General features: G+C 32.9%; 3 protein-coding genes and 1 long non-coding RNA gene across 4 annotated transcripts; 2 read left to right on the top strand and 2 right to left on the bottom strand.

The window, feature by feature from the left end:
• Positions 1-7,587: 7,587 nt before the first annotated feature.
• Positions 7,588-13,582, top strand: LOC129874800 (uncharacterized). Its single transcript, XM_055950163.1, has 11 exons — positions 7,588-7,608; positions 9,299-9,617; positions 9,753-9,836; positions 9,923-10,032; positions 10,138-10,270; positions 10,437-10,572; positions 10,680-10,842; positions 11,104-11,232; positions 11,330-11,524; positions 12,139-12,261; positions 12,898-13,582. Exons 2-11 carry the CDS (start codon positions 9,371-9,373, stop codon positions 13,003-13,005), a joined length of 1,428 nt encoding a protein of 475 aa, XP_055806138.1. The 5' UTR covers positions 7,588-7,608; positions 9,299-9,370; the 3' UTR covers positions 13,006-13,582.
• A 562-nt stretch (positions 13,583-14,144) lies between these two features.
• Positions 14,145-19,608, bottom strand: LOC129880129 (probable WRKY transcription factor 4). Its single transcript, XM_055954020.1, has 4 exons — positions 18,968-19,608; positions 15,685-16,397; positions 15,429-15,587; positions 14,145-14,815 (listed from the first exon to the last, which is right to left on the bottom strand). Exons 1-4 carry the CDS (start codon positions 19,337-19,339, stop codon positions 14,533-14,535), a joined length of 1,527 nt encoding a protein of 508 aa, XP_055809995.1. The 5' UTR covers positions 19,340-19,608; the 3' UTR covers positions 14,145-14,532.
• A 19,623-nt stretch (positions 19,609-39,231) lies between these two features.
• LOC129874795 (uncharacterized) lies at positions 39,232-41,801 on the bottom strand. The gene is made up of 3 exons (XR_008762958.1): positions 41,592-41,801; positions 40,642-40,692; positions 39,232-39,555 (listed from the first exon to the last, which is right to left on the bottom strand). It is a non-coding gene; the product is annotated as an uncharacterized LOC129874795 (long non-coding RNA).
• A 6,064-nt stretch (positions 41,802-47,865) lies between these two features.
• On the top strand, positions 47,866-52,817 carry LOC129880128 (putative late blight resistance protein homolog R1B-16). Its single transcript, XM_055954019.1, has 3 exons — positions 47,866-50,704; positions 50,788-51,926; positions 52,499-52,817. Exons 1-2 carry the CDS (start codon positions 48,165-48,167, stop codon positions 51,869-51,871), a joined length of 3,624 nt encoding a protein of 1,207 aa, XP_055809994.1. The 5' UTR covers positions 47,866-48,164; the 3' UTR covers positions 51,872-51,926; positions 52,499-52,817.
• The last annotated feature ends 12,840 nt before the right edge of the window (positions 52,818-65,657 follow it).

Below are 65,657 nucleotides of genomic sequence, written 5' to 3'. Positions count from 1 at the left end.
AGGAGTAATCGGACTTCTTTGAAGTAATAAGACTAGTCAAAGGTGAAAACAAGACCAGATATAATTTGATCATTATGAACAAATTTAAATTTTTTATAGATAGACGAAATTGAAATTCTAAAGTTCAAAGCTTTGATAAGTGAAATTTATTGAAGTTCGAAAAAATCTTGAAGTTAGATATATAAGTTTATGGTACATATCAATCGTTTACACTCTTGGTTAGTAATTTTGGTGTTTATCTTTATCTTTATAGTAATTCAACTATTTGTCTTGACTTTCTAGTTTGATTTGCAAGTTCTATTCTTATAATTCCAAGAGTCTACTTCATGTTCATAATAACTTGTATTTAAGTCATTAAGTTATTCATCACTGATTATATTCATTCATCACTGATTATATTCAATTATCTTCGAAATATCTTGATATATCACAACTAGATTCTAATTTCTTTTTTTTAGAAAAACTAAAAAGAATTTTTGGTATATTCCTTGAAACATGTATAACTTAATTACATATATATATATATGTATTCTTCTTTTCTTAAACAATACTTGATTGATAGTTTTATGCTGGAATATAGTCAAATCTAATATGTGTCTGAAATAATATTACCATATATTTTATAACAATATGGACAAAAATTGAATAAATAAAAAATCCCGGCTTTAATTGATTTAATTTGATTTCAATATTTAAAAAATTAATTTAATTAATTTTTTTTTAAAAAAGAAAATCAGCCGAACCATTACCCCCCCCCACTATCACAAAAATTATTTATAATGAGGTCTACAGGTCAAAAGTTAAATTTTTTAATTCAGACCGAAAAGACAACGTCATTTTCACTTCTTGTTTTTCATTTCAAAATTACCAATTGAATTAATCCCACCAAGAAAGACATGAGAATTAATTTTTATGAGAAAACTATCATGAAAAAATAAAATTAATACAAATATCAAATTAATGAAGATCCAACCATATCGAGTTTGAATGATGAATCCATGTTTACTGATCGAAATGGTCAAAGGAAGAAGAAGAAAAATGGAAAAGAAAGAAAAAGGGAAAAAGAAAGAGTTACAGATAAAAGTAAAATGTTTCTCACTTCCATGTGTTCTATGTTGACCCAAGTATTGAATGCCAAACACACAGAGCAATCACAACCATCGATTTCTATTTCACAAATTAAATTCCAGTCGCGTATTTCAGCCTAGCTGAATAAAATAGGGACTTGCTAGGAACCTTCCTTCACGTGTTAGTTATGTGAAAGAATATTTTTTGTTACATAACTGCACAAATCATAAGTAGACAAGCATATAAGATTTTTTATTTTCTAGGTTTTCCTTATTTTACAATAACATGTATATATAGGAATTGACAAATTGATGAATATAAGGTAAAAATTTTTAAAATCAGTGTCTTCTTTTATGGTATCAGAGGAGACTTGAGCTCGATCCGAATCCTTCATCAGAATCACCTTCAATCTCCCAATAAATCAAAATGGATGATGTAACACTAACTGTGCAGTCAAGCAATACAGACAAAACCATTACCTATGATAATAGTCACCCCTATCATCTGAATAATTCAGATTCACGTGGAATGACTTTAATCAACAATGTGTTTGATGGCCAAGAATATCCAGGTTGGAGGAGATATATTCTCCTAGCTTTATCAGCCAAGAGAAAACTTGGATTTATCAATGGAGCTTGTAAGACTCCAAATCTGAACAATGGAGTTGTGTTAATGATATGATTATTTATTAGATCTCAAATGCATTAACAAAGAAAATTATAAATAATGTAATGAGTTCTAAAACAACAAAGAAACTTTGAAACAGTCTAGAGCAAAAGTTTGGCAAGTCAAATGGAGCCAAACTCTATCATTTGCAAAAGAAATTATCAGGACTTGTTCAAGAAAATAATGACATTGTAGGGTATTTTACCAAACTGAAAAGAATATGGGATGACCTAGATGCACTTGATGTATTCATATTTTGTTCATGAGGCATGTATGAAGGAAAAACCAAACTAATTAAGTCTTTAGAGGACCAAAAATTGATACAATTTTTTATGGGGTTAAACGATATATACACACAGGCAAGAGTAGACATCCTCATGATGAACCCATTATCCAATATGAATCTAGCATACTCTTTGCTCTTACAAGATGAAAATCAAAGAGAAGCATATGCCAATACTAACCACATTATTGAACCTGCCTCATTCATGGTGACTTCACAAGGCAGAAATTATCAAAGAAATGGAAATCAAAATTTTAAAGCATCAAATCAACCATATCAAATGTTGGTAACTACACACCAAGGAACAACAAAAGTTTTTCAAAGTATAAACCTAAAAAAAATAAGTACAACCCAAATGTGAGTTGCACATACTGTAGGAGGACATGTCATGTAGAGGATGACTGTCACAGGCTTTATGATTTTTCTGAAGATTTTGTGTTCACAAAGGTTAAACCCTATCAAGCAAAGGCAAACAGAATAGTTACTGAGGTGGATACAGTATTTGTTAAAAGGGAGGCATCAACCAACCATTACAACAATTATTTTTCACACATGAGTAAGGAAAATAATCCTATTCCATATATGAGTAGGGATTAATATCTAGATTTGATTCAGCAAGTCATTAAAGAAGTAAAAATGGGACAAGTAGGAGGCTCAAACATTTCAAATGTTGGATTTAATACCGGAGCAATTGTTGGTACAATTCTAAAGTATCAGGGACTTGGTTATCGATTTTTAACACTTCTACCTGAATTATTGAGGCAGGAGCATCAGAACACATGTATTTTGATTTTTTATTTCTTTTTCTATTCTTCCTGTTCCCATTAGTATCATTTTACCTAATTCTTTCAGGATTATTGTGATTCACGCAGGAAGTGTCTCTATTCTTCCTAAAATTATCTTAAAAAATGTCCTCCATTTTCTAGATTTTAAATATAACTTAATATCAGTTCATAAGTTATGCAATCAATTTAAATATGATGTGTTATTTACTCTAAGTGGCTGCATATTACAGGACCCTTTAATGAGGAAAATTCAAGCTTTTTGGTGGGCAAAAGAAGGACTCTACTTGTTGCAGCCTAGTTCTAAGCCTAAGTCTATTTCATATGACAGTGTTGTTTCCTATCAATAAGGAAGCAATTTCATTCCTCAGTCTAAGTTATTTTCTTTTCCATTTACAGCAAACCCATTATTTAGTCCATTACCACTTTAGCCCATTAACTACATTATTTATTTGAAGTTACCCTCAACTAAATAACCATGATTATTGAATAATCCAAAGTATTCATTAAAAATTTACGGGTTGAGTTTTTTTATAAAATACAAGTCCTAGTACTCAAAACTACCTAATGAGTCGTTACAATAAGTGTGCCAAATTAAAATTTGACAAGTAAAAAGAAACGGAGGAAATATATAACTTCTAATTTGTTTCCACTTAAATTCCTAACTTCAAGATATGCTATAGAGCCCGTTTGGATGAACTTAAAAAAAGTAACTTTTATGTATAAAGTGCTTTTAGAACTTTAAAGTGCTGAAAGTTATTTTTATAAATAAGCAGTTGAGTGTTTGGATAAAAGTGCTTAAATTAGGAAAATTATGTGAATTTTAGGGTTAAAAGAATAAAAAGGATAGTTTGAGAATTTAGTTTAAATATAAGGGATATAAAAGTAATTTCCATGGTCAAAGAAAATGACTTTAAGCACTTAAGAAAAAAAAAGGTTAGAAATCCTAACTTTTCATTTTTGACTGACTTTAAAAACTTTATGGCTTAAAGTTAGCATTAGGCAAACACGTTCAAAAACTGAAAAAGGGCTTCATAAACTATTGGCTTTTGAAGTGACACTTCAACTAATTATTCAAGCCGCTTAGTTAGCATTAATTCACGAAAAAACAAAACATAGAAAGGACAATAGTATAATGGGGTTTGGTCTAAGAGTTTGGTAGTGATTGACTAAAATCATTTTAATTTTTTTAATATCAATTTTTAATTTTTTTTTTCGTAAAAATTTACTTGTGATTCGAGGGAAGGATTCTTGTGCCATACATGAGAAAATATTATTAAAATTAAGAGAACCATAAAGACAAAAAATAAATTGTTTTCTGTTTGCAAAGTGGCTTTAGTTTGAGTTCTTGTGAATTAAAATAGGGAAAAGAATAACAAAAAAAAAATGCAAGTTTGGACCCTAAATTTTGTCTCTTCAATAGCATAATGCCTTCACCAAATTGTGCTTTATTTTTTGTTGTCTAATTCCCAAATATTATTATTATTATTATTATTATTATTATTATTATTATTATTATTATTATTATTATTATTATTATTATTATTATGATATAGCATAGTCTATTATTCATAAGTTCTACGTACCTAAGCCAATCCCTCTTCCTTTTTTCATTCTTTAATTTTCTTTTCACTTGTGCCCGCTTTTTAATTCAATTATTTTTACTTGAATTTTAGCCATATGCATATGAACTTCAGAGTTCAGACAGATAATGATTGAAGTTAGGTGAAAAAACTTAAGGCCAACCATTTTTGTCTGAATTCTAAGCAAAAATAACTTAACTTCAGTCATATAACTTTAGAAACTTTGTTTAAAGAGGCATACATGCAATGATTTTAAAAGGCAGATACATGTTAAATGACGGCATCAAACAGATTGTCGTGTAAAAATTTTACTTCAAATTCCATCAATTTTAACCATTGTTAGGGCAAGAATTCGAACTTTAAATAAAAGATAGAGAGATCCTAGCGACCCTAAATCATATCATGAAACTAAACACGGTTGCTTATTTATTTTTGCAAGAATTGACTTTGAATTTGATTATTGAGTAATCTTTGAGGTACACATATTGTAAAAAAATTCCCTAAACAATATTTTTTTTTGGATATAATTTTTTGATATCTGAAATTTAATGACTTGACTTTCGGATTTCGCTGAATAGGTCCAACCGTTCTAAAAGCAAGAGCTCGAGCTTTTGTTTAAGAGTATAGAGAGATCCCAAAAATCGAATTGTAGCCAATACACCTAGACCATATCACGAAACTAAAAATATTCACTTATATATGAATGCTATTTATCGATCGTTAGAATCAATATTATTTTATGTTGTTGTTATGACTTGTTGAGTGGGAATGATTTTGATAAAGCTTGAATTTCCTTCACCTAATTCTTCAAAATACTCAATGAGGTGGAAGGCAATTTCTTGAAATAAAACAAATAATTTCTTCCTAATTTGGTAGGTTTGAGTTGAGGAAAAAAAACAATTTCACTAAAGTTAGGACCCTTTTGTCCATTGCAACTAAGACAGGGGCTCTACCACTAAAATCATAAAAGATATTGTGGTTTTAATTTGTCACAAAACCTATAGTCCTTCTAATCATTAATTTCAAAAGTTGGTGTTTTTGCCTAAATCCCACCTACTAAAGAATGTTAATTGCATTTTAATCAACAAAAGTTGGAAGCAATTCCAAATTCTTGCATTCCCCCCCCCCCCCCCCCCCTTAATTTCAATGGTATCTTTACCAAATAAAGCAATCATTTTATTGGTTTGTGGGGTTTGCACTTTGCACTATGGTGCCTCATCAAGTGACACACAAGAATAGATTAGATTAAAAAAAATATGATAGGAATAATTTAAGAAAAAGTTATTTAATGAAATATTTGCAAAAAGAATCTACGAAGTGTTTGAATAGTGAAGTTTTGCCTTTTTATCAATGTAATTGGATATTTTAGCTAATAACTTAGGCTACAAAGGAATATTATTTTCAAGACTACAATAAATTTGTTAGCTGTTGGATGATGAAGAATAGATGCTATACATCTTCTTTTTTTATTTCAAATTTATGTGATAATATTTAATAAGATATAAAATTTAAGAAGAAAACACTTTTCATGTATGTCTCCTCCTCTATGCTCATGTGAGTCTCACGTGTCTTTTTCTCTGCTTGCTTCTTACTCTCTTTAATGATTAACAACGCATTATCAAAAAATATTGTTAGCTAGAAGTTTAAAGTTAAATTATTTATAAATATTAAAACATGTTTGCCATCAAAAGTCATTTTCAAAAAGCATTTTTGAAAAAAACACTTTTTTTTGGCAATTACATGCTATTATATACATATATATATGTGTGCACACACACTTGTATATTATCATGGTAAGCACAATTCTATTCCAACACAATACATATTAATTGTCTTACAAGTTACAACTCACAATGCTGCATTAGTCATTCAACCATTTTCTAATAAAAATATAAAATCCTAATAAGAAACATGAATTAAGGAAGGAAGGTTGATTCTTTGATTCCCAAAAAAATTAAAAACAACAACAACATGATTTTAGACCAAATCTTGAATTAAAAATGATAAGAAATGATTAAACATTGTAATTTTTTTTTTAAAAAAAGATATTTTGGATAGTCAGTTATTAGTTGACTTTTGATTAATTGGCTTTGACAAAAGTTTGTGTTTGTGTTATTTTTTACTACCTTATAGTCTTGGTTTGTGCATAGTTGGTTCAAATGAATTTGAATTGGAATCATGATTTTAGAGAAATTTTTTTTCCAAAAGAGTTGGTTGAATATTTTGACAACTTAAAATAACAAGGCTTCATTTTCATATAAGGATGCATGTTATATGTTTGTTTAGGACTTACCAAAAATATCACAATCATCAATCAAAACAAATATTTATTGCTTAGTCAAATTCTCAAGCTATGACTTTTATTTTCTCTATAACACTCCTTTCTTCTTGAAATATTCTATCAGTTCATTTTTAGTTATCATTTTTTTTGTTTTTTCATCCGATATCCGAAGTTCATATTAGAGCTTCAATTAAATTTAAATCGCATATTATAGGGCCCATTTGGGGGTGGCGCTGCCAACAAGATTTACTTATCCATTTTGAACTATGCATATTTTAGAAAAATAAGAATAATATAAGTATTTTACCACAATATCTATATATAGTTTTACGTCTTAAAAAATAATTTGGAAAATAAGTAATCAATGTTGACAATAAAATAAAAAATAATAATAAATTTTTTGATATGTTAAAAGTGAAAATTTATTTTTTAAATAATGGATAAGCAAAAGTGAACGGAGAGAGTACCTTGTCATGTTTAATTTGTCGAGAATCAAATCAAATTAACTTTGACAAATATTTTTCCAACCATATTAATACGAGAGAACTGTAGCTTCTAACTTTTTTTTACGTAGTTTTTAAATGTCTATGTAATTATAAAATATTAAATTAATTGAAAATATAATAATGATGTGGTACCGTATAACTTTGACATGCCAGATGTACATATAATCATGAGTTAGAATGCATATTTGTGAAATTAGATATCATTGTAAAAGTAGATCAGAACAAAAAAAAATCAATATCCTTTTTAAAGGAGACAACAAATAAAATAATTAGAGTTTCATCCATTTTTGTGTATTATGTGGGACCCCTTTACCTTATTTTTTTTTTGGTGGGAGTGGTGGTGGTGGTGGGGGCATAGTAGTTAGCTATATATGAAGTACAAATGAGAACATAAATAAAATGAACTTTAATTTGGAATTAGCAAGTGAACATTGGAAGAGTAAGTCCCTTCATTTCTCTCTTGATCACTTTCTTCTTACAATCTTATAATTAGTTCTCTTTAATTCCTTTGATTTTTGTGGACTTCTCTTTACAAGTAAATATAATTCATGCACCAATAACAGTCGTGTTGGGATTGATAAGATATCCCTTCATATTCGGGTCTTGAATTCGAGCTTAGAATATGAGAAATATCTTGTTACAAAGCATTTTTCTTTTAAATGGCCTTTTTCTTTTAAATAGGCCTTACACGGCGTGAATACTCCACATTTTTTTGATATCAATGCACAATATCAATATTTTTCCATCTTTGGTTTCATTTTTATTGTTGTTGTTCATTTTTTTTCTATTCTACTTTGATTATAATATTTTATTTTATTTTAAATTGAGGATTTATCGGAAACAACTTAAGGATAGGACTAAGGTCTTTTTGTGTACATTTTAGCCTTCTCAAACCTCAATTATACGAGATATTATGTTGTTGACTTTTCATTTGCTTTTTGATATTGATTGGTTTTTATGATTATGCAAGTGTCCAGCTTGTTTATTTCTTCTTATATACTTTGTTCTTATATGAAGACAACTTTTTTTAATTCTAGTTGACCTACAGCTATGTTTTCTTCGATGCATGCCAAAAAATATTGCTTTATTTCCAAAATATGACATTTCAAGAAATTTCCATTTTTACTTAATTTTTTGTACTATATCTCTCTCTTTCTCTGAATATAAAGATATTATTTTTATTTGTCCATGAATTACAAATTGGATTGTCATTATCTCTTAAATGATTTAGGTAATCTCTTTTGTCATTGTTATTTTATACTATCATTCTGGTGTCTGATTGAGACCCTTTTAGCCATTACAACAAACTATTTAATAGTAGTAACATTTTTGTTTTATAAAGGACTTCTGCTGACTTCTTTATTTATCTTGTTATTTGATTGTCGTTATTTTTCTTTTTATCCTATGTTGATTACACTTCTTTTCAATCGAAGGTTTATCGGAAGGTCTGCCTACGTCTTACCCCCCACTCCCTACTTGTGGATTTACACTGAGTATGTTATTGTTGTTTTGCTGACTTCTTGTTTTACTGTTTCAATCTTGAGATGTTTCCTTATTTTCTTGATTTGGAGGTTATCAAAATCTCCTCTTTTTTAAAAAAAAATTCTGTTGGAAAATGAAGGTTGTATGTATGATTAAAATCCTACTTGGAACTATAACATAGTCTTTATCTGATCCTCCCAAAGATCATCTCAATCACCAAATTTGATTGCCAAAATATTTTTATCTGATTCAAAATGTTGGATTTTCCCCCATCTGTCCAAGTCTCGGGAATAGAGTTATATGGTACCTGTGCTGGTGGGAGGTAGCAGGTATCCCGTGGAATTAGTCGAGGGGAACGCAAGCTGGCCTGGATACCATGGTTATAGAAAAATATTTTTTTTCATCTTCCTAACAATCAACATCCAAATATTGCCTTGTATGTGTATTGGTTATTTGTCACTCTCCTTCATACATGGTCATTTAAGCCTTTTGTTCTCTTTAGGAATGCTTTGAGAAGTTGATTTTGCCATCTTTTTTGGCATGTAAAGTAATGAATGATTGGTACTTTACACCTTTTTTGATTCATGTTTGTTTTGCTCATATCTAAAGTGTCTTTATTGGTGTTTTTGAATGCTATATTCTTGCAGTTTTCGGTTGACATATGCAAAAGAAGGAAGGGAGTATTTTCTTGGAGTTTTTGAACTTATTAGTCTTGAGATATGGGTGGATGTGTGTCGAATCCTTCTAAGAAGATAAAGTTAAAAACAAAGTACATTCCCAAGACTCGTAGGTTTCGAAGAAAGGCACCATCTTCTGTTTCTGTTGCACCGATTGAGCAACTTACTGGTGCAGGAGAGTATGCAAGAGACGTTGATGTTTGTGAGTTTGTCACAATAGACTACGAGAGCAGGGCGTCAAGTCCAGCATTTCATCATTCCCAAAACTATCATCAAGTTGATGTAACCGGTATGGATACTTCTAATAGGCCTTAAAAGTTAGTAGCCATTTAATTTGGTTATAGGAGTTAAATGCTAAGGAAAGTTTAGTATTTTAAATGGTTTTAAAAGTGTTTAATTTCCGAAGATTTTTTTTAATTTACAGGATTAAGCCAAGAGGAAGCATGGTTTGATTCTTGTAGTGTCTTTGATTCTGATTCAGACGAAGACTTCACTAGTGTTCTTGGAGGTAATCGACAAGTCCTAATCCAAATGCCAACAGTTATTAACCAAAAGAAGATGTTTTTGAATTTTTCTTTGTACTTTTGCTTTCAGAAATTTGTCCTTCACTCGTTGTTGCTGCTGGGAGCGCATTAGATCATCAAAGTCAAATCGAAAGCAACTCAAACTTTTATGATACCATCAACTACAATGATATATCATGTGTAAGTGACCCTAGAATTATGGAGGGCCAAGATGAAATGTTTTGCTTAATGTCTTTGGTAAGGTTTACAAGTCAATGATTCGTTGATTCTCGATGTTTGATTCAGGTGGATGGAAATTTTACTAAGAGGACCAACGTTGTGGAGGATCCAAGTTTGACATCTCAAAGAAGGAAGTTATCAGTTGTAACACTTGCTGTTAGTAAGATACTACATGATGGAGACACGACGACTGAGTTTTGTAAGTGTCACTGCAAATACTAATGCATAGTCTGCGCATTCTTTCAAAATGTAATGTTTCTGAAAATTAACATTGTGCTGAATTAAAACTTAATATTCATCTGGATATTTAAGATTTGTATACTTTCAAAATATAAAGGACCTTATGAAGAAATCAAAAAATCCAGGTCCTTCAAGAAGATTATTGTATCATCCAAGAGCAGGATTTCTTATTCCACATTCCAATGATGTGAAGCAGACTCAAGGATGTTGGAGTCCGGTTTCACCTTCCGTATTTAAGCTTCGTGGCGTGAATTACTTCAGGCATGTTACTATGGTTACATTATTTATTGGTCTTATCTACATTGTGTACAATGCTTGTTTTGCTCTGCATTCAAGCTTATAAGACTTTTATATTTCTCAAAATGCAGAGATAAGAGGAAATTTCCTGCCACAAATTGTTGCCCTTATGTACCTATTGGTGTTGATTTATTTGTTTGTCCGCGGAAGATATCTCACATTGCGCGGCATCTTGAGCTTCCCTTTGTAGAGCCACATGAAAAAGTTCCATCATTGCTCGTCGTCAATATACAGGTCCTTATACATAAAACTTGGCATTTGTGATGGTTTCTTGACAGCGTGAAACATTTATTCTGTTGGTTGGGATTAAGTGCATGAACTACGGCTCCATTATTGATTTCATTATTATTGTTTTTAGACCGAGATAGGCTTAAATTGAGCGACATAAACAGTGAGGATTCATGTAGGCGACCCAACTTGCGTAGGACTCAGGGTAGTTGTTTTTTTTTTGTTTGGAAAAATGATTCGTTAACATTGCGGATTTTGTTATTGCAGCTGCCTAGTTACCCTACTTCGATGTTCCTTGGGGACAACGACGGGGAGGGAATGAGCCTTGTACTGTATTTCAAAGTATCAGAAAATTTCGAAAAAGATGTTTCTCCACAATTTCGAGACAGTATAAAGGTAATAGACCTGTTCTTCCTATTTTCATTTTCTTGAATACTACTTTCTGTCATCTGGATTACATGAATTGATCTGTTTCTACTCGTTCTTATTTCAGAGATTTGTAAAGGATGAAACGGAAACCGTAAAGGGTTTTGCAAAGGAATCAACAGTTCCTTTTAGAGAAAGACTCAAAATTATGGTTGGTCTAGCCAATCCTGAAGACCTTCATCTAAATCCCGCGGAGAAAAAGCTTTTACACGCTTATAATGAAAAACCAGTGCTTTCGCGTCCTCAACATGCTTTCTACGAGGTAATTGTTTCACATTCTAGAATCATTTCTTCGCTGGGATCTCATAGATGATTGTTTCCAAATCACTTCTTGAATATTGGCTTATAATCTCATTAGTATCTTCGAGATTTTTATTGCTCCTTGATTGTTTTATCTTAGTTTTCGAGAGTGCTTGGCACATCTATGCTTCTCGGGATTTGCAAAAATATTTGCTGCATCCATGTCGGATCCTAATTAATGAACTACTTTTGGAGGATCCAACATGTACACAATGACTTTTTTTGAAGAATTCGAGCAATATAGGTGTACTGATACATCTTGCATATAGTGAAATGTCAGTTGACAGTAGCTTGTTTAAGAATTAAAGTGAGCATTACTCCCTCTGTTCCCAAAATACTTGTCATGTTTCACTTTTCGAGAGTCAAGAGAGAGACCCAAGTCCTAGTAGCCCTGCCAAATGGTGATTCTGGGACTACATGAACTCTGACCAACATTTTAAAATAATTGATTTTCGAGAATCAAAACATGACAACTAATTTGAGAAGAAGGGAGTTTACTTTAAAATTCTCATAATACTAATTACCTGAAATATTTGAAACATTTTTTTTCGAATCTTACGGATGATTTTTGTGCAGGGAGACAACTACTTCGAAATAGACTTGGATGTTCATCGATTCAGCTACATTTCCAGGAAAGGATTTGATGCATTCCGAGAACGGTTGAAACATGGAATTCTTGATCTTGGATTAACAATTCAGGTATAGTTATCATAAGTTTTGACTATTTTTCCTGCCCTCCTATTAAAGATCATAATCTATTTTTCCTGCCCTCCTATTAAAGATCATAATTTTCATTCTCTATACTGCAAACTTTTTGGTAACCTTTATTAGCAAATTACCTACCGGATAGGAGGAAGAGGAACTTTGAATTTTTAACATATTTGAAAAATTCCTTATGATCTCAATTTTACCTTGTTTCATGGCATCTCCCCGCTTCCCCTTTCCTCCAAACAAAAACAAGGAGTTAATGGTCAAAAACTCACTTGACTTATCACTTTTCGCAAGTTTCACATCTCAACTATCAGTTGGTCCTTTTGTCCTACCTAAACTATCACTATCAATTTACTAAAACATACCTCGAAGCTGATTAGGTAACTATCAGTTGTTCGTTTTTTCTATCTGAACTATCATCATCTACTTAGCTAGATGTATTTTAATACATAGATGGTTATAGTTCAGGTAAGAAAAGAGAACAACTGATAGTTGAAGTGTGAAACTCGCAAAAAAAGTGATAGTTTACCTGTGTTTTTGGCCATTAATTCAAAAAAAAAAAGTGCATCATTTTTGTACCTTGATTTTGTTCTTGATCTGAGATATATTTGGATTATAATGCAGGCACAGAAACAAGAGGAGCTGCCAGAGAGAGTTTTGTGCTGTGTTCAATTAAACAAAATTGATTTTGTAAATTGTGGCCAGATACCTCAACTTATAACTCCTGTATGATGATAATTGAAATGATTTGAGGGCTGGACCAATAGTTGTAAATATTTTTGCACTAAAGAAAAGAGACTATGAATTCTAAAATGTAACAATTACATCATTTTTTTTTTGGTATCAAGAATGGCACAATGTCAAAAAAGTTTAGAACTTCTTAAATGAAAATCAGACAAGAAGTGGATTTTTTTAAAAAAAATTTCAATCACCCAGATTAAAATTTGGGTCGTACTTGTATTCAGCAAAAAGGGGCAAAGGGGACTGTGCTGAACCTCAAATACAACATTGTCAAGCCAAAAAAAGTGGTGATATAATATCATCGAAATACTAGAAAGCACAAAAGTTACAATTTTCTGGCTCAACAACTATGTACAGATTAACTAGTTAGTGTAGAAGTTTGCCTTATTAGCTTTTGTTCTAATGCTGGGCATTTGCCTCTTGTTGAGTTGAACCAGTCCCTTAGCTTGTCTTGGAAGCTGGCTGAAGGAGTGGAACATGATATTTTGCGAAGATTCGGAAGCCAATTTTGCAAGAAAGTCTAACCACTTGGTTTCCCTTTCTGTAGCAATGACTCACACCATGAAGATATTTCAAGTTGAAAAATTTATTTATAATTTATTTCAATTTCAAGTTAGTGGAGCCTCAATTGTTCTCCATATTGACAAAAAGTGGAGGTTGAATTTGCTTCAAAATATAATAGGCCACATCAGCTTTGAAGGAAAGTCCCCTCTTGGTTATCTCAAATGATCCTCGATAGAAATAATGTTCATTGACCACTTTTCAATCCCATCTTTGGAAAATAACATGTCATGAAATTTCAAGTCATCCAAACAAACTTTTAGTTTCCTGTTAAGCAAACCAAACAACTAGATGACCTTAGAATCAGCTAGTTAAAATCTAGACGAAAAAATTGATTTTAAAAAAACAAACAACAACAACAACAACAACAACGAACCCAGTGTGATCCCACCATGTGGGGTCTGGGGAGGGTAGAGTGTACGCAGACCTAACCCCCACCTTAAAAGGTAGGGCGGCTGTTTCCGAAAGACCCCCACCTTAAAAAAACAAACACATACTAATATTTTACCAACTCATTTTAGATTGAAGCAAATTCAACCCTACTAAATAAAATATTAAGAATCATAAAATTCATAACAGAAAGAAAATTGTCCAAAAACTTAATGCGCCATCATTCAGATTCAGATGAAAGGCCTAATTATAAAACGATTACAAGATAAAAGACCAAGACATGTTGGAATATAGAAGCATTTACAGAAAGAATGCATATAGAAATACCATAGCTAACAACCCTATGCCCTTTTTGAGAACATTTACAAACAATTTCATATTCAAATCACTCCTTCCTTACCTATTATTTCGTGTCAACACAAATTCTGTACCATTTTTAATTCATGCTTGTTGGGAGAGACCATCATCAACATTGCAAACGCGAGAAATAGAACCATCCAGTAAAATAAGTTACAGCCCTCCACTGGCTGCCTGTCGATTACCATGCTGGAATGAAGCTTTGACAAATCATGTAATTTGTTCTTCTTTGAATCGTAAAAGCGCTATAGGTTGTTGTTCATTGCTCTGGAAGTCCGCTCTTCGCATTGCAGCTGGTTTATCAACCACAAGGTTGTGTGGCCTCAATTGTGACATAGAATTATTGGCTGTATTGTGGCTACTATTCCTGGCTGCAGGTACATCATGATTATGTTTACCTTCATATGTTGTTATGACTGCTTTAGGGTCAGTTGCAGCCCTTTCAACATGCTTTCTTACATTACATCCCTGGCTGGTACATTTGTAATAGCTTCTGCGGAAATAACATGACATGTAAAAATCATGGCAAGCAAAATAACAAGGCAGCTGGCTAATTCGATACTGGCATACAGAGGCAAAGTGATACTGCAGCACTTCATTTGAAACATAAAGAGTTCAAAATAAATGCTGCAAAAAGAAGGTCATAGCGACTAAGATATATGACACTGGTGGTTAAATGCAATGGAAGTCAAAAGTTATCAAGGTTATTGTAAAAATATGGTATAAATAGGAAGGCAAATGTAAACACGAAGGCTCTACAACTGAAGTTTATATTTAAGGTTCACTTTTATCAACAAAATTGATGGAATTGGACCTAAAAAAGCCATTTAGGTTCGTTATCGATTAGGTATTAGTGGAAACATAAAGATAAAAGAATAAACTAGGTATCAAATTTGTTCAAATGATATGTCAAGATCATATTGTTCATTGGGAATTGAAGAGTCGAGAACGAGCAAACATCGAACGATTAATTTTGATTTCTTCTTATCGTGGAATTCGTCAAATTCCCCTCTCCAAACAAGCTGAACACACCAAATGGATAGGTGATTCCATATCACAGAGTTGTTCATTGACAATAAGGAAGTAAAATAAGGCGGACATTTTACCTTGGATAAGGGTTTCCTTTAACAACCTTCTGGCCATATTTCCGCCACCTATAACCATCATCCAATAGATCAACTTCACTGGTTGTTTGAACAATGATCCTAGGTTCTGCAACAGTCCGGTGAGAACAAGCTGCCTCTGAACTTTGTACTTCTACAGCCCTGCAAAGTACAGATACGTTAGAGAAGAATTTCTGTAAAAATAAACACGGAAGCAAAAACAATCACAAAAAATAATGCTAAGAGTGAACGGAAGTACCTCCGCTTTGATTCCCGTTCGTCAATGTCCCTTCCATCCACTCTAGTCTCAGCATTACCCACTTCTTCACTGTCACTTGAGCCGGAGGTCTGGTCATTTGCTTGGCTTGATTCTTGATCCTTCATTCTTAATGAGTAGGAAGGTTCACCCTCCTTGAGTTTGTTAAAATTTCCATTCAGACCCTCTGAGCTGAGCTCATAGGCCCCCTGCAGATTATAGTTTCCATTTGGATTTCCATTTTCTTTTGAACGCTTACTAGCTTGAGGTGGCTGATGGTTGTGTTGGCCCTTATATATAATCTCAGTCACCTGGCCATCTAGGGAGCGCTCAACCTTCTTCTTGACTGGACAATTTGGATGTGTACACTTGTAATAGCTACGAGGATATTCACTTCCCTTGACCTGCTTCTGCCCATACTTTCGCCAGTTGTAGCCATCATCAGCAGGTTTGTCAACAGTGAAGGAAGCAGGTTCTGACCTCTGATCAGATAGGGAAACATCTGATGACTCTTTCATGATGTTAGGATCCATGGCGGGAGGTATCTGTTGGTTTGCTGCTGCATTTGATGTTAAGGACTGGAACTGTGACATTGATGGTGCAGCTGCCGTTGCAGAAGATTGATAGTTAGGTTGAATGTGCATTTGAGACTGAGACTGGGATGCCTGCGCTGTAAGTTGAGCAAGCACTTGCTGATGTGACATTCCAAAAGGGCCCTGTCAAATGAAGATGCATAACTAACTTTGGACAAGCAAAGTCAAATTAAACTAATAGCAATATCATTTCACATGTACCAGAAACTAATAAACAGAGTGATCTCCGCATAGTTTAGTTGCTAGTGCAGTGTCAAAATAGCAGAGAGGAAACAACTATTGTACATGTTAATCTATCTGGAGAAACATGATCTTCCCAATTAGTCCAGTAATCAAGTCTCAATGAATCCTTAGAAGAATCAGAGTCACGACATCATATGTTATCTCGAACCTCCAAGGGAAGTTTCGTAAGGTATCAAACATCACCTATACAATTCTCATTACACAGGACTGGAAAAGCCCGTAGCACCCGAAATCGTCTTTGGCATGGACATTACTTTCCAATTTGCAACCACAAGAATGGTCTTGAATGTTCAAATCTTCTCCTTTCTTCTGAGCTATTAGAAATAGAAATTTTCTTCCCGTGTAACTTTCTTCCATCAAATTAACAGTGCAATGCCAAATATAGAACATTTACTATCATCAGGAGATTTCTAATAGAGCAGTGTTAATTACTAAAACTCAATTAACATAACTGCTTGTTAAAAAAGTCAAACTCCTTACTGTCTGCCTTCTCTTTTATTTCATGACCGAGGTTTTCTTCTAGACGAATACGATGTTTAGATATTTATTTTAAGAAAGAAAGAAAATAAAAGGCCCGTGAAGATGTTCTCTCTCTCTCCATTTTTTTTACTTGCTGGATGGGTGCAGATGACAGTGTAATAATAACAAGGGCAGATAGAGATGATGTTTGTCCACAGAAAAATCCACTTTATTCATGCATTTGCATTTAAAAACCAAATGCCTCCCTAACAAACAAACATAAACAAAAATGAACACTTCTGCAAGACATTACATCAGTAGTTCCTGTTGTCTTTCTCTGTATCAGTCCATGTGAGGCCAACAATTCCTTTTCTTCCAATTACTCCCAGTGTAATATGACTGGCACTAGATGGGACCAAAAGTGGTTTTTAACGTGAATTCCTGTAGGTCAATTAGGGGGAAAATGGGATGGTCTGGTTTACTTTCATATATCTGTCTCTATGTACATATCTCCAGCCGGTATTCAAATAGCAACTTGATGAATCATAGAAAGTTAGTACAATGTCCATGAAGCTTTTATATTTTTTTTGCTTCCGTCGAGAAATACCATAATCTCAACTATACCACTCGATAAAATTTCTATTTGATAGAAGTCATAGAGGAGCTCAAGAAGGATCTGTACATATATAGACTTCAACTTGTTCATGGGTAAGGGCAAATATAGCCAAGTAGAAGTGTTGCTGTCAGCTTTAATCTACCATGTGTGGGTCCAATCCCCATCTTTAGAACATAAAGTGTCCTGATTCGATCACAAATAGAAGAGTTCATTTTTATTTCCTACTTCGGGTCTCTATAGCTGAGAGTGACACTGATTTTCTAAGGCTGACTAATATTAGACTAGTCTCGACTATTTCATTCTACAATGATGATTGATGAGATATTAGACCTAGATGTATAAAAAATACTCCCTCCGTTTCAAAAAGAATAACCTAATTTGACTTGACACGTAGTTTAAGAAAACAAAGAAGGGAGTAATAATTTGTGGTTCCGTTTCTTTCTTACACATAAATGGCTGGAGAGAGGAAAGGTTCTTATATTTTTCGGATCTCCTAGGTATAGATCCAGCGGAGGTGGGGTGGACATGTAACTCAAAGGATTAAAGCACGTCCTAAAATAAAGAAAAGAAAGAGGCCGGACGGTGATATGCTTCAATTAAATGAACTGATAATGAAGATCATTACTCTGATTCTCTCATTTGAGTCAGATACCTTATTCAAGGAACAACAAAAGGCGCACTCCAGATATAAAGGAAATGCACTTTTGGCAATAAAGTTCAAGGCTTTTAGGAAATAATTCTTTTTCCCAGATCCAGTATGCCACTACAGTGCCTTAAAAATCACTGCCACTTACAGTAGATTCTTCCGGGAAAATAAGACACACACCAATCTTACCATCCACCCGTCATGACTGTTGCTATGCTAACAAACTATTAAAATCAACCAATAATGCTAAAACAACTTAATTAGTATATACATAAAGATTCAGCAATTAAAACCAAAAACTAGTTACTAATATGGTAACAATTATTGGATTCTGTTCCATCTTAACAACTTAACATATTTCGTTTTCATTCCTTTTGAGTCAGTCTGTCATAAACAACCTCTCTACCCCAGGGTGGGCATACATTCTGTCCTCCCATAACCTTACTTGTGGAATTATACCGGATATATTGTTGTAGTATTCCCTCTTGACAACTAAATACCTCAAAACCAATCTAACCCTTCAAGACTTGCAAATCCACAAATCGTTTCTTTAATGATGTCGTGTCCAGGTCAACTCGTGCACACCTCAGATATATGTACCAAACACTAAAATTTTGAAAATATGAATCCATAATTTAAGAAGTGTATTGTGCTCGTGCTAAAAACCTAAAGGTTTGAAGCTATAATCTATAAATCGGAAAATAAAGTCATGAACTTTAATTAAGTTACCTGGCCAGGTGAGAAGAATCCATCAAACAAACTAGTTGGGCTCAATCCAGGTGGTACAGTAAACGTCGTCGGCGTCTGAGATATCGCCGCCGTAGATGGTGGCGGAAGTGGCGGGAAACCCGGTCTAGCACCCGGAAATCCCGCCGGAGGTGTCATTGCACCGGCGAGAAGCTGAGAAAATGAACGACACTCAGAATCCGGATCGTTATCGGAGAAGAAACTGGATACAAGGGTCATCGGACCCGGGCTAATACCAGTTGACCCGCCGGAAAATAGACTCTCCATAGAATTTCTCGGTGGTAAAGTAATAGTTGGACGCAGTAATTGACCTCTCGACGTTGCAGAAGATGATGATCCTTCATTTTCGGCCATAATTTTTGATAGAATTTTATTTTAAAAAAAAAATTCACTTTCCACACAAATATGTAGAAAATTAATTTCTCATTTCTTGTTTATTATTGAAAAAAAATGGATGTTTGTGTTGAGATTTGATAATTGAAGTTTACTCTCCAATTTAGAAAAAAGAAATTAAACAGAAAGTTGTGTATAGGATCTGAACAAACTTTCACAGTAGAAACTAGAAAGTCCACGCTTCTACATACGAAAATAGAGGCTTTGCACATTTGCTCATTTTCAACTTTTTATTTTTATTTTCTCTCTCAACCTTTTTGTTATTTAAATCATCATATTAGACACAATATTTTTTTGTTCTTTTGTCTTGACACATGACACAATATACAAGTTTAACACATAAAAATATAATATGTAAATTTAGACTCTACTTAACAAGTACATATTTTATTTTCAATGTGCACGTCTAGATATTTTAATTTAATCTCAATTGATAAGTAAATATTTTTATTTTATTTTATATATACTTGATATTAATATGGCACATAAATTTTAAAAGTAATCTTAGTAATTATTTTATAAGTTGGAATATTTAATTGACAGAATAGATATTAGTTAAGATGTTTAGATATGCATACTTAATATTGAAGTGTTTACTTACCAATTGAGGCAATATTTAAATATTTATTTGGATATTATTCCTAAGAGTAAGTGCATTATTTTAAATTTTTTTACCTAATCTTTTACTAGATTTAAAATTTAGATTAATTTGAATTTATATTATTGAAAGAGGATCCAAAATATTTTTCATTCTTAGGAATCAAATCAATGCCTAATTATATAATAGTATAAAGAACTTGACAAAATTACTATAATTCGATTATTCTTTTATTTTTTACTTGCTAATTAAGGGCGAATATATAGTATAATTATGAATTTGATCAAATTTAATAGCTTTAACTGAAATATTGTACATTTAAGAAAGTATATTAAATATCTATAACTATTAAATTATGAACCCAATAACTCAAATGATCAATAGATTCAATGATATTTAAACTCATAAAATTTAAAATTTAAATATGCTTCTACATTTAGTCTCACTTGTTAAAATCAAATTACATCTAGTTTTAAGAGAGTTGTTGTGGTAAATATTTTTAATAACTACCGGAGGTTGCTGAATTTAAACTCATAAATAAAATAACACTAGTTAATTGAAGTTATAATTTGGTAATTAGTATTATTATACTTATATGATATTCGGTGTTCCCTTTTTATGAATGGAAATCTTATATTTAAAAAATAATAATCCGAATTTATCTTATAGAACAAATAATTTAGTACAATCGGATGAAAAATGACCTGAATAAAATGTAGTGGGATTTCCCCCACAATGTTGCAATATTTTTCTTTTGTAATTTAGTAAAATATATTGTATCCACTTACAAATAAAATTTAATTATAATTAAAATTATGCAGATGCAATTTTTAATCGTAATTGTATGTATGTTTCAAAACAACAATTAAATATACGTAAAGACATTAACTATATTTGAGGCTAATTAGATTCAATATATGGATTTTCAATCTGTATGCGCACCGTATTGGTCAACTTTACAGGAAGTTAATTGTCCGTAAAATATATATAAAGTGTATGCTGTATGTATGGTGATCTCGGACGAAGCAACATCAATAAAATGTCGATAAATCTCAATAAAATCGAACGAGTAGATAATAACGATTAAGATTTTTAGATATACAGATAAATGTTTAAATATATTTGTTATATTAAAATGTGGCGTGAAATTAGTTGCAGCCCCGACGACTTAAAGAGTTGCCGTGGAGCATAAGGGAATCTACATAGATGAAAACAGTCTGGATAATTCTGGCTACTAGTGCCCACGTTTTAGACTCAAATTTGGACATTTGTTGTGCTATTTTTTTAATTTATAAATAAATTGCTTAAACAATTTTACACCACACAATTAAACTCAATTATTTTAATAAAAAAGAATTTAACATCAAATTTGTTATAAAATACACTAGCTTAACAAAATATAGAAGAGAAAGTAAGAAAAAAGAAAGGAGAACAGAGGAGAATTTCGTATGTCTCGCATTTTACATTTGAGAAGAGAAGACATTTTTATAGCCATCAAAGTAGAGAAGACCAAGTGGGCAACTTGCCCATCTTACCCACTTTTAAGTGGGCCCCACATGATAAGAATAATCCACTTGCTCCATAACACTCCTCCTTGGATGTCCACGTGAAATGTGCCTCATTAAGAACTTTACAAGAAATAATTTACATAGTTATCGTGAACATTCATAAATGGTGTGCCTCGTTAAAACCTTACTAGGAAAAATCTAGTGGAAAAAAGCCTAGTGAAGAAAAAGAGTACACACATCTGATAATACGCCTTGAGTGCTGCTCATTAAAAACCTTATCAGAAAAACCCAATGGGACAAAAACTTGACTAAGGAAAAAAGAGTACAGCGCGTATTTTACTTCCCCTGATGAAAACATCACTTAGTATCTCGAAGACGACGTATTCCAATTTTGTATCTCATTTTCTCAAAGGTTGAAGTCGGCAATGCCTTGGTAAACATATCTGCTAAATTGTCACTTAAATGAACTTGTTGGACATCTATCTTGAACGTGTTGAGTTATTGATCTTAACCAAACGCATTCTCGACTTACTTCATGGATGACTATTATCTCTGCATGATTTGAGGAAGTGGCAACTATAGTTTGCTTTGTTGAACGCCATGATATAGCTGTACCACCACATGTAAATAAATAGTTTGTTTGCGATCGACCTTTATGGGGATCAGACAAATATTTTGCATCCGCGTAACCAATCAATTGTGACGTGGATTCATTTGAGTAAAACAATCCCATATCAATGGTTCCTCGGAAGTATCTGAATATATGCTTAATTCCATTCCAGTGTCTTTGTATTGGAGAAGAACTAAATCTTGATAACAAGCTAGAGAAAGCTATATCTGGTATAGAATTGTTGGCAAGATACATTAATGCACCAATTGCACTAAAATATGGTATTTCAGCACCAATAAGCTCTTTATCATTTTCATGAAGTCGAAACAGATCTTTGTTAATATCAAGATAACCTTACAACTAGGGGTGCTCACGGTTCGGTTTGGATCGGTTTTTATTTAAAAAAATAACCAAACCAATTGAGTCGGTTATTCAAATTGTCAAACCAAACCAAACCAAACTATATCGATTTTTACTATTCGGTTTTTGTCAGTTTTTATCGTTTTTTCGGTTTTTGTCGGTTTTTAAAACACCTTGTAGACACTAGTCATTATTTGAATTTAAACTTATTTGAAATAGTATTGCCAAGAATAGTCACTCCTAAAACTAAACTCAGGAGCATAATTATTCTTAGCAATGATGATATGAAGTCCACATTTTGTTTACTTTTACTTTGGGTCAAACCATGCAAGATGGACTCATTTCATTAGAAGTCCATCAAAATATTTTGACCCAATCTAGTATAATTCAAAAGCATGGCCAAGATGAAGAATATAAAAATTCAATATAAATTGTATTTTTTTCATAAAAAAATTAAAATACACACACATATATATATACAAATTTAATTTTTAAAATATGTTTATATAAAGTCGGTTTGGTTCGGTTTTTTCGATTTTTTTTAGACTTGAAATCAAAACCAAACCAAATATAGTCGGTTTTTAAATTTAAAAACCAAACCAAATCAAACCAAATAAATATCGGGTTTTTTTCCCGATTTGGTTTGGTTATCGGTTTGGTTTGGTTTTTCGATTTTTCGTGTTCAGCCCTACTTACAACCATTGGGGTACTCAATAGATATGCTTTATCCATATAAAACTTCTTTAAAATATTTTTTGTATATATTGATTGATAGACAAATATCCCATTTGCAAAATATTCAATTTATAGATCAAGACAAAATTTTATCTTTTCGAGGTCTTTCATTTCGAATTTCTTTTTTAGATATTTTACTACCTTTGAAAGTTCTTCAGGAGTTCTGATGATATTTAAATCATTAACATATACGGCTATTATGAAAAATTCAAATCCAGAACTTTTCATAAAAACACAAGGGCAAATTTGATCATTTTTATATCCTTCTTTTAGCAAATATTTGCTAAGACGATTGTACCACATTCGCCCTGATTGTTTCAGCCCATATAAAGTTTTTTGAAGTTTTATTGAACAAGTTTCCCGGTAATCTTTATAAATTTTAGGCATTTTAAATCCTTCAGAAATTTTTATAAAAATATCGTTATCCAGAGAACCATATAAATAGGCTGTAACGACATCCATCAGAATGCATCCCAAGTTTTTCATGAACTGCCAGATTTATAAGATACTTGAAAGTGATTGCATCCACCACAGGAGAATATGTTTCCATATAATCAATGTCGGATCTTTGCAAAAATCCTTGTGCCACAAGTCGTGCTTTATATCTTATGACTTCATTTTTCTCATTTCTTTTTCGCACAAAGACCCATTTGTACCCCACAGTTTTATACCTTCAGGTGTTCGAACTATCGGTCCAAAATTTCGCGTTTTTCAAACGAATCTAATTCAACTTGAATTGCATCTTTCCATTTTTGTCAATCATTCCTCTGTCTACATTCATCGACAGATTTTGATTCAAGATTCTCATTTTGTTGCATTATTTCAATAGCAACATTATAAACAAAACTATTGTCGACAATTACATTATTTCAGTTCCATATTTTTCCTGATGAGACATAATTTATTAAAATTTCTTTATTATTTTCAGGCGCCTTAACCTCTTCTAAGGTCTTATCAATTGTTATGTCTCCTCGCTCTTCTTGAGCAGGTTCTTTCATATCATGACCATCTTGATTGTTTGCTCCTTTTTTTTTCGAGGATTTTTATCTTTGAAATCGATCGATCTACCACGTTTAAATGTGGTTTAGACTCATTTGCATTAATTAATTGTCCTACTGGGACATCAACTCGAATTGGAGTATTAGCAGCTGGAATATGAGATTTAGTAACTCTTGATAGGTCAGTGAATGCATTTGGCAATTGATTTGTAATATTTTTCAAATGAATTATCTTTTGTACTTTCAGTTCACATTTATTTGTACGAGGATCTAAATGAGATAGTGATAATGCATTCCAATTTATTTCTCTTTTCAGTTCTTTATTTTCTCCCTTAATATTGGGTATACTGATTCATCAAAATGACAATTAAATTTTTTTACAGTAAATAAATCTCCAGTCATAGGTTTCAAATATTTTATGATAAAAGGAGATTCATACCCAACATATATCCCCAATTTTCTTTGGGGTCCCATTTTTGTGTGTAGTGGTGGAGCAATGGAACATATACTGCACATCCAAAAGCCAATTATAATGGGTAGATTTTATGATAACTTGCGGGTCTAATCCGCACAAGGCTTGCTGCATGCAAAATAGCATGACCCTATAATGAAATGAAAAGTTTTGTTCTCATAAGCATTGATCTAGCAATTAATTTGAGACGTTTAATCAATGATTTTGCAAGACCATTTTGAGTATGAACATGAGCAATCGGATGCTCAACTATTATCCCAGTGGACAAACTATAATTATTAAATGCTTGAGATGTGAACTCGCCAGCATTATTAAGACAAATTGTCTTTATTGCATAATTTGAAAATTGTGCTCTTAACTTGATTATTTGAGCAAGTAATCTTGCAAATGTCATATTACGAGTTGATAATAAGCACAAATATAACCATTTTGTAGATGCATCTATTAAAATCATATAATATTTAAATGGTTTACATAATGGATGAATGGGCCCACATATATCACCCTATATACGTTCTAGAAATGTTGGGGATTCATTTCTCACTTTAATTATTGATGGTCTAGTAATCAATTTGCCTTGAGAACATGCAGCACAAGAGAATTCTTTAAATTGAAGAATCTTTTGGTTCTTCAAATAGTGTCCATGTGAACTCTCAATTATTTTGCGCATCATATTAAAGGCGGGATGGCCCAACCGTTCATGCCAAATAATAAAATCATTTGAGTTAGTAAACCTTTGGTTTACTATGACATATGTTTCAACCATGCTAATACTTGTGAAGTATAAGTCGGATGAAAGAGCGGGTAACTTTTCAAGTATAAACTTTTTTTCCGACATCATTGTAATAATGTTAGGATATTCATTCTTTTCATCATTTGTAGTCTCAATATGATAACCATTTTGACGAATGCCCTTGAAACTTAATAAGTTTCTTTGAGACTCACTACAATATAATATTTTATTAATTGTTAAATTTATTCCTCCGACAAGTACAACTTTAGCTTTTCCAGATCCTTCAATTAATTTTGTACTATCAGATATTGTATTAACATTAACTTTTTTCATAATTAAATAAGAAAAATATTTCTTATCTCTTAAAATAGTGTGTGTTGTGGCACTATCAATAAGACACATTTTATCATAATTGATGTTGGATCCAACTGATGACTGAGGAATTTCCATATTCTTCATAAACAAAAAGATACATTATAAGAACGTGAGAAACTAACAACATAAGAAAACTTTTAAGAAATTGCACTACCTTAAAAAAAACATTTTATGAAGGACAACATAATATCAAACATAATAAAGAAACAATAACTATTTTATCCCTAGTTAGATGATCAATTCTTTAGTCAACATTAATAAAATCTTCAGCTTCCAAATGAGTAATATTTGGTAGACCTTTGAAAGCATCATCTTTATAATAAGATTTGCCTCAATATCTTCATATTTATTTGAGGGAGTTGCTTCATTATCATCATTCTGAAAATTCAAGTGTGCCTCTACATTATTTTCTCTTCTTTTGAGAGAGGCTTGATAAAATTTCACAAAATGATCGGGCGTACGACATTCACTTGCCTAATGACCCTTCATACCACACTAGTGACAAATATTGGATTTATCTCTTGAAAGATTATTTTGAGGAACTTTATTGTTCTCATGTTTATTTTCATTCTGATGACGATAATTGTTTCATCCTCTATCATGCTCACGATCATGGCCACGGCCGCGGCCGCGATAATTATTTTGTCTTGATTTAGACTGATTATGCGCTGTTACAACATTTGCTCAGGGAATGGAGTAGAACCAGTGGGACGAGCTTCATGATTTTTTATCAGCAAAATATTATTTTGCTCAGCCATAAGTAGGCATGTAATTAATTCAGAATACTTCTTAAATCCCTTTTCACAATATTGTTGTTGTAGCAACATATTTGAAGCATGAAAAGTGGAACGAGTTTTCTCAATTAAGTCATCATCAGTGATAGAATCTCCACATAATTTTAATATGGAACTTACCTTGTGGATAGCAGAATTATGCTCTGTCACTATTTTAAAATCTTGAAATCGAAGGTGTATCCAGTCATATCCGGATTTTAGTAACATCATAAGTTTTAAGTGGTGATATCGACCCTTCAAATTAGTTCATAATTCAAGGGGGTCTTTCACAGTTAAATATTCGATTTTTAATCATTTATGAATATGATGATGGAGAAAAATCACGGCCTTTGTTTTATTTTGGCTTGATGCTTTATTTTCTTCTTTAATAGTATCACCATCACCACCTAGGATTAGAGTAGCCTTTTTCTTTTTCTTTCCTTTCCTTCTACCTTTTGACTGTGCAGGAACTTGTACACATGCAACATATCAATCCACAGTTGGAGGGCCAGCTATGTGTGATGCATATTACAGCAGTGGCATGATGGAGCAATTCACTATTTGGAGCTTGCAGCTTGTGGAATTCCTCCATGCAACCAGGACTCACATCAAGGGGTTGGTGCTGGAGTGTCAACAACTGAGATTGGATAGTATGCAGGCACACAAGAACTCTCCAATATCTAAGCCACCATCTATTAAACCTCCTGGCAGCAGCAGCACCCATCAACACTCATTATGGGAGTCTAATCTGGGAGACCATTGTTCTTGTTTGTGTGGTTGTTTATTTGTGAATGTAGGCTGCTGGAACATCAGAAGCTGCAGTTGTAGATATCATGCCACAGAGTGCTGAAGCTGAATTTGAGTGGAAGCAACAACAACTTCACAGATGTGGAATGCAGCAGCTACAAAGACCATCAACAAGAGGAGTTGCAACCAGCCACAGCATCCTTGCAGCAAAGAGTGATATTTGGGATTGCTTTAGAGAATTATTTCCCATTTCACATTCTGATCTGAGGAGACAACAACATGGCAGCTTAGGAACTCAACAACACTACTCTCATGCCAAATTCCTTGATGCAGCACCTGCAACAGCTCCCCTACAACTCAAGCTTCCTGGAGCTCCTGGCTATGTCCACTTGTTATGTGCAGGAACAGAAACATGCAGCAATAAGCACTGCAGCTCAGAAGGACCATCTACAATTCTTGTTAGCATGTTGTCTTGTTTTTGTGGACATGTGCAGGTATTTTAATGAGCTGAACACTTCAAAGGAGCTGATCACTCTATCTTTGGAGGCAACAAGAAGCTGTGTACAGTTCCACAAAGAGTCAAACAGAGGGAGACAACCTTGTACTCAAAGCCCATCCTGGTTGGCATATAAGGTACCTTCAAATGAGCTGATCAAATCACCTTTGGAGGCAACAAGAAGCTGCCTACAGGATTGTAACAGCCCTCACAGATCTTATACTTGTTTGGCTCTTTGGTTAGTTGTTTGGGCAGGTACATAATGTCTCAGAAAAAGGGAGAAAACAGCAACACATCCCCCTTTATGCATACCAGATGCATTCCATCAACAGCTGCAACAGCTACCTTACATCCAAGACTCTTGGAACTCCTTTTTGGTTTATTTGTGGATGTGCAGGTACATCCCTGATCAACCTCGACAGAACTGGAATCATGCAAAGTGTAAGGCACACACTGATAGACTTCCAACCAGCAACTCAAGTCAGGGTTGCACCACATACAAAATGCATTTTACAAATATTCTGTCCCTCAGCTTCCTTAACTACAATCCCAAGCAAGATGACTGCTATGGCTACATTTACTTCCTATCATTTCATCCCCCCTAGCTGTGATTGTTGTTGCTGCAAACTTTCTTGGACCGACTTGGTACGACAAGACTAAAAAGAGCAAAGATGAAAAGAATTTTCCCATCCCATGCGAGATAGAAGTTTCGTATACTTGTTCTTCTTCAATGTAGCTATGTCTGGTACGTAGCATAGTTGGAATAGGACTAGTGTAGGTTACTTTTCTTTTTTCTCATGGAAGGGGAGAGTCTCCCTCATTTATGCTTTCATAGTTGAATTGTACCGGGAGGAGTCCTCTCACAGGTTTACTGCTTTCTAGTTATAGTTAGTATCTTTTTTGTATCGGGGATGAGTTAGCCGACCTTAATAGGTTAGCCGACTTATGAATCACCATAGGATCGGAGATAAGGTTTATGTCCCCCTCCTTGTATTTTTAATTTGATTATTTATGTTAAGGCTTGGGGGTGTTGCTTAACCCCTGACTGTGCACGAGAGGTGGGAGCCTCGTGTAGGGTCTGTTCCCGTAAAAAAAATAAAAAATAAAAAAAAAATAGTATCACCAAGATCTTTAGCGTCAAGGTGAATTTCAGCATCAAGGATCCATGATAAATAATTTTTTCCGTAATGTCAAGTGCTACAAACTCAAGTTTTGATAAATTTGATATGATGACAACTAGTATAGAAATTAATTTAGAAATAATAAAGACAACTAAAATAAAATTTCTTCAGTAGATATACCTGATATAAATGTTAATTTATCTGGAAAAAACTAGAGTTTCGTGCTGATAACGTATTATAAAATACACTAGCTTAACAAAATAAGAAGGAGAGAGTAAGAGAAAAGAATGGAGAACAGAAGAGAATTTCGTATGCCTCGCATTTTACATTTGAGAAGAGAAGGCATTTTTTGTAGCCATCAAAGTAGAGAAGACCAAGTGGGCAACTTTATGATAAGAATAATCCACTTGCTCCATAACAAAATTGTCAATTTTCTAATTCTATTCTTTGTTTGCGAATCTAAAATAGAATTGGGGGAGGTAATTGTCACAAAATATTTTCAATTTATCGAGGACATGATATAAGATATGAATGTTTATGTAATAGCAGTTACTTTGTTTTCTATTGTCACTTAAGGTTGCTTCATTCCGATATATCTTACCACTTTGTTTTGTTTTGTTTTAGTCTTTTTTGGTAATGTGTTATTGACTTATGTGACGGAATTTTTTGAAAATAACTTTTATCTCATAAAGAGAAGGATAAAGTTTATATACATTTTAATACCCTTCTTAAATTTTACTACTAAATATATTATTATTATTATTGTCGTTGTTATGTCGAAAAATGGACAAAGTGCAAAATTAATTTCATCTTTATAAGAAAAAATCAATTTTAGTAAAAGTGGAGTCGCCACTTAATTTTTTAAAGAAATTAAGAAAACTTAATTTAAAAGACTCTAACAGATTTTAGTCTTAAAAATTTAGAGTAAAAGGGTACGAGGTTCATATTACTATTTTAAGAAGGTTTTAGCACTTAAAATAGCCGCTAACATGCGGTTATCCAACGATTTGAAATTTATTTGACTAACTTTGGGAAATATTAATTTAAAAGAAAACGAAGACTTTGAAATTATTTTTATAAAAAAAAATAAAAAAAATAAATAACAAAATTGATAAAACTTAAATATTTGATTATAATATACATGTATATATATATATAAAGAAGTAAAAGTTTATCAATGACTAAGTAAATATAGAAAATTATTTTAAGAATAAATTAACATGAATTGGTTTATCTTTAGGGGAATCTAATTAGGTTAAAACAAATTAAAATTAATAGCTAAGAAAATCATGAACGACATGAATTAATTAATTATTACAAACCGAATCAATAAAATAATAAATAAAAATAAGTAACGAACATATAAAAATATGGCCCGACACTTAGTTTCTGTACGTCTGGACTAAGCTGTTGGGCCACCTGCGTTTTGGGATTTGGGGCCAATTCTGATGTATATCACAACTGTATATACACTGTATATTAGTGCATACAACCAACAGTTTTCTTGTATATCAGATATACATAAAATTGCATATCACTCAATTTTGCTCCAGCGCCTGTAGAAATACTTAGTAAACATGTTAATAATAAATAATATAAATAGTAATAACAAAAATAAAAATAATAACAATAATAATAATAATACTAATACAAAAATAAAATCCGTCTTATGAACATGGGAGGCCTTGGAAAGCAACGGTAATTTCTTCATCGGCCAATTTCGACTTGTAATATATAATATATAATGTAAACTTAAACTAAAATTTCAGTCTTTAAAATGGAGAGGCCTCGAAACCCGACGGAGAGATTTTTTCATTGGCCAAAATAAAGTCTGTTACATAAGTAGTAGACATGTAATCATTCATCCAAATAATAAAAACTATTTAAAACTTATTTGAAAGAAGTGGGTACTAACTTTATTTAAAGTAGTAGGGTATAACTTTATTTAAAGTAGTAGGGTATAACTTTATTTAAAGTAGTAGGGTAATAACTTTATTTAAAGTAGTAGGGTATAACTTTATTTAAAGTAGTAGGGTAATAACTTTATTTAAAGTAGTGGTGAAATAACTTTATTTAAAGTAGTAGGGTAATAACTTTATTTAAAGTTGTGGGGTAATAACTTTATTTAAAGTAGTAGGGTAATAACTTTATTTAAAGTAGTGGTGAAATAACTTTATTTAAAGTAGTAGGGTAATAACTTTATTTAAAGTAGTGGTGAAATAACTTTATTTAAAGTAGTAGGGTAATAACTTTATTTAAAGTTGTGGGGTAATAACTTTATTTCAAATTTAATAAAGGAAGACAAGATTAATTGTGATAAATGCCAAAATAATTACTACATGCTAGCAAATTTTATAAAAAAAAATAGTATAATTATTTCTAATAGTTAAATATTTCAATCAACAAATTATGCCTGATTAGCAAAATATTAAACATTTCCCAAATCTAAATCAAGAAAATAAAATACCTATTATCAATTAGCTAATCAAATAGATACCCAAATTAAAAGATATGCATTTAGACAATAGCAAATAATAACAATCTCACCGTAAAAAAAAATTAATTAAATAAAAGAATATAAACATGAATATAATTAAAATGTAAGAACATGAATATGAACACAAAACCTTAATTAAATAAAAGAATATAAACATGAACATAATTAAAATGTAAGAACATGAAACCTTAATTAAATAAAAGAATATAAACATGAACATAATTAAAATGTAAGAACATGAAACCTTAATTAAATACAAGAATATAAACATGAACATAATTAAAGTGTAAGAACATAAATATGAACATGAACATGAACATGAACATAAATATGAACATAAATATAAACATGAATATGAACACAAACATGAACATGAACATAAACATGAATATAAACATGAACATAAACATAAACATAAACATGAACATGAACATAAACATGAACATGAACATGAACATGAACATGAACATAAACAACAACAACAAAAATAACATAAATATGCTTTGCAATCTTAATCAATTATGAATGAACAAAAATCTTTGAATCTCGAATTTATCAAATCATTTTGGAGCAAAAAATAAAGAACTAAAGTGATGTAGTAACATGTGAACAATATGAATCTTATAAGCAAGAAAATAACAATAATGGTTAGAGTAATTGATCAGCCCAAGATTTGTTATGAAAACAAAATAAGTAAAAGGGGTCTAACATGAGAAAGATCTAAATCTTCTAAGCAAGAAAACTTATCAAGAACACCAAATACAAGATGTAATCAACCCAACATATACACAATAATAATAATAAAAAAATAAACTTTTAGATCTAAAAGAACACAACGTATATAGTAAAATAAAGTTAAACGAAATCATACCAAGACGGATTTGTAAAAATCCGTCTTAGACCTCTCGTCTTGTTAGTCTAGCGGCGGCTTGGTGGCTTTTCCTGCGTGGTTTGTCGGAGCTCTCGCCGGAGACGAGTGGAAGAAAAGTATTCGGTGGTGTGTAAGAGAAGAGAGATTGAGAGATGAGGGGAGAGAATGGTGAGGATGGTCACTTGTCTTGTTCTCTCTTTTTTGAGAAGATGAAGAGAGTGTAGAAAGAGAGAGATAGTGAAGAAGAGAGTGTAGAGAGAGTGTTGAAGAGAGTGTAGAGAGAGAGAGATAGTTGAAGAGAGTGTAGAGAGAGAGAGAGATAGTTGAAGAGAGTGTAGAGAGAGAGAGAGATAGTTGTTTGATAATGGAAAGAGAAAAGAAAAGATATTTTTTATTTATTTATTTTTATTTTTAGAAAAACTAAAAATTTCAAAAATACAAACCATAATTAGACTAACCTAACTAAAATTTATTTAGTAAAAAATCAAAATTTTTGAGATAATTTTCGAATAATCACATAAATAGTAATCAAAGATATACTTATATAGAAATATGTATGTTATACTAAAATTTATATAAAGATAAAAATAGCTAAGAATAATATGAATATATATATATATATATATATACATATATTATTATTTTTTATATTTTTATAAGAGCTAATTATTTCAAAATATTCGAATTCAAAGAAACTCGATAGCTAATTTGCGTTGTGGATGGTCAAAATTGGGTGTCAACAGTCGTTGCTTACGAATCTAAATGACTTTAGAAATATTTTTGTCATTCATTAATATATATTTATTTACATTCAATATTTGCATCTAATCAACAAACGAACTACATGTATTTACACATAAAAGTTTGATATCTTTATCATGGTTTAAGTATTACTATACTTATTCCCACCTCATTTTATCGATCAACTATGATATAATTAATAATATTATTTAGTGTAAATGTCAACAATAATAGCATATATAATTAGTGTAATCATATGATATCTTAAGAAATTTAATGCACACAATTTTCTTCAAAATTTATTTATGTAATTAAATTGAATATGTTAGGGATAATTTCAGAGACTTCTCTTTGGATTTCATTCTATAATATTCATCTATCCTGTGATTTATGATATTACATCTATCTCCCTTATTTTAATTTTTTTGTACCATTCTTTAAATCTATTAAAATAAATATAAATTAATTACAATTTAACAAGTTTTTTCTTTTTTATATTAATTTCTTCGTATTAATGCATATCATAAAAAACAACTTATTTAATAAATATTTTAAAAATAAATCAACATAAATAAATATTATTCTCATCCTTAAGAATCGAAAGTTCTCATCTATCCAAACTTTCACGTTTCCGTTCAATTTCTCTTCATTTTTCTTGTTAAAATGGTGGGTTACCGTGAATGAAATCACTAGTGAATTAGTTCATTTACTTTGCAAAAACTTTTAATTTTTGTTTGGTAATTAAAAGAACATGTGAATCTATATATAATATATTATGATACTAATTTATTTGTGTTGATTTATTTTTAAAGTATTTATTAAATAAGTTATCTTTTAATAATATGCATTAATATGAAAAAAAATATTTTAAATAAAAATAAACTGGTCAAGTCGTAATTAATTTATATTTATTTTAAATAGATTTAAAGAATGAATACAAAAAAATCAAAAATTAAAAAAGTAAGCATAATATTATAAATGAGTGTTATAAAGCAAAACCTGATGATATTTATCTTAACTATCTTTCTTTTTTAAGTTGTAATTAATGACACGATATAAGTATGCATGTGGAAATATGTATATCATAGTGTTTATCATGCGGAAAATACCCAATTAATCTCCAACAAATCAATAATAATTATCGAGATTTTAATTAGTAGAGATGGAAACCACTAGCTAGTTCTACTGGACTAAATTGGCATCATTGCCCCCTCTTTCTCTCTCTATATATGATTAAGTTTAGAGTTTTATTTTATCTATATATTTAAACTACTTATTTTTCAAGGAGGAAACGTAATATTAATAATATATTCAGTTTAATTCTTCAATTAAGATTAAAAAAAGGTGATGTGTATGTCAATTTTATCTCTATTTTATGAAAATAAAAATATTATTTTTGATAGACCTTATCTCTATCGAAAGTGTAACGCTATTGTAATTTTTTTTAGTAGTGTAATACTAAAATTGAAGCTTTATAATCCAAATTCAAATCTAAATACCCTATTGAAAAGACACAATGCAACAGGTTCCTATATAATGTGAACAAGTAAAGGAGATGAAATAAACTAAGTGAAAAAAAGTTTTTTTCACAATATATCTTTTGCATTAATTTTATTTGAATTCCACATTTTGAAAGCCTTTTTCTTTTTAGTATTCATTTGATATTTGGTATTTAATAATTTTAATTAATTTGTATTTGAATTGCATATTAATTCTATTAAAGAGAAAACCATCTTTATTAAATTTTATTTTTATTTTAGAACTTGAAATCAACACTTCTAATTAATAATAAGAATCTCATTCCTTTCCCAATAATTCTTGATAGTTAAAAGTATTTTTGGATGTATCTGTAATAAACTGTTTTTTATTTAAAAAAGAAGAAGAAGAACTTTGCTACATTTGTCATTCTCATTGCTTTCTAGTTGGGTCTCTCAACCTTGTTGAGTAGTTATTTGCATTAATTACCTCTTCAAATTCATTTTACGAGTCATTGTCATGTTCTTGCATATTTTTTTTTAAAAATTATTAGTAATTTTTTAAAAGGGAATGAGGAGGTTTACTCTTAATCCTATGAGCTTACAAAAGTTAAGAAGATTCATTCAGGATTAAAAATAAAATTATTCTTCTTTACTTGAATTTTAATGTTAGGCTTGTCAACTATATTATTCTTTAACGCGAATATAATCTTAGAAGGAAAATTTATAACCTCAGGAAAGAAGATTGTTATTTTGGAATGCTCCCCAAAGTTAGCAAGCATATCAACCATGATGTTTTCTAAAGACAAGACTTGTGAGTGAAAGTAAAATAGCATAATTTAATCAAATTATTTTTATTTATTCATAATAATTATGTAATGATTCGTTAGGTCATTTCGAGAACGGATTCTCCTTTTTTCATAATTTTTTTTTCTGTAAATTTAAGTTGAAAATTTTGGACTTTTCGATAACTTTAGTTAATTAGTTAATGAGTGATTTTAGATAATTAATTTAATTGGTGGACTAAATTGTTAATTTAGTTAATATCTTATACCAAAGACCTATGTACAGGAGGAGATTTTAAATAAAAGGGTTTAACAGATTAATTAATATTATCAATAGTTTAACTAGAAACGGAGCAGAACACGAACACGGGAGTTTCAAAATTAGTTTCTCATCGGACCTTGAATACTACATGTTAGATGCTTTTGAGTAGATTTACTCCTTCAATATATTTATATTCTATGCTAATGTAAGGGAAAGTGGAAGTTAGGTAGGGCTAGGGGTGGGCATAAAATACCGAAAACCGAATTACCGAACCGAACCGGCTAATTCGGTATTTCGGTATTCGGTAATTCGGGAATTCGGTTCGATATTCGGTACCAAAAATCATATTTTCGGTATTCAGGTTCGGTATTCGGTATTTATTTTTATACCGTTCGGTATTCGGTATTTCCCGAATACCGAATTTAAATGAGAATTAGCAGCCCATTATATTGATATATTCTGTTGGGCTAAAGCCTAAATGTTTAGATCCAAAGACCAAACCCAAATTAAATCCTAACTCCTAAGTCCTAAGTAACCCTAAGTCCCTAACTCCCTAAGTGAACGCCCACTTCACTCTTCAGTCTTCACAGTTCACAAATGACAAATACAAACTAGAAACTTCCGAGTCCGACCACTCCTCAGCTGCATCGCAGACGGCGGCGTTGGATGTCCTCACAAACATTGATTTTGGAGCTGCTTCAGCTGGTGGTGTTGTTGTGTGTAGCTGCTGCTGCTGCAGGTAGTGTTGCAGCTTATGTTGTTTGTTGTTGTTGTGTGTTGCAGCTGAATCATTTTTTTGTTGTTGTTGCATGTTGTATGCTGTTGAAAGTGTTGTTGACTGTTAAATATGGCACAGTGATTCATTCCATAACAAATACTCAAAGGCCAACACGGAGAATGATTTGAATTTTGTCTTGGTTGATCTTTTGCGTCGAAGTTTTAACTCGTGTAATATATATGTATATTATAATGGTTCTTAGCTGTGTGGCCTTTTTTTGTTCATTTGTCATTTTCATGATTTCTGTTACTCTGCAGAAAAATTTTGAAAATGAATTTTAATTGTTAGGGAGCTCACTGCATTGATATGGATTTGAATTTATTTAGAAGTACATTATTTTGTGAAGTAGATCACTCACCTCATCACTGTATCCTGTTTTGTAACATGGTCACGTGTTTGGAGTTTATGCTGGAAACTCTTGGGATCAAGCTGGCTGTCACTTGCAGTGAATTACACCACGTGTTTGGAGTTTATGCTAGAAACTCTTGGGATCAAGCTGGCTGTCACTTGCTTATCAGGCAAACTAAGATTAGAATTTTTATAGCCAGACAATGACTGGGATTCATAGTACATAAAGAGGTTCTGAGTTACAGTAGGAGTTTCAACTTCAGAATACATATGTGCTAATTATAAGTGAAACAGGATTGTGGGGTTTACGTTAATTCCCATTTAAATTGCTCGTACTTGCTTTTCCTTTCCTAGACATCTATATCATATATAGCTGATTATCTTTTTAACAGTGTTCACTGGTAAGTTTCATCCTGTTATGGTACATTGATAGTACTTATATGCTAGTAATTTGTTTGAGATCTAGTAGCAAAAATGAACTTGTGTTTTTTGGTTATATGTACACTTTTGGTGTTTTCTTTTTCACGTGGACTTCGATTCACTCGATTTGTTTCTTTCTAGATTGGTGAGAACAATGGATTACTCTGTAATAGTGTTTGGAGTATAAGGGGTTACTAGAAATGTGTGCAAAATTATTGTTCATTTCATCTACAAGCCTGAAAGTTCAAGCCAGCTTGTAGGAAGTGGATGACTTTTGTATATCTATTATTAATGCAAAGTACTGTCAATCGCAGATGACTCGTACTTGATCTCATTTTATTTATGTTAACTTGTTCCTGTGCAAGAGAAAACATAATTCTTTAAATTGTAACTATTTTCAGTTGTTGAATCCAGTTGCTGAAGGCTAGGATGCGGATGCAACAAAAATACTTGGATCAGTTCTACGCATTATATGACGACTTCAATATTACCAAGCTACCTTTGCTTCTCGAGTGGTGTCGATGGAGGTGGTAGTGTGCTGCTGCTGGGTGTAGTGTTGCAGCTTATGTTGTATTGTTGTTAGTTGTTGTGTGTTGCAACTGAAGGCTGAAGCACTTTGTTGCTGTTGCCTGTTGTTGCCTTTTAGTTTTAGGTTTTATTTTAAGATGGTTTGTGACTACTTATCTTGTAAAAAAAAGTGCTTGCATTTGTGTTGATCTTATAAGATGCAGAAATTTGGGTATTACCGAATACCGTATCGAACCGAATTTTTATTTACCGATAACCGAATTACCGAACCGAAGTTTAAAAGTTCGGTATTTGGTATATACTTTGAATTACCGATTACCGAATTATCGAATCTAAATTTTGAAAATACCGAACCGAATACCGAACGCCCACCCCTAGGTAGGGCCATATGAATGTGTTAAGATTTTGGTGCTAGAATTTGGCAGGAAGTGATATAAGAATCTTTTTATATACAATAATATTTGTAATGATTACAAAATATTGAACAATAGTTATGGTGGAGGGAAGGATGCACGTTGTTCATGGCTGCTGTCAACTTCTATTTGTGTTATTATTAAATTGAGTTTTTGAAAGTTAAGAAATATGAGTATTGACATGTTAATTGACATTAAGTTTAAGAATACGATTATAGATTTGAGTGAGTTTTTGGGTCTAGGCTAGACATATAGTAATATGGGTGTTGTTAATTTTGAAATCTTATTGTGATTATTCATTTGATTAGATTATATTGATTTGGAAACGCGAAAGGGGAAGGCTCAAGTCCCGCAGTGATTGTTTGATTATTTGAGGCAAGTTAATTTCTAAACCTCAGTTTAAGCTTGTAGATGCTAGTATTTCCTTGTTATGTGCGTTGGGAAGTAATGATAATTTGACTGGTTATTGATTGTATGAGTGATCTTAAAAATGGAGATGAGGGGTATAAAATAGCAATCTAATGACGTGTATTAGTGTGATCGATGTGATGAGATTATTGACTTATTTTGGACATGTGAAGTGACTATATTGATATGAGATGTGAAAATTATTATTGATATCATGCGATTATTGTGAATTATATAAACCTTAATTGATTGCATTGGTTCTGATATGCTGTGTTAAGTCTGAAAAATGATATAAAACAAGGGGGTCGGGCCACAAGCTCCATGGTAGGTATTATAAACAAAGAGGTCGGGCCACACGCTCCGTGGCAGGATATGTCTATTGAGGGGACGGACCACACGCTCTGTGGCAAGTTACATGGACATGAATATCCTCTATGGGATCTGGACTGTGATCGATAGGACAGACGTGCATCATTTCATTGCATTACATCACATTTTTTATTGATATTTGTGTATTCGTGTTTACCACTTATTGCTCTGTATATGCTGAACTTGACTTGATATGATTTACTTGACTAGTTCATTAATCTACTTTTTCAGATATTAAACTCTCTTACTAAATATTTTGGCTCCGCCGAATATTGGTACTTATCCCTTTTGGTTCTTCTTGGCAATTATTGCTCAACTACTAAAACCAATATTGTATATAACCATAACAACATTGTCACGACCCAACCCCGTAGGCCGCGACTGGTGCCCGAGTTGGGCACCCAAACGTACCCTAATCCCAAATTAGCCATTTTAACCAAATAAATATAGGTAGTGATTATAAGAATTTTTAAATAGATCAAAAAAATAGATGTAGGCACGAGGGCTGATAAGCCATCACAAAACACACAAAACCCAAATTATATATACAAAACCCACAACATAAATCTGTCTACAGACCTCTATAGATGATAGCATAGTCATATGACGGGACAGGGCCCCGTCGTACCCCTGACTAAAATATCCAAATATACAGAGATAAAGTCAGTACCAAAATACAAGCTCCGAACAAGGGAGCACTGTCAACGACGCAGCAAATATCCTAAACAGATGGATCAGCAAATTGAACTTCGGTACCTGCGGGCATGTAACGCAGCCCCTCCGAAGAAAGGGAGTCAGTACGGAAAATGTACCGAATATGTAAAGCATGCACTGTAATATATAAAATCATAATCTGAATAGTATATGCAAAACATGAAATCAACGTTTAGAATTTCAAAATGCTTATCAAAATCTCAAACCATATATGCACAGACATATGCCATATCCGACCCCATTATGGACTCAGTGAACAAAGTGTGGTTGCCCTCCCATCATCGGCACCACGGCACAGCATAACACCAGAGTAGGGAATATCTCCGTAACAAATCATATCATATCAGATGGCCATATCAAATCATATCATATCACAAACATATATGTACATGGCACAACATAACTCCATGGCATAACATTTACCACCTCATGTACATGTCATTCCTGCCCCCTCACGTCGGGACACGGCGAACAATGCAGAGAAATATGCACGAAAACATATCCTGGCCCAGGCTCAGTGAAAGAAGCATTGAGGCATCCACGAATGGAGTAGTGAGAAACTAAATGCAATTTAAATTACAAAACATTTATACAGACTCGATGGCATAATTTTGATAACAAATCATAAAAGGAAACTTGAATAATAATAATAGTACAAGTACTTCCAATATCACAATAGTCTACGTAAAAATAGTATTTTCCGAATCATCTCCGTACTTTCAAATATATTATGAGAATTAACGGAATAATTATTCATATAATATTAGGAAGAATAGCAAAGAGTTTCTTTCAAATTCTACCTACCGTAATTCAAACGGAATAACGAAGAAAAATTCGGAATAGTGGGGCCCACCTCGGTCAAATGAAGTGGCATATACAAATCACGTGCGTTAGACTTCATAACATTATTTAGAAGAGTTTCAAGGTAATCGGAATTCATTTGTGCAAAATCTAGAAGTTTAGACAATTTTTCCAAAACTATTCATAATTACCTAATTCAATTATATTGAATAAAAAAGGGAAATTTTCGAGCGTCGATTTCGAAGAATAGAGTGATCCCCGAGGTTCGTATTCACTCCTATTATATCTAGGACATGCCAAGAGAAGAAAATGTAAAGCTTTACATACCTTTTTGGCCTTTTACGGTTGTCCAAGTTCAATTTCCGTTTCCTCCAAAATCTACAATTGGTCACATTTACCAATTACTATTCATAAGACTTTAAGAATTCAATTTTTCCAATACTTGTCTACAAAAATTTCGGCAGCATCTCCCCTATATATATGACACCCCGAGATTACAACTCGGCCACAATATTAACAACCAAGCCAACAACAACACCAATTCCATCGATAATCAATTTAACACACCATAGCATAAATTGGTGTAATTTTCCAATTAGTGCAACAACTTTCAACCAAACTTTGCATTTCCAAATAAATATGAATATCTCATATCCATAATTAATTTCAACTCATTCCAACATAAGTGAAAAATATTTCAAGTAAGCTATCCAATTTTTATCAATTCCATATTTCACTCAAAAATTCCATAAATACAACAAAAATATTATAATTCATTTTCTTCCTCCAACTTCATAATCAAATTCATTTCCTTCTTTCAACTTCACAACCAACAACACTCCATACTTTTAATAATTTACCTCCATATTCTTATAATATCATACTAAAATTACATAATTCCTACAATCCATTTTAATACCAACTTACACCATATAAACTTCATTTATATCCCAAAAATCATAACAACAACTAACAAATTATACAAACTTAATTATTTTTTTTCCATTTCATCACATAACCCATATTTCCAACTTCAATAAATTCATTCAACTTCCAATTCCAACATAAAATTTTTACCATAACTACTACTCCATAACTACTACTAAAATACTACACAAAAATTTAATTCATCTTGTCTCCAAAATCTTCATATACATGGATTTATACATATGTAAAACCCACCATACAAACTTCCATATTTCCATAAATTCTACACATCTCTACATACTACAACATCAACAAACTTCATAACATAATGAAATTGGATTAATTCTTACCTTTTCCTTCCAACTTCTTCACTTCACCAAGACACCCAATTAACCAAACAAGGCTCCTATCTTCCAAAATAACTTCATCATGTTGTAGAGGATCCTTGAATTAGTAGGAATACTAGAAGAAAATAATTTTTGGGATGAAATTTCAAGGAGTAAAATTACTCCCTCCATAGCCGATTTTCTCTCTTTGATTTCTCTTCTTTCCTTTGCACTTCTCCTTTCTCAAATTGTGTAGAGAATTCTAGAAATTTATGATTTAAAGCCCCTCATGAGAAATTCCAATTTTGCCCCTAACCTTTTCTAATATTCCCAAGTTGAAATTCCAATTTTGTCCTTAATCTTTTATAGTATTTCCACATGTGAAATTTCAATTTTACCCTTAAACTTTTCCAATATTTTCACATCCCAATTTAGTCATAAGAATTATGTATCCAACAAAATCAAACATAGCTTTGCCCTTGACTTGTTACCGTTATCCCAAAAATGTCCTATTGTGAAAATAAAAAAAAAATATGGGATATAACAAACATATTTAAATATTTTGCATGCTTTAATTATGTTTTTCTATTGAAGTTGAGGCCAACTTGCCAACTTTAAATTCATATCTTGTTTTTGCTGTTTGTAAATTATAAGAGTTCATAATCTCCTTTCTGACTTTTAAATCACATAATTAATACAAAGATTTATTACAATCTCAATGTATATAACTTACTTAATTGCAAAGTAAATAAAAATTAGCTAGGTTGGCATGAGTTAATTATTCGAGTATGTCCTACATGGGGTACTAAATAAGCTAGGCCATTATAATTAATTATGGCAAACTCCTCTAAATTAGCAAGTCAATAATTAATGATCCTAATTAACTCCTTATTGTACTTTATAGTATACCACATGAGAGACTAATTTCAAGTGCTTACTCAAGTTTTAGCAAGAAAGTACTATCTATGTAGGTGTTTGGCTTTTATTACCATTAATTTTGATTTTTATAGTTACTAAAAATAATTAGTTCAAAATAAGTAGTTATTATTTTATAAAATTAAGATTGAATTAATTTTTTCTTTCCCACTTGTATCCTTACTATACTATAATAAGTGTGATGAGAGATCAATGTGGTGAAATGAAAGAGTGATATAATTTAAATTTTAAGGAATAAATAAGAGTAATTAGTCAAATTATCTTACATAATATTTCATCCGTTTTAATTTATTTATCTTTCTTTTCTTTTACCCCATTTAAAAAAGAATGTCTTTTTACTTTTTTGAAAACTCCTTATTCTAACTTTTCATATTACATATTTAACATCACAAGATTCAACTATTTTTTTTAAACTTCGTATCGAATCAAAATCAGACAAACAAATTGAAACAAATACAAAGGTGGCCTAGTGATTTGGACTTGAGACTTCCATGTTGGAGATCTCAAGTTCGAAACCCTTTGCCAGCGAAAGCAAGGGATTTGCTTTCTGGATCGAGTTCATCGCACCGGGCTTGCCTAGTGTGAGTCACCTCTCCTGATTTGCGAGTTATTATATAGAAGCGGAAATTTTATCTTAGGCGCACCCAAAGAATAGTTGCAACGAATTTCCCTTTGTCATAAAAAAAACAAAAAAAAAGTCCAACTATACTATTACTTTGTTAAGCATTTACTACGGAATGGATGTTTAGCAAATTTTCGTATTAGCTACACAGTAGTTGTGTTATTAGGGGGACCTCCTACTTTACTTTTTTTTTTTTGATTAACTCATTAATCATTTAGACTACTTTAATAGTCTATATTAAGTTAATTATTGATTAGATCGAGCAGGGGCGGATCCAAGGCATGTTGAGGGGGTTCATCCGAACCCCCTTTTTTAAAAAATTACATTGTATATATAAGATGTATTTTTTAATTTATGTGTATATATTTAACATTGAACCCCCTGAGCATAAGCCAAAGCTAGCTCAGTGGCAAATGAGGTTCAATATTTCGCTTTAGCTTGTCTCAGCTCGCGAGTTCGAATCCGAATAAGCACATTTTTTTTTAATTAGCGTATTTAATTTTTTTTGAACCCCCTTCATAAAATTTCTGGATCCGCCACTGAGATCGAGTATCGACATATTCTTTTAGAAAAATAAGTTCTTGATAATTAGTTTTTCTAATAAAAATTGAAAAAATAAATATTACGAGTGAGTGAGTGACATTCTATATTGATCTTATCATTCTCAACCTCCAACAATGCAACACGTCTCAATTTCACTTGCCTCTATAACCCCTACCCCTACCACCTCATCATTAACCACGACTTTAATATATAGCATATGTCTAAATTAAATATAAATATGATTTAAATAATATTTTTTTACTTACTTATCAAAAATAAATAAATATAAAAGAAAATTTTAGTTTTCTGTAACATATTTCAAGAAAACAATTCCTTCGTATCGAACACTCCCATAATTCTATTTCTTGTTTCTAATTTTTTTTTTCATTTTTTGTTGTTTGAACCATGAAATTGTGTTTATGCATAGCCTTTTTGATAAAGATGAGCTTCGTGATAAAGAAAGTCATGTCACGAAAATAACATTTAGCTACTTTATCATTATTTTTTTATGACAAGGAAATCCGATCACACTCTTATATAATAGCTCGTAAATTACACATGCGAAATAAATCGTATTAGACAATTAGCCTTATGCCATAAGCTTGATCCAAAAGGTCAACTCCATATTGTGTATTGCAAGAGATTTTGAACTTGAAATCTTCATTGTGGAAGTCCTAAGTCAAATCATGTGAGCTAAATCATTTTAATTTGTGTTCCAATTATATACAAAGATCTTTCTATTAAATCAAAAAAAATAATATTAGGACAATTTAAAAAAAATATATTCTAGCTTGCTTTCACTAATTTATTAAATTGAAACAAAAAGTAATATATGGATACAAAATTTAAGGGATAATTACAGTTTTGGTCCGTTGAGTTATTGGTCAATTTTGAATTTGGTTTGCGTCCTATGATATGTGAGTTAAAGTATATTTAACCTTTTAAGTAATTCAAATGTGTATGTTTGGTCCTTTTATATATAAAATATATCACAGTTTAGCTATGTTTAGAATTATATTACCCTCATATATGAAGTAACATTACAAACTTGACAAGCATATAATTATTAATAATTGATTAAATTTGTGAAGATTTACGGGCAGAAGGATTAGAAATATATATACATTCCATTCAATTGAAGCTCAAATTTACTTAGTCATATTCATATCTCATAAAAATCAAAACTAGAATTTGTGAAAGGTGCACATTTTAATCTTTGTATTCCCTTAAAGAAGTTATGCAAAGGATTTTATAATAATTATGCTCTTAATTTATGTACACTATATATGTTGATCCATATATTGTCAAAATTATTTTTTTTTTCCAATGATTTGATGGGCTAAATATGTAATCCAGTACGTGCAGAGCATGTCAAGAAGATTCTTTTTTTTTTATCATGAGTACAAATCAGAATTGTTTTTAATTTTTTGTGAGTAATTTAAAGTAAAACAACTTTTTGATATTTTTCAATTCCAAAATATGACCCGACGTGTTTTACAAAATTCAACTCCGAAAAAAACAAAAAAAAACTTTCTTGACAAAACGCCCCGTGAAAGTGGAGGTCTCACTTTGGGGATGTGCATGTTATGTTGTAATTTCGTCCAAGTAATGAATTGGCCTTCAAATGTGAAAAATGGGCTAAACTTTTGGCAAGTAATGAATTGGGCTCCAGTTTCTTCTTCTTCCAGTTTTTTCTTCTTCGTTTTAAAAATTTGATGTACTTCAAACGTGAGTCGTTTCGAGTGAATTATACATCAGAAGACTCAAAACATCGACATAATTTCATATGTAAAATTTTGTGATTGTTTAGAGGTGATTTGAGTTAATCGAGATTGAATAGTCGATGTATACTTCATGTATACTTAGTGTATATTTCATGTATAGTCAAATTATGTTCAGTTTTTTGAGTGTATCGTAATGTATAGTTATTGTATAGCTAGTGTATAGGTAAGCTATATTTTATAGTCAGTGAATATTTTCTATGATTTTTGGCAAGCTATATTGTATAATAACTGTATGTTATCTATGATTTTGGCTATTTTTGTTTTTATGTAAATAAAAATGACAATATTTATTATAAACTAATTACTTTATTGTATATATTTGAAACTACCCAAAAATAAAATTTAGATATATATAGCTTTAAACTTCATTTTAAAATTTCAACCAAAACCTCCTCTAATCGTATTTACCAAATGTAATTTCAAAGTTAAAACATTGAATTGAATAGCAAAACATGAAAATTTAATTGAGACAATTCAATTTGAACAATAATTGTGCAACAAAAAAAGAAAATTGCTAAGTTAACTCCATAGCTAAATGATTGAAATTCATTGTTAAATTCTCCGAAAAAATTATTTTATATATTTATTTTTACTATTTAATGCGATAAATACATACAAGGCAAATAAATTAAACTAGTCTTTATAATGAGGTGACAATGAATAAAGTTAATTACTACGAAATGATCCATCACGGATCACACATTTAATTCAATTGATCCATCTAATATAAATACTTTATATAACATTAAATACATTTTTTAAATAACAATGTATATATAGACAAATATGTAACATTTTAGAAGATGTATGTACTAATTACATAACAAAGTAAATCCCACCTTTAAAAATCACTAGAAAATGCTTTCAAAGTTGGTATTTCTAATTACAATATATTCGTCTCGAAAATTGTATAAATTGTTTCCATCATGTTAGACAATACTAAGCTTCTACATACACCTTTCTTGATATTGCCTCAAAATTATTTGTAACTAATTCACATTGTTTTGTGCAATGAAGATCATAATCGAGGTGCTCTAATTTATATGAATATGAATATCAACAGAAATCATTATTTTGAAATAGAGGTACAAGTCTTACAAGCTTTTCAGGATTTAAATCTATATTTAACACATTAATTTCCATCGTATAAATGTTGTAACTCATCATGTCTTTCTAAACTTTATTTTCCAATTCGGAAATAAGAAATTAAACAGAAATGTGTGCGGGCAAGATCTGAACAAACTCAGTAAAAACTAAAAAAGTGAAAAATGAAGGTTTTGCAATTTTGATCAGTTTCATATTTCTCTTTTTGTTTTACCCTCAATCTTTTTCTATTTAAAATTACCATATAGGTCACAATGTTTTTTTTTCTTTTCTTTTTATTCAGATATAAGATATCATATATAAGTTGAACACTCATAAATAAGTACATTATTTATTTTTGATTTTTCATCCATAATTTAATATTCAAAGCTCCAAAGTGTATAGATGACACAATCAATATTATCTGCCAATACAAAACTTGTTTCCTTAAAAAAGGAAAACATACGCTAAAATGAAAACAAAATCAATCTGCATAACATATATATATATATATATATATATATATATATATATATATATATATATATATAAGATCAAATTCTAATACTACTGAAAATAGGTACATCTATCTTATTTCAAATTCCATTTTATGTGCTTTAACTTAATATGGAAATAATTGACGTGAACATTAAACTCCTACGAAATTGTGACTTGCAAGTTGCAATTACAAATAGAAGAAAGAAAAATGGGTGTGAACACATTTTCGTCACACACACATAAAGGGAGATTTACAATTAAAAATACAAAAACATGCAAAACAATAATAATAATAATTTAGTATAAGATATTTTATTTTAGGCCAAGTTTCATTAATATATGATTATTAATGTGAGCATCCAATGCATTTTAGTGTTCACATGTGTAGAGGGAGATAAATACATAGACCAAGTTTTTTTCTAGAGTTACCAGGTGCATGTGCAACTCCAACGGATGACTGGTTATAAGAAAAGAAAAAGGGTTCAAAATTAAGGAACTAGTTGTCATACAGGTTTTAAAAAAAGGCAATTGCCTTACGCCACTAATTGTGAGGGCCTCATTTTTTATAAAAATAATAGGTTGTAAGTATTATTTTTTGTAAATATCGAGTATAATTTGTAGAAAATATAAACTTTTCATACAAGAAGAAAGAAGTAATAGAAGTTTGACAAATCTTGAATACTATGTCTCAAAAAAAATTAAATAATTGACTATAATAAACTTCATAAAAAATATATATTAGAATTTAAGTCTCTCATTCAGATTTGGCTTTAGGCCACCAATTTATTTAAGCCGCTCCTGCTAGTTGTCCAGAAAAATATTTCGACCCACCAAATATGAAAAAAATTGGAAAGAAATGTTATGTGAATGCATTATTGTTTCACATGAAGATCCAGATGATGGGTATGCTCTTTAATTATCCTCAAAGTCAACTGTCATTAATTGACGTATGATTAGTTAATTTATAGTGTTCACAAGTGTAGGGGCAGATAAACAAATTAAATACAAAAAAAAAGGAGGAAGAAATCATTTGAGTTTCAAGTAATAAGTCTATCAATTCCCTAACACAACCATTTAGAAACCAAAAGAGTAGAAAGAAAATTGAACACCTTCAGCTAAATTTCCGAGTTGATGTCTTCTTCATATGAGTATTTGTCCACAGGGAAAAATTATGACCTTTCTCGTTTGGAAAAGCTTGGTAATGAATGGGGTTTAGGTATAAAGTATAAAATTGATGTCAGCTATATCAATCTTAAATTCGTAGATATGTTTCTCAGCTTGCAGAGTTTCACAACTGTATGCTACGATGTTACACAACAAGTCCAAGCTCTTTTTCGTTATGCTGAAGCTGAATTCAAAAGAATCAACCATCCCAGCGATGTATATAAGTTTTATAACTTGGAAGAAAAGATTTTGGAGACTAAGTTGGAATTGAGAGGTAAATACTCCTTTCCCGAAGCATCATTACCACTTTCCTCCAACGTTGCTACTCCTGAATTTATAAAGAGATTCATTGATACTGTTGTAAGAAATCTCAGTGATTTATCAGAGATTTGTACTCCTTACTTTAGATCTCCTTTAGTTCCTCGCTCCAGCGGGAAACAAATGGAAGAGGTTGTAAAACAGTTGAAGTTGTTGAGAAATTTTGTCTACTTTATTTCGGACAGATGCACTGATCCTCAAAGCCAACATACGTTCTTCACTCATGTTTTAGTTGTGTCTGGTCATGCAGCAATGATTTCCTGGTTGAATTTGCCAGACCATTGGAAAGAAGAAGACTTGGCTTCAGCTAAAATGAATGCTTCATTTTCTGACCTTCAAATGAGGATTCAGCCCAGTCAACCATGTATCCGTAAGATCTATGTTGATGTCCTGCAAGCTCTTAAATCAGGATGCCATCCAAATAACCAAGCTGAGCATGTTGCTGATTATAAATATGGCTTTGTGGAGACTCTCGTACACCATTTGGAAGAGCTACCTATTACTTTCAAGGATCAAATGCCAATGCTCAGCGATTTGAGAGTCAGTCTCATCAATTTACCAAGAAATGCCCTTAAAGATCTTGATACAGCAATTATTGATGCAGGGCTTCTAATTTACTCGTTGTATGACAGCGTGGAGGAGAAGGAAGACATAGCTGTTGGGGATTTAAACCAAGTGCCAGTCCTTCACTTCTCAGGTGATATTCAGAGTAATCAAGCACTGATCTACCTCATCACACGGAAGTCATTTCACTTCAAATTACCTAAGATTGATGGGCTGGGATCTTTTGATATCATTTTAGACCACCTGAAGGAGTTGCTAAGCCGCAACTCAGACGTACTTTCTTCTATAAGGAGCCAGCTTCGGATAATTCAGCAGCAACTGGAGCACTTACAGAAGCAGCATGTTGGATTTGGATCTTTTGCGATGCAGATGATTGCTAAAGCATATGAGATGGAACATTTGGCTGTTAGGAGCAAAGACATTCCTGAGTGGTGTCTTCTTCGCTGGACCGGGGACATCATAGAGGAGATTACACTACTCATAAGGGAAGTAGCGGAGATTCATGAAAACAAACTCTCTGACTTGGTATTGCATAATACCACAGATGTTGCCAGTGCTCATACTTCAGAATTTGCTAGGACTACAAGCATAAGAGAAGAGATGGTTGGATTTCAGGAGGTGATGGACACTCTAAGATGGAAGCTAATCAGAGGATCATCACACTTGGATGTCATCTCAATCGTAGGCATGCCTGGATTGGGTAAGACATTTCTAGCTAACAAACTATTTTTTGATCAGTTAGTCGTTTCTCATTTTGATGTCCGTGCACAATGTTGTGTATCTCAAGTTTATACACGCAAGGACTTGTTACTAACCATTCTTCGTGGTATTAAGAAGGATACAATTATAAGTGATAAACTACCAGAGAATGAATTAGCAGATAGGTTGCGCAAACTTCTATTGGTTCAGAGGTACCTTATCCTCATTGATGATGTCTGGGAAACTGCTGCATGGGATGACCTATACCCTTGCTTCTGTGATGCCAATAATGGAAGTAGAATTATCCTGACAACTCGGCTTGGTGATGTTGCCTCCGATGCAAAACTCGTCAGTGATCCTCATTTTCTTCGATTGCTTACACCGGAAGAAAGTTGGATGTTATTGAAGGATAAGGTGTTCAATACAAGAAGTTGCCCCCCTGTCTTAGAAGATGTTGGCCGAAAGATAGCACAAAAGTGTGGAGGGCTACCTCTTTCAGTTGTCCTAGTAGCAGGTATTCTCGAAGGAAGGGAGAAGGAGAAACATTGTTGGGAACAGGTTGCAATAAATTTAGGTTCACATATCCAGTCTAAGTCAGAGGATTTAATAAATCTTAGTTACCAAGATTTACCATTTCATTTGAAACCCTGTTTTTTGTATTTTGGAGTATTTCTAGAGGATGAAGAGATACAGGTTTCAAAGTTGACATGGTTGTGGACAGCAGAAGGTTTGGTAAAAACTCATAAAGAGAAGCTTTCCGAGGATATAGCAGAGTGTTACTTAAAGAACCTTATTGGAAGAAACCTCGTGATGGTTTCCAAGAAGAGTTCTGATGGTAAGACTAAGGCATGTCGCATTCATGACTTGTTGCTTGATTTTTGTAAGAAGAAAGCCAAGGTGGAGAACTTTCTACAATGCATAAAAGGGTAATACGATCTGATATTCCTCTATTTAGAATCAATTTTATCTTTTAAACATATTCTGATCATACTAATTTCTCTATTAACAGGGACAATGATAATATGTGTCCTCCTTCTATTTCCTATCAGAAGATTAACATTCCACGACGCTTATGCCTTCACTCTCAAGGTAATAATCTTGCAGAATGGAGTTCGATTTGTTCAGATGTACAATCTTTCCACTTGATGAAGGGAAGGCAAATTGGATTATCTTCAATAGGCTATGCATCTCACACTTTTAACAGTTTCAAGTTCCTCTGGGTGTTAAATTTGGAATTCACTGTAATTGATTCTTTCCCAGAAGCGTTAACCTGCTTGAGATATGTTGCTGTTAAGGTTGCTGAAGATTCTTCATTGTCATTCTCGGACAATCTTTGTAACCTTGAAACTTTAATAGTTAAAGGACTTGGAGGACGTGTAACTTTACCAGATACCCTCTGGAAGATGGTCAAGTTGCGCCATTTACACATATACAACCGCGTTGTTTTCAATATAAACAATGCTCTGCGAAAAATGGATGGCTTGAGAACTCTTTCCTCAGCATGGTTTTCTTGTGTGGAGGACACGAACAGGGTCTTCGCAAAGATACCAAATCTTCAAAAACTGAGATGTGAAGTTTTGACATGTAATTTATCTTTCCCTGCATTTAACAATCTTACTAAGCTTGATATGCTCAAGTTTTCTTGGGGTGGTGAAGGGCCCTGGGCCACCGAGCCGAACTTGCCACCAAATCTCAAGAAATTAACACTATCCAATGGTCTCCTATATAGTTTGGGTCATGTCGCAACCCTCTCCAGGCTTGTGGTACTCAAACTGCTAAACGTTTCCATTAAAAGAGAAGTATGGGAAGTGACTGATGAGCAGTTCCCTCGCCTCAAATTCTTGAAACTACAAAATCCTTCTTTTTTTGAATGGAATGTTTCAGATGATGCTTTTCCATGCCTTCAGCACTTGGTGTTAAGAAGATGGCGACATCTAGAGGAGATCCCTTCTCGCTTTGCAGACATGCCAACTCTAAAATCTATTGAGGTGATGGCATGCAAAAAATCACTTGTTGAATCAGCCAAGGATATCCGGGAAACACAAGTTGAAGAAATGCAAAATTGTGGTTTCAAGCTCTTTATCCAGAAGTAGAACAATCATCATACCTTAGCTTGACCTTCAAATGCCAGCTCGATTTGGTTATCAGGTACGTACCCTGCTGAGCCACTGCAACTGAAGTTAAATGTGTGTCTTTATATATGTACTGGCCTATAGAGTTCTTTTTTCCTTGACACTTTACGCGTAGCTTAAAAACATTTCTGTAACAATCATTCACTCTTGATCATGAAATGGAAGTACTATAAGCTAGAAGCACACATTTCTGATAACTGTCCAGCTTTACCAAAATCGAAGTTGGACTAAGAGCTACGTCTTTTTGCCAATCCATCTAGGAAGCACACGTTGCTGGTAACTGTTCTCTGCTAGCGACAGTTCACAGATAAATTATACTAGCATATAATTGGCAAAACAAAGTTGTTTGTTTAGTTTACTAATTCCAAATAGAGAACTAACGGGGGGAAGCTGAATGTTATTGTTACATCTCAATTCTCAGCTTCACTGAAATTACTGAATCAATGGTAGATAATACCTAATACAGTGAAGATTAAGCAACATCAGTTATTAGCGATGTTAAGCTTTCGTGAATGATTATATCTTTGTCTAAACCATTACCACCAAGGTTTCAGCACACTAATATTTTCGTTCATTTTTTATTTACAGATATTAAGGAGATATATTGAAGGGGAGCCTTGTAACTGATAGAGTTGCTGCCATGTGATCAGGAGGTCGCGGTTCAAGCCTTGGAAACAGCCTCTGGCAGAAATGCAAGGTAAGACTGCGTACAACAGACCCTTGTGGTCAGGCCCTTCCCCGAACCTCGCGCATAGAGGAAGCTTTAGTGCACCTGGTTGCCCTTTTATATTAAGGAGATATTAGTGGAAGCAGTTTGGATAATCATGGAGTCTAAGAGGATTGATGTTTTTATAAGATGTACGACATGTTAGCTGAATTTCCTGACAAATTGTTATTTTGACAAGTATTTTTGGATTGCTTGTGGTATTCCGCTTCTACTGTAGTGCTTTCCTTTACTTTTATGGATTGAGATTGTATAAAAGCATTGTATTTTCATCTGTCAATGCTTTTACAACGTGTTTCTGTTGGAATGCATGCGTCCACTATAGGTCAAGGACCAAGTCCCTTGACAGAATAACAATATAAGAATAGATAATGCACGTAAAGTACACACAAGATTTTTACGTGGAAAACCTCCTTGCTCAAGGGAGAAAAAATCACGACCTGTCCCACAGGGTTTAGCAACCAACTTCACTAAAGATGCAAGAGTAAAGTAGTCTATTACAACCTGTTGTAACTAGTCACTAACCCTCTCCACCCCTTGGCTTGCAATACCTCTATTGCAAGACTTTGAGCCTAAGCAATACAACTATTGTCCACTACCCCAACTAACTCTAGCTGAAGTAGACTTTGAACACTTCGATCAAGGCTAACTCTAGGAATGACTCGGAAAATTAAGCAATAAATCTATTGCCCACTATACAACTATCCCTTTGTTAATGTAGACTTCAACTCACTGATTCAAGGTCAACACTTAACCAAGAACCCAACATACTTATAAAAACAAACTGATCAATGTTCCTTTATAGTGTAGGAACTGATCTTACAATATTTACCAGACTAGACACGACATTACAACAAAGCAACAACCTAAAAACTATTCTTCAAAAGTAGCTCAATCAGTTCCCTTGCTGCCTTGATGAAGTTGTTCTTTCTTTTGAGCACCTCCTTTTGTCTTTTGCTTTGAAAATATGATGTGTAGAACTAAGTTGTTTCATGTCCTAACGATAGTATTTAACATATGGGCGAAACAACCTAGTCTCCTTTGATTGGCTGGACGCCTGCTGTCCTTCAGTTGCTGCCCACCAACCACAGCAAGTGGCGGCAGCTTTTACAGTTGGTCCCTATTTGGTCTGTGACACACATCGTTCATGGGACCAGGTCCGACAATTAGTTCCCATTGTTTGTTGATGCACAAAATCTGAATTATAACAGTTTCACTTTTGAATTAAGTACACATTGTAAAAGCATTGTATTTTCATCTGTCTGGTTTCTTCCTCGGGGATAATTGACAGAAAAAACATTTTCTCTTGAGATTATCGATCTTCGTCTTCCTCTTGCCATCTGCATATAACTTATTGTTCCTCTTGCACGCGTAATTTTGTTCTTTATCCACATTGGAGATTTTTTTTCCTGAGACCTAAGCCAATGAGATGAACCTCCAAATGAATAGTAGGTTCACATTTCATCTCTATAAAGTTCTCTTCCTAGTTCTTCCTTGTTCAGGCTCAAAATTTTTGCTAAGAAAGGGAAAGCTAAATTTTAAAGCCAACAGAACTGATAGTTTGGTTGCTCGAAGTTGTCCATTCTATTTCATTCGCTTATCCATATGATATAACATTTATATTCTACTTTAAAGACGACCAACCATTTCAAAATAAAGAAACTAAATATTTGTGTTGTCCGTTGTGAACATGTACAACTAACTTGTGATGCACATCTTGTTGGGTTTAATTGATAGGTTGAATGGGAAATTGAGGGAAAAAGAAGTGGAGAGGAAATGATATGTTCTCTCTTATTTTATTAAATAAGCTTTGGTCCCACATAGGTGGTGGAAATGAAAAGTCTCCTATTTAAAAATAGAAGCACTCCTTCATGTTGCTAAAGGGTCAAGAAGAGGGTCTCCCCTCGCGCCGTCGTCGTCGTCGCTCGCTCGGCTCGGCTTCGGCTTCGGCTTCGGCTACGGCTACGGCTTCGGCTTCGGCTTCGGCTTCGGCTACGGCTACGGCTTCGGCTTCGGATACGGATACGGCTTCGGCTTCGGCTTCGGCTTCGGCTTCGGCTTCGGATTGATATGATTGATTGATTGATTGATAATCTTTTTGGACCAAATTTTCTTTAAATTTTTTAATTAATTAATATTATTTATTTAATTAATTAATTAAGTGGAAAAAAAATCCTGACCCGCGACCCGCGACCTGCGACCCGTTTCTTCCCGGATTAATTTAAAATTTCCCTCCGTTTTTTCCAACGGACTTTTGAATGGTTGCAACCTTGTCCGAAAAGTTGCAAACCTTCTCAACAGGCAAACCTTTTCCCAACAGGTGCCTTTTCTGTAAAGGTATCAACAATCTATATATATCTGTAAAATCTTCAGAATGTTCCATACGAAATTCTGAACATACCATCTTCTTCTTCTTCTTTCTGCACTTCCTAAAATCGTGTGATATACATCCTTCAAGTGGTTCGCTGTCATCAAAGATTTGCAGTACCTCTACTTTGGTGAGTAATCGTTCTATCCTGGGAGGAAAGATTCCAAAAACCTCGGGTACTTTGAGAGGAATAATTTCCTTAAGGACACACTGTGCACTCAGTGGGCTCGATTCTGTTTCTGCATTAATATTTTCAGATTCTGTTTTTATTATTTTCAGAAGTTTCTGTTACTGTTTAATATTTTCCAATACAGTTTATTAACAATCTTAAGGAAATTATATTATTATTGTTTTCTAACCAAACTGTATTCTGTCTTTGGAGACTAAAACCTGTGTGGTTTTCTACTCCGTATGAAATAAATATTCTGATTTGAAGAGTATAAAAACTTCATTGGAATATTAAAGTTCATACTTGTACAACGATTTGAAGAGTATAAAAACTTCGTCATTGTTTTTGTAAAAGGTCTGATATTCTGAAATATTAAGACAGTTTGTCTATTTTGACAGTGAAAAGAAATGACAAGTGATACTGCTACTACTTCTGCGACTGTTGCTGCAACAAACCGCACTTCTGTGCCACCGACAGAAAAACCAGGAAAATATTCTGGAGCCAACTTCAAAGGATGGCAGCAAAGGGTGTTCTTTTGGCTTACCACTCTTGGTATGCAGAAGTTCACTAATGAAGACCCTCCTGTGCCCGCTGCTGATATGCCGGCCAATGAAAAGTTTATGATTACTGAGGCATGGACACAGGCAGATTTTCTATGCAAGGGTTATATCCTAAGTGCTTTGGATGATGATTTGTATAATGTCTACAGTGCTATAAAAACTTCTAAAGAATTGTGGGATGCACTTGAGAAGAAGTACAAGACTGAAGACGCATGCTTGAAAAAGTTTGTGGTTGCTAAGTTCCTAGACTATAAAATGATAGATAGCAGGACTGTTGGAACCCAGGTTCAAGAACTGCAACTTATTTTTCATGACCTTATTGCTGAAGGCATGGTAGTTAATGAAGCGTTTCAAGTGGCTGCGATGATAGAAAAGTTGCCTCCTTCGTGGAGAGATTTCAAAAATTATCTAAAGCACAAGCGTAAGGAAATGAAGTTGGAAGATCTTGTGATTCGTCTCAAGATTGAGGAAGATAACAAAACAGTAGAAAAGAAGTTGCGTGGAAATTCAGCAATTATGGGAGCGAACATCGTTGAAGATGCTGCTCCAAAGAATAAGAAAAGGAAGCAACCTTTTGGAAAGAATCAGGAGCAGAACAAGAAAAAGTTCAAGGGCAATTGTTATAATTGTGGGAAAGTTGGACACAAAGCTCCAGATTGTCGTCTTCCGAAAAAGGACAAGAGAAAGGGACAAGCCAATATGGTGGAAAATAAAGAAGCTATTGATGATCTGTGTGCAATGCTATCAGAATGCAACCTAGTAGGTAATCCCAAAGAATGGTGGCTTGATTCAGGAGCTACTTCGCATGTGTGTGCAGTCCGAGAAGCATTCTCTACTTATTCCCCTGCAGCACCTGATGCGACGATCTATATGGGAAATTCTGCAACTGCAAAGATTGAAGGATATGGGAGAGTATTTCTGAAAATGACATCCGGCAAGGTGGTGACGCTGAACAAGGTGTATCATGTTCCAGAAATGCGAAAGAATTTGGTGTCTGCCGGCCTTCTTATCAAGAATGGATTCAAGTGTGTTCTAGTTTCAGACAAAGTAGTTGTCAGTAAGAATGAAATGTATTTAGGAAAAGGCTACCTCACTGAGGGTCTTTTCAAACTAAATGTAATGGTTGTTGATGATAATAAAGTTCAAGCTTCTTCTTACTTACTTGAGTCAAATAATTTATGGCATTCACGTTTAGGACATGTCAATCATAAAACCTTGCGAAAACTGATTAATTTAAATATATAGCCTAACTTTGATTGCAATAAATCAAAATGTCAAGTATGTGTTGAATCTAAGTATGCTAAGCATCCTTATAAATCTATTGAACGGAATTCTAGTCCCTTAGAATTGATTCACACAGACATTTGTGATATGAAGTCTACACCAACTCGTGGTGGAAAGAAGTATTTTATAACTTTTATTGATGATTGCACTCGATATTGTTATGTATATTTGCTTAATAGTAAGGATGAAGCAATTGATGCATTTAAGCAATACAAGAACGAAGTAGAAAATCAATTGAATAAAAAGATAAAAATGATTAGAAGTGATAAGGGTGGAGAATACGAATCTCCTTTTGAAAAGATATGTTTAGAATATGGAATTATTCATCAAACTACTGCCCCCTACACACCTCAATCAAATGGAGTTGCTGAAAGGAAAAACCGAACATTAAAAGAAATGATGAATGCTTTATTAATAAGTTCCGGTTTACCGCAGAACTTGTGGGGGGAAGCTATCCTTACAGCTAATCGAATACTCAACAGAGTACCCCACAGCAAAACACAAACTATTCCATATGAACTATGGAAAGGAAGAAAACCCAACTTGAAATACTTCAAAGTGTGGGGGTGTTTAGCAAAGGTCCAAGTTCCTTTGCCCAAAAGGGTAAAAATCGGACCAAAGACCGTGGATTGTGTTTTTATTGGCTATGCTACAAACAGCAAAGCTTGTCGATTTTTGGTTCACAAATCGGATAATCCTGAAATTAATGTTAATACGGTAATTGAATCAGATAATGCTGAATTTTTTGAAAATATTTATCCGTATAAAACTAAAAGTGAATCCTCAAGTGAAAGATCTAAACGACCAAGAGAAGTTCAAAAGGAAAGTAAACCATCCGAAGAGGATCCAAGGCGTAGCAAACGTCAAAAGATATCTACTTCCTTTGGACCAGATTTTGTGACATTCTTGCTTGAAAATGAGCCTCAAACATTTAAAGCTGCAATGTCTTCTTCTGATTCATCATTTTGGAAAGAGGCAATCAATAGTGAGATTCAATCAATTTTGAATAACCATACATGGGAATTGGTTGATCATCCTCCTGGAAATAAACCTTTAGGATCAAAATGGATATTTAAAAGGAAAATGAAAGCTGATGGCACTATTGATAAATATAAGGCAAGACTTGTGGTCAAAGGTTATAGACAAAAAGAAGGTCTTGATTACTTTGACACATACTCGCCGGTAACAAGAATAACATCTATTCGGGTGTTAGTGGCACTTGCAGCTATATATGGTCTTGAAATTCATCAAATGGATGTTAAGACGACTTTCTTAAATGGAGAATTGGAGGAAGAAATTTACATGGAACAACCTGAGGGTTTCATAGTTCCAGGTAAAGAAAGGAAAGTGTGCAAACTTGTTAAGTCACTTTATGGACTTAAACAAGCACCTAAACAATGGCATACAAAATTTGACCAAACAATGTTGGCAAATGGATTTAAGATTAATGAGTGTGACAAATGTGTTTACATTAAAAATACTCCAAATCATGAAGTCATTGTTTGTTTATATGTTGATGACATGTTGATAATGAGTAAAGACATTGCCAATATAAATGCTACGAAGCGTATGCTTGCTAGCAAATTTGACATGAAAGACTTAGGGGTTGCTGACTTAATCTTAGGAATTAGGATCCATAAAACTCCACAAGGTCTAGCATTATCACAATCACATTATATTGAAAATATACTTGATAAGTTTAAATATTTAAATTTCAATGTTGCAAAAACTCCAATTGATGTAAGTTTTGCACTTCAAAAGAACGAAGGTAAAAGTGACTCACAATTGGACTATGCACGAGTTTTGGGAAGTTTGATGTATATTATGAATTGTACACGACCAGATATAGCATGTGCTATTAGCAAGTTGAGTCGATTCACGAATAATCCTAATCAAACTCATTGGATGGCAATGAAACGAGTCTTGGGGTATTTGAAACACACCCAAAACTATGCTTTACATTATAATAAATATCCCTCAGTAATTGAGGGATATAGTGATGCAAACTGGATCACCGGATCATCTGAAGTTAAATCCACAAGTGGATATGTTTTCACCGTTGGTGGAGGAGCAGTGTCTTGGAAATCATCAAAACAGACATGCATCGCCCGCTCTACAATGGAGTCTGAATTTATAGCTTTAGACAAGGCTGGTGAAGAAGCTGAATGGCTTCGAAATTTTTTGGAAGATATTCCATTTTGGCCCAAACCTTTGGCACCCATATGTATACATTGTGATAGCCAAGCGGCAATAGGGAGGGCAGGAAATGTTATGTATAATGGAAAATCGCGTCACATTCGACGGCGACACAATACTGTTAGACAACTACTCTCTAGTGGTGTTATCACTATTGACTACGTAAAGTCAAGAGATAATATATCGGATCCACTAATAAAAGGCTTATCTAGAGAGGCTGTTGAAAGATCATCGAGGGGAATGGGGTTAAGGCCTAGGACAAGTCAACATGGCGGTAACTCTACCTAGTAGACTGGAGATCCCAAGAACTAGGTTCAAAGAGATCAAACAAAGTTATGATTGACGGTTCAACATTGTCAAATAACTCAACCCATTCTCGTGATGATGACAATGTTCAGAAACAAAGGATAAAACCTTAAGGCTTTTAATGAGTTAATAAAGCTTTAAAGGTTTTTTAATGATTATCTAAATCTGACGGAAAATAACTAGATAGTGTGTCTATAAGACTACACGTTTAGAAATCACCTATGTGAATGTGAAGTATAAGCCGCTTCAAGGGGAATGACAGTAAAGGCCCATTCTCTATGCATTCACGAAACCAGGCGGTGTTCATGGCTGAAACGAACACAACCGTGAGAACCATAGATGGTTGATGATTGATTGTGTGACTTATGTTGTCTAGTTATACAACAAAGTTCGACGGTTCAAAGATATTGCATCTACCGATTGATCGAGTATATCCTATATAAGTTCACTATGGAAAGTTCAAAGGGAAACCTACTTATCTAGATGCAATTAATCTTCGCTTGTATATCACACACTTATCCGTGCATTCCTTTATCTTGTAGACATTCCCCATTCATGTGGGGGATTGTTGGGTTTAATTGATAGGTTGAATGGGAATTGAGGGAAAAAGAAGTGGAGAAGAAATGATATGTTCTCTCTTATTTTATTAAATAAGCTTTGGTCCCACATAGGTGGTGGAAATGAAAAGTCTCCTATTTAAAAATAGAAGCACTCCTTCATGTTGCTAAAGGGTCAAGAAGAGGGTCTCCCCTCGCGCCGTCGTCGTCGTCGCTCGCTCGGCTCGGCTCGGCTTCGGCTTCGACTACGGCTACGGCTACGGCTACGGCTTCGGCTTCGGCTTCGGATTTGGATTTGGATTTGGATTTGGATTTGGATTTGGATTTAGATTTAGACAATTGATATGATTGATTGATAATCTTTTTGGACCAAATTTTCTTTAAATTTTTTAATTAATTAATATTATTTATTTAATTAATTAATTAAGTGGAAAAAAAATCGTATATGTTTTAATACATAGGTGATGATAGTACAGATATAGAAAAGGAACAACTGATAGCTTGGATGTGTAACTCGTGAAAAAGTGATAATTTGGGTGTGTTTTTTGACCATTATATGCAACACAAATATTATAACCAAAAACTCTTTTAACATTAACTAGTTTCTGGGAATGTGCTTTGCACTTTTGCCCCTTATCAATATTGTAAAACTTTCTATATATTTAAAATGTTAAGTTATAAAATATGAAAATGATGAAATAAGAAACTATGAAGTCCACAATATTCGAACTTATGGAAGAATTTTAATATATACACATTAACTCAATAAATCACATATCAGAATGTAAATAAAATTTGAATCAGTCCTTTGTAAACAAAGATACACTATTTTATCAATATACAACATTAATAGAGAAGAAATAAGGGGGAAAAATTCACATGGGATGTTGCATAATGAAGTGCCCCAAGTAAAAAAAAACAATCAATTTTATAGGAGAGAATAATTTTGGACAGAGGCAACACCAAACTAATACTGATCTTATATACCGATTAGATAAATCACATAGAATTTAATTGAGAATGTGAAAAGACTATGAAAATATCCCACTATATGAAAGATAAATAGAAACAAAACTGATTTGTGCTTCTAAATACAAAATTTATAGCAGCTGAAAATCAGTTTTTTAAAAAATATCATAACTAAAGAATTAAAATGCAATAGTTTTTTTTATTAATTCTGTATTTATGTGAATAAAATAAAACTTTAATTAATTTACTATTTATTTAAATAGTTAGTTAGATTAATTTAGTAAAGGTGCAAAATGGTAATCCAACTTTGAAGGTTGGAGCTTCCTACTTTTAATAATACTAGTTTTGGGCATGTATGTTGCACGTGTATTCAATGCTAAATTAGTTTAAAATTCTTAAAACATGAGAAATAATAATTGAATTAGTGTGATGAACTGTACAAAAATTGAAAGGGAAGGATACATGCTTAAATGATGAATAGTACAATTAGGTGAAGTTGAAATGATGCCCTTCATTTTGAAAAGAGATAGAAAAATTTCTTTAGCATTGTATTCTATTACTTTGGTTACTAATACTGTGAGAACTATTGAATTGTGTACACCTATTCATATTCTAACACTCCCCTTCAAGCTGGTGCATACAAATCATATGTACCTAGCTTATTACAAATATAATTAATACGAAGACCGGTGAGGGACTTGGTGAAGATATCTCCAAGCTGATCACTTGACTTTACAAACTAACAATATCTCCAGAGAGTATCTTTTCTCTGACAAAGTGACAATCCATCTGAATGTGCTTAGTCCTCTCATGACACGCTGGATTTGATGCAATATGAAGGACTGCTTGATTATCACACACAAGTTCCATATGACCCATTTCTCCAAATTTTAGTTCTCTCATCAACTGTTTGATCCAAACTAGCTCACAAGTTGCTATAACCATTGCTCGATATTATGCTTCTGCACTAGATCGAATAACCATATTTTATTTTTTACTCTTCCATGACACCAAATTACCTCCTACTAAAATACAATATCGAGATATAGAACGTCTATCAGAGGGTGATCCTGCTCAATTAACATCTGTATATTCGATGATATGCTCATGGCCGTGATCCTCGAAAAGTAGTCCTTTATCGGGAGTTGACTTTATATATTTCAGAATACGAATGACCGCATCCTAATGACTATCACAAGGAGAAGTCATAAACTAACTTACAACACTCAAATGAAAAAGAGATATCAGGTCTAGTCACTGTTATATTATTCATCTTTCCAACAAGCCGTCTATACCTTCCAAGATTACTGAGTGACTCCCCCTGTCCTAGAACGAGTTTAACATTCGAATTCATAGGAGTGTCAATGGGTCTACATTCCGTCATTCTTGTCTCCTCAAGAATGTCTAAGGCATACTTGCGTTGAGATATAACAATACCTGATCTAGAATGAGCAACCTCAATACCTAGAAAATACTTCAGTCTGCCAAGGTCTTTAGTCTAGAAATGCTGAAAGAGATGTTCCTTCAAATTAGTGGTATCATCTTGATCATTGCCGGTGATAACGATATCATCAATGTAAAAAACTAAATAAATACACAGATTTGGTGCACAATGTCGATAAAAGACAGAGTGATCAGCTCTACTATAAGTTATGCCAAATTGCTGAATTACTGTGCTGAACTTCCTAAAATAAGCTCGAGATGACTGTTTCAACCATAGAGTGACATACACAATCGACATACAAAGATACTAGACTTCCCCTAAGCAACAAAATCAGGTGGTTGCTCCATATAGGTTTCTTCATCAAGATCATCATGCAAAAAATAATTCTTAATATCCAACTGATGAAGATGTCAATGATGAACGACATCCATAGATAGAAAAAGATGGACAAATGGTATTTTCTCCACGGAAGTGAAAGTGTCACTATAATATAGTCCAAATATCTGAATATACCCTTTGGCAACTAGGCGAGTCTTTAGTCGATCTACCTGACCGTCTAGGCTAATTTTGACCGTATAAACCCAACACCAATCAATAGTTGATTTACCTGTAGGAAGGGAAACAAGCTACCAAGTACCACTCATATGTAAAGTAGATATCTTATCAATCATAGCCTGCCTCTATCCAAAATGAGAAAGTGCTTCACCTTTAATATTAGTACTGGAAATAGAAGACAAAGATGATACAAAAGCATAATGTGGTGAGGATAGACGATGATAACTCAAGAAAGTATAATATTTGTCACGACCCAGCCCCGTAGGCCACGATTGACATCCTATCTGAACACCCAGACGAACTTACATACTGATTCGTCATATTACAGAAGAATTTTGATTGAGTCTTCTTTATTTAATCAGAACAGTAAACAAGTATTATCTTAAGCGGTCGTGAGTGTAGAAAATATCATATCCAACAAAAGAGCGACGGAATGCGCATCGCCGAATAGGTGCATATATACATATAAGCATGTGGGTCGATTTGGCCATTATAACGTAAGGGACCGCATTAAGACACCAGTCATAAACAGACGAACACACACGATCCATGAACCACACGTATGTCTACAGATCTCTATAGAGCATAGCAGAAATATATGACGGGACAGGGCTCCACTGTACCCGAATGGTCAAATATATATAGATGCATATACATAGGAAAGCCATATATCAAAATGCGGGCTCCGAGTCAAGAAGCACTCTGTAATAGCAGAAGGTGTGTAACCTACACGGATGGATCACGAACGTCGGTATCTGCGGGCATGAAATGCAGCTCCCCCAGAGAAAGGAGGTTCAGTACAAAATTTGTACTAAATATGTAAAGTATGAAATACAGAGAATCTCAACCATAACCGAAAGGAAAGGTACAAGGATCAAATACAAACTAGGGCATTAAAATCTGTACGAAAACATATGTACATAATGCAAATAAAAATCATGCCTACGGCTCAGGAACATGGTCACCACCCCGACGCTGGTACCACAACACATTATACTCTAGAAGGTTTCAAATCTCCGTACAAACCCTGAACATATCATATCTTCACAACACAGCGTATCATCAGAACATATCATATGTCATATCACATCATAGTTCCATAAATGGTACCCGGCCTCATAACGGGGTCTTAGGATCCATAACACATCATACTGCCGAATACATTATAGGGCGCACGATTACAAAGCCGGTCCGGGTTTCGGCGAATGATGTCACAGTAGTATGCACGAATAGAGTAGTGAGAAACTAATGCAGCACATATACATATATCAAGCATTTCTGAAGTTATATTTACAATTCCAAAGTGGGTAGTAGAACATAAGGGGACGGTTAAGATATTTTTTTTAATAGGAAAAATCATAGGCAAAAGTTATTCCTCTATGTTGTACAATAATAACTAAGTAGAACAAATTAGGTGAATTTCAGAGTTAGTGGGCCCACCTCCGCTCGAGCCGAGGTGGCGTACATGAATTTTAAACATTTGGCTCTACGGAGTCATCTATCAAGGTTGTAGGATGATCCGATCTCACAAGTAAAAGTTACGGATGTTTGCATGTTTCTTTTCAATATACATAGGTTTAAGTTCAATTTCATTGAAAGGATTTGTGGGAAATTTAAACTCGGATTTCCATGGACAAGATTTCCCTTGAGGCTCAAATTAAGACTTATTACACCTAAGACATGCCAAAAGAAGGAAAGGAGGAGCTTTACATACCTTATCCGCTTCTTACGCTCACTCAAACTCAAATCCCGTTTTCTCCAAAATATACAAATGGTCACAATTACCAATTGTAAATTATAAGCCTTTAAGAGTTTAATTTCTAGTCCTTACTAGTCTACAAAAATTTGGGCAACACCTCTTCTATAAATTCAACATCCCCGAGAATCTAACTCGGCCGAAATATCAACAACAACAACCACAACAATACCGACAATATCAACAATCACTACAAAATACATTGTAACATTAATAGTCTTTCTTCTTCTTCTTCTTTCTCTTTTTTCTTTTTGTTACATAAAACAATAATTTCTACTCCAACTTCACACCTTGCCACTAATATCCATATTTCATATTCATTCACTACCTAGTTTGAAACCATTTAGACATAACTCAAAAGAAATTAACATTATGCCATATAATATACCAAAAATTCCACTAAAACCATGGTCCATCCAAAACTTCTACGAACACAAGGAAACTACCAAATCGCATTACCTTCTTCCAAATTCGTTAAGAACGATAATAATTTCCATAATAGAATTCTACTTCCATAATTACATATAAACTATACTAAAATTACATAATTCCCTATAACAACTTATAACCAATTTTGAGGTTGTCTCGAATCATGAAACTATTAATTACACCATAACCGCCATAACGAAACAACTAACAAGCTAAATAAAGTTCAATTCCTCTTCTCCCAACCATCACACCACACGGCCACACACACCCACTTGCACACCCACATGGTCACACACACATACATCACAATTACATGATTTTCACTTAATTCTACTAGCTACAACACACCCACTTCTTCCATAACATGAGAAGATAGAATTCTTACCTTATTCTTCAAATTTTGACTTGCCACAAACGTAGTTTTCTCGCT

This window comes from Solanum dulcamara, chromosome 2, assembly GCF_947179165.1.
Source record: "Solanum dulcamara chromosome 2, daSolDulc1.2, whole genome shotgun sequence".
Taxonomy (NCBI): Eukaryota; Viridiplantae; Streptophyta; class Magnoliopsida; order Solanales; family Solanaceae; genus Solanum; species Solanum dulcamara.
The sequence above is the reverse complement of the archived record's forward strand: the minus strand, read 5'-3'. Positions and strand labels throughout refer to the sequence as shown.

Coding starts and splice junctions, on each gene's coding strand:
- LOC129874800 (XM_055950163.1), top strand. CDS start 9,371: ATGGGTGGATGTGTGTCGAATCCTTCTAAGAAGATAAAGTTAAAAACA. Junction 9,837..9,922: donor CTTCACTAGTGTTCTTGGAG/GTAATCGACAAG, acceptor TTTTGCTTTCAG/AAATTTGTCCTTCACTCGTT. Junction 10,033..10,137: donor ACTACAATGATATATCATGT/GTAAGTGACCCT, acceptor TGTTTGATTCAG/GTGGATGGAAATTTTACTAA.
- LOC129880129 (XM_055954020.1), bottom strand. CDS start 19,339: ATGGCCGAAAATGAAGGATCATCATCTTCTGCAACGTCGAGAGGTCAA. Junction 16,398..18,967: donor GATTCTTCTCACCTGGCCAG/GTAACTTAATTA, acceptor TTCATTTGACAG/GGCCCTTTTGGAATGTCACA. Junction 15,588..15,684: donor GAACGGGAATCAAAGCGGAG/GTACTTCCGTTC, acceptor TGTACTTTGCAG/GGCTGTAGAAGTACAAAGTT.
- LOC129880128 (XM_055954019.1), top strand. CDS start 48,165: ATGTCTTCTTCATATGAGTATTTGTCCACAGGGAAAAATTATGACCTT. Junction 50,705..50,787: donor TTTCTACAATGCATAAAAGG/GTAATACGATCT, acceptor CTCTATTAACAG/GGACAATGATAATATGTGTC.